Raw genomic sequence first — 72,089 nt, 5'->3', positions numbered from 1 at the left:
TACCCATCAGGATTAAGAATGCTCTTATCGGAACAGGGAGCAGCATAAATGTAAACTAAACCAAGAGGTTAGGACTAACTTGCATCCTCATCCATCATGAACATTCATGACAGAACAGAAGGGAGCTGGAGCCCCTTGGCAATGATCAGGTGGAGGTTGTGGTTGTGCAGGGCAGGTCCCAGGTGAAAACAAGGTTAACCGTGCTAAAGTAGGAAAGATCTGTGACAGAGAATGCAAGCTCAGCAAAATGCTTCCCTGGATACATATGACAGAACAAAAGATAACTGAAAGTAGAATAAAATGAAACGTTTAGGAGAGTGACCTTTTGCTCACCTTACCTGTAAAAGAAGGTTTCTTTTGTATTCAATAATAAGTCTCTTATTTTGAACATTATGGATTCCACTGATTTTTTTTTTACACCAATCTAGCTTCTGGGATTTGAGAGCACTCCAAGAACTCTTGCCAGATTCATTCTGATAGTCCCCCTTTAATTTAAAAAAATCTTGTTTGTCTTCTCAAGCGGTCTGAAATTGTACCTTCCTTGTCAGTACTATTTTTAAGATATATTTAAAACCCTAAAAAAATGAAGGGAGGCTTCCTTAAATAAAGATATAAAAAACTGATAAGAAAACAATTTCATTATTTATTTCAATCAACAACAATGTTTTTTAAATAATTCATCAAAAAAGGACAAAATAAACCTTAAAGAATATCTACAAAATAAGTTGTTGACCATTTTTGGGCCACATACTGACCAAAAAAGTGGCATGCAGAGTCATTCTGATTTTCTAATTTAGTCTCATCTGACCAGAGGTACTTCTACCATCTGCTGAGCAAGTCTCCCACATGTCTCTTGGTGAACCTCTCAGTATGCAGTGGTGTTTTTCTGGACATTTCTTCTTAATGCCCAGCCTGCTGAAGTGGACAGATTATTATGGACAGATGCACCGCTCTCCTCTGTGGAGCTTTCCTGCCTCTTTAGGGTCACTTTTGGTTTCTTTGTTGCCTCTGTTATCAATGCTCATCTTGCTTGGTCTGTGATTTTAGTGGACTGCCCTCTCTGGACAGGTTTCTTGTTATGCCATGTAATTTCTGTTTTGTGATGATGGATCTATCAGTGCTCCATGTATAGATATTATCATATTTTTTTAATATTATTTTGCAACCCCATTTTGATTTGTGTCTCTCCACAACTTGACCTGTTTGGAGAGCTCCTTGGCCTTCATGGCTGTCTTGGTCATGCCTTTTGCAGACTGGAGCCTTTCAGAACAGCTGTAAATATATAGATACATTTATGCTGAGATCATTTGACACTTAATTGCATGCAGGTGGACCTTTTTCAACTGATTCTGTGTATTATGAGGGTTATTAGTGGCCCAAGATTATTTAGGGACTTTGTTGCAAATGGGGTGAATTATTCAATTATTTTTATTCAGAAAAAAATATGCATTTTTTCTTCTTAGATGTTTTTATATATTTTTTTCCATTTTCCTTCAACAATTTGGGCGGTAGGGTTTTTATTGATTTATTTTTATTTATTTTAAATCCTCCCAAAACATCAATTTGAATTACAAGTTTCAATGCGAAATGATATAAGAAAAGTCATTGTAGGTGACATATAGTATAAGTCATTAAAAAAAGAAAAAAACACTTGAACAGAAGATGGGACAGATGGAGGAGGCAGAGTCATCATACGTCAGGATGACCGATTGACTCCTTGCTTCTCCATTTCACATGTCAAAGTGTCATTGAGAAAGATACTGATACTAATGTAATTTGTCACTTTGGACTTAAAGTCACTTTGGACTTAAGTCACTTAAGTTTAACTTTGCTAAAGGTGTCGGCTGAACCAGTAACACTCCAACAGGAAAGGAATGAGAAACTGGGGCAGCTGGACATGTGTTTTAGGTAGAATGTAACTGTTTTGTTTAATTTTCAGAGGTTATATCAGAGACTGTTACTGTAAAATCACTATAGAATTTGAAAATATTAAATGGCGGCCATTTTATTTATTTATCGATACAACCTAAGTTCTTCTTCTTCGTCGAGAAATAATACGAGTTCAGTATCTCTATGGTGAACTGGATACGACACTTGTGACATTGTGGCAATGGTATTTAGAGGACAAATATTTACTTGAAATCTCCGTTAATGTACCAGTTTAGATATTGGTAGTGATGTTGTTGACTTAATTATGTTTCTTCTAAAAACTATCCTTCTGGGCTGACTGAACAATTGTGTAGTCTGTGGATTGTTTTGCTGTGTTTTTGTTTAAGGCGTCCGGTTTTGGGTTTTTTTAACATAAAACTCCTATTTTGTGCTTTGTTAGATTTACTTAACACTGGTCAGCTTCACCTCCCCTAATTTGTAGGTCTTACTTTTATTGTTAACTCTAGAAAGTTTTGCTTCTTGGCCTTAAATCACAGATTGATTGTATTAATTACCACTCAGCTCCTTCTTTTCCTTTTTTATTTTCAGTAAACAGAGATTTGTATGAAAAATCAACATGATATACATGAGATATTACAATGAGATATAATTGCACCTTTTCTACCCCTGGAGGTGGTGGGAGTGGAGGAGAGATATCTCAGACACCATTCTGACTGTGTTGATGTGTATGTGCTCTGAAAACAACGAGCCTTGTATAGGAGGAAGTAGGGAGTCACAATAATGGCCGCACTGAGGGGAGGCTCAGAGCCAGCAGGTTGATGCTGCTGTGGCTGATGCTATATGAGCAGCAGCAATTTTCAGGGAGGTGATGTGGTAGATGATGCAATTTAGTGATCTGATGACTTAAACACACTGCAATTATGAAAACATGAAACAGAGGCTTTTCACTTCAGGGGACAGCTATAGTTGACTAACTGGAGTTGAAGGCAGGCTTTATATCATCTGCCTGCCACTCTGGAGCATTCACACTACCAACAATTTCAGCATCATGAGAGGCATCATGAGAGGCACTGAAACCCGGGGAAGGACCCTTAGGCTTCTGTTCTTTTGATTCTTCGTTTGCTTTCTAGTAGCATGGAGGCAAGCAGTTATGCAGCAGCAGCAATGAACATGTATTTGAGCTTACTTCGCTTCAGTCAGTCTTTTCACTGCATTTTCTCATTTTCAACATGCAAACTTTAATACACAAAATAAGCATACGTATATATTGGGTACATTTTTCCCATTGTTTTTCTATCTACACTGAAAACATCTAGAATTAGACATTCAAATGAATGAATGAATGAGAAAAAAAGTGGATGTTGAAAAAGAAAATAGGATAGAACAGAATGTGAAACAGAATATAGTAGAGAGGGGGAGTACAGGGACTGGGAGATGGTGGTGAAATAATAAAATAGTGATGAGTGAAGAGCTGATCTCAGTCATATTTAGCAACTGAACGACACAAGAGAAGTCATGTGTGGATTAAATATTAAAATACCAAGTGAGAAAAGAGATGAAGCCCTGTAATTCTTTCTACCTCTTCCACTCCTGCATCCTCCTGCTTCTCTTTCTCATTTTTTCTCACTATGATGCTCATTTTTATCCAAGATGCTGAGACTGGGGGAGTACAGCAAAGAATATGAGGAGCACAGAGGAGTGCAGGGGATAGAAAATATGCTGCCTCCTGGAAGTTTCAATGTTTAATGTAACACGGTCATTAAAAGTGGGCAAGGCACCCCAGCTCTATGTGGGGGCCTATTACAGTAGAGTCTCTTACAGTAGAGTACCGGCTGTTTCACTCTCTCTTTTTTACACAGACACACTCTTTCTCCCTCTCCTCTGCTCCTGGTCCTCTCTTGTGAAATCTGGAAACTTAAAAGGGAATTATGTGTAATTAACAAGGGCATAGTGTGGTGTGGTGAATGAATTTGGAGTGTTTTTTACTGGATATGAAAAGATTTCCTTTGAAATCACCCAAGAGACACTGAAAGGCACAGAAATCTAGGGAGAAAAATCAGAAAGCTCTGAAGAAAAGAAGAAAAGAAAGAGAAACTTGGGGCCTATCTTTCCCACAGGCATCAGATGCGTGTTAACACATGAAAGCTTGCTACAACAGTCACTGACACATGTACACACTTTACAGCCGTGGGTCTCTGTAGCTTCTGTATATCTCTGAGTAGCAGTCACACATACTATAAAAAAAAGAGACATTTCCATAGAGTTTTGTTTTAATCTAATAGTTCTAAATGTTGTATGCACATTTTGATGATATGCATTAAAATGATTGAAAATGGCACATTTCTTAAAAACTTCCCCATTGAATAAAAGTTTTTATTCTTGTTTGAGGGGATTTTTTTCTCACTTTTTCTTTTATTCTTTTTTAAAGACTTTGGACACGAGGCCACATGGAACTGCATTATTTACATATAATCTGACGCAGCAAATATATTTGTTCACTGAACTCACTAACTATAAACATTGCCAAAATATATTTCACCTGAGGAATCGTGATTCCTGTTTTCTAAGATTCATAATCAATTTACAACTTTGAAAAAAATTTAACTTTTTTTTAATCAAGTTTTGTACATTTGGCAAAGTTGATTTCCAACTTACCTCTTCTGACCTCTCTATGACATTATATTATGATGTTGCTGTTATGGCACAAACAGTGTGTGTTTCAGTTGCTGCTAAAGTTCACACTCAGAGTCTGTATTTTAATTAATCTGGGGCATCAAGAAATTCAGCAGAAAATGAAGCCAGTCCCGTCTTCAGTGAAGACAAGCCTTTGGTCACACTTTGGATTCTACAGTGTTCAGGGAGCTGTTTATCATCGGCATGCATTGAGAAGTAGTTTGTGTTACTGAATGTCATTGTTACTTTGACTCTCACCTTTTTTTTTTTCTTTCGGTAAAAACCTAGAGTGGTCTCATCTTTTGCTGTTTTTTTTTTACAAGTATTTTTTTTAAACATTTTTGATGACTAGGTTTCCCATAAATTAGGTACAAAGTACTGTTGTATGATTTGCCAGGAAGGGAGCCCTAGAGTGGGGCACTAAATGCCCTGATGATAATGTTTTTCAGTGGCTTAAAGTATTGTGCTTTGCTAATGAACATCTCTGGTAACGTTTTCGATGCGAGTTGACGTATAATTTAAGAAACTACTGTGCTGTGTTGAGGAGGATGTTGTTAACCAATAGAGAAAGCTTCAACGTATTTCACATTGGTCAGTGCACTAATTATATTTAGCATTATTTTTTTTCGACTTGAGCTTCAGCACCTATGTGAATGAAATCATGCAATCAGTTAATTGACATAGGTTTCCATCTGGCACGGTCCAGAGAGATACTGAATTCCACTGACTGTAATGTCACTCTGACTGACTATGCTTGCATCAAAATGCAGGTAAAACCAGAACCATAAACGAAAACCAGGGCCAGAGGCAACAGGCTGTTTGTTTTGAACAAAATAAATGAATAAAATCAAACGAGGAAAGAAAAAAACTTTGTAGGTGAGTACAGTCTCTGCTTTACGCTGTGATCAATGAAGTTATGCTGTCCTTCTGTTGTCAGAGCATTGCTTGCTCGTTAACCCTGCGGTTCCAGCTTTATTAAGATGGAGGGAATCCATTTAGGCCAGCTTGGCTCTGTATTCATTAACACACACTAAAACACACACACTAACACGATGTGAAAACACAAACAAGCACGCAGGCTTGAGCGCTGATACGCTCACTTCAGTGATGGAATACATACTTACACTTCAGAGGCCAAATTTGGTCACACATGCAAACATGAATATACACAATCCCACACACTCCATCTGGTATGGTATAAAATTGTACATGTTTCATAGCAGATGTGATGAAGGTGGAGAAACACTTGAACGTGTGTGTTCATGTCCATCAAACATGGACATGAACACACACATACAAACAGAGATGCACACATTTCTCAACTGCAGAAAACACACAGTAAATGCTCGAACACGCTCATAAACCAGCATCCAGATTTTCACCTTATGAATTCAGGCAGCTGAACACATTTAAAAGGCACAATCTATCACCAGGGGTGACAAACACACACAACAGATAAAGGGATTTTTGTTGAACATCTCTATCCCTTTGTTACTCAGCACATGCACACACAACCTAATGCTCACAGTATGTAAGTGGTGTTGCCTATGAGAGCTCTGTATGTAACATCTCCATTACCTCGCAGCAGTATTATGGCGCTCTGCACAAGCTGTGCAGTCTAATCCAGTTAGGCATGTCGCAGCTGAGGTTTCTTTGTAAGCAAACACCAAGTTTAAACAGCCAAATAAAAGCCTTACTCTGACAGGGATTAGCCACTTTCAACCTTTTACGAGATTATGGGTGGTACTGAACACTAAGCTACTGCTCAGAGGGTATCATAGGAACTCTGCTGAATATGTTTGTGAACAAAAAACGCAGCAATAAGGGAATATTATAACATAAAAATAATCATTCCAAAAGTGCATGTGTCCTTGTGGAACAAAATCCTGAGATACTTTCAGCATTTTGCTCACTGTGCTGGTATCTCTTTATTTGCTCATTTCACACTAGGACAGGTCCTCACCAAACAGAGCAAAGGGGGAATGTATTAGTAACCTATCAGGCTCCCGCGGATTGGAACTTTGACTTCAAACATGTATTTGAAATTAAGAAGTGACAGGTGTCTGTCATTCCATTTATCTGCGTTTTGCACCTTTTGATAAAACTGGCAAACTCATTCACTCCATCATACATTCTAACCTGGTGTAAATGTGTATGCATTTTAGACATCGATCCGTCTTGTTTGGACAAAACACATTTATTATTGTGTTCAAGTCTTAGTTTCCAGTAGCCATCATAGTCCTTAGTGGTCAACATTGCAGTGTTATAGCTGTGGGCCTGTATCAAAGGCACACAACATCCTCCAAAGTGAAAAAGAAAAAAGATGGTTTCATTCTGACTTCATTGTATAATTTTTCATGTTTATAATGTGTGTGATGCGTGAAAAATGGACCTTGACCTTGACTGAAAAACTTAACCCCAACTTACGTTACTGTATAGCCATTGTGTTAACTGTGCACTAAGATCAATGTTGCTCTGTCCAAACATTTGGACACATCCTACCATCAAATAAGTAATGAGCATACATTAAGATTACATTTTACAAGTTAAGAGCTTAATATGAATTTAAATGTGCAAGATGTGCAAATCAATGCATTTTTTAAAATGTTTTTCTTTTCTTTTCTTAATTAGTTATGTTTTACACTGTGTCCAAGCTTTTGTGGAAATAGGGAGATATTCATCCTTGTATAGTAATTGAAAGGAGATATTTACACAATATTGAACTTTTTGAACTTTTTTTGTACATTTTTTCTTTCATTTCTTAGTCCAAATTTTCAGCAATGATGAAGTCCTGGTGCTTTAAACCCTGTGGTCCATCCTTTCTAAATCTAACCCATGCATCATCAAAACAAATATCTTTGACTACTGAGAGTTTTTTCAGAGGGTTTGAGCAAAGCAACATAGCATTTTCTTCATACTGTTTTCAGTGGTAAAAGTGTCATTAGTAAATTAGCAGTGTAGTTGATTTATCTTGTAAAAGGCTAATCGATAACACTGCAATCCCCTCTGGTTACAGATGCATAGGGTGCAGCGCCTGCCAAGTTTCCTTTTCCCTCTCCACCTTGCTCTATTTTTATTAAGCCATTTCTCATTTTGCTGACTACATTACTGTCGTATCTCTCCCACAATGCCCCTGCTCTTGGGCTGTCACGCTTAAGTCTCCAAATCCATACAGTTCAAGCTTAAGAATATTTAACTTTATGAAAGTGATAAAACAAACATAAACAATGCCTTTAGGTGTGCTAAAACATTAGATCCATGATTCATAAGAGAGAACTAGATCATACAACAACAGGTCCAAATGTAAGGAAGATCATTATGACCATCGTAATTGACCAACGTTAATGTATAATAAATAGTTAATGTACAAAAAGAAAATATACAATGCAAATCAGTCTCTGTAAGACCAGGGTAATGGTGTGGGTTACTTGCATCTTATATTGTTTTTAATATATCTTTTAGCACTGTGTGTGAAGCACGTTTGTGGTGCCCCATGGATAGAACGTTCCAGGTTCAACTCCTCAACTCAACATGTTTGTTAAGTTAACTGGTGATTCCAAAATTGTCCTGAGCGTGCCTGGTTATGTATCTCTGTGTTGGCCCTGTGATAGGCTGGTGAATGTCCAATTACACCCTGTCTCTCGCCTGCTAGCAGCTGGGATGGGCTGCTGCCCCCATGCAGCAGGAATGGAAAATTAATGGATGTGCTCATCCATTAATTTGCGTGTTTTCCATTATGATAAATATGACTGTGGAAAGACTTGATGAAGGAAATAAACCACACTGGTTCTACTTCAGCTCAGTTTTAGTCAACATGATATGACACAAGAAGTAAGAAAGGCCAAAAATACAGCAGTAGGGTGGGACTTTATTTAGGAATACATATTTTTTACATCAGACAACAGACTATCTGACATGTCACATGTTTTGTCAGGGTTCGATGGTGCGAGGAAGGGAGGACCCAGATGCAGACTTTGGAAATCAAAAAGGTTTATTCCAAACCAAAGGCGCAAACAAAAAGCACAGGTGAGCCGGATATCAAAAATACTTGAACTGTGATAAACAAAACCAGACTGTGGCTATGAAACAAGACTATGAAATACCAAGACTATGAATAAACAAGACTATGAGTAAATACGAGGCAAAAACCTGACCGGACAAAACTGTGGAAGAAACGTGGTAACAAGGTAAGGTGAGGAATTCGCAATGACTGAAGGAAACCTGGAAACCAAATACTGTGGGGAGGTGATTGGTGATGACGTGCAGCTGTGAACAGAAACAGGTGACTTGAGTGAGATTAAGTGACTGGAGAAAAAACATGACAAGAAACCTGAAAACAAAGAAACAGAAAACAAGATTAATTAAAACATAAAACATGACACGTTTCTTAAGATCTGGAGACGTGCATGAAGGGAAGAGTAGCCATTGTTTATTCAAACAGTTTACAGCTTCACTATGCAAATCAGAAACAGAGAGCTGCTCTTAAAGGGAACAGAGGGTGGGAATTTACTGCTTCAAGTCCTCCCCAGATTAAAAGCTCATACAGTGAAGATTACAGGAACAACAAAAGCTCCACTTGGCAACCACATCAGAAATAACAGCATTGTATGTGATGAATATGAAGTACAGCTATGATGATATAGCTTTCTAGAAGACATATGCGCCCATGCAAGGGTGCTGATTTAGAGTTGGAAAGAGGGTGAGAAGGAACTTGAATAACACCCTACAGCCAAATTAGAGTGGCAGTGTTTCACTTATAGCTCCAGTCACATGTTGGCTCAAGCAGCCCACACAACGTACACTCATGCTTCCTTTATGCTCGCTGTTCTCACCGTAGCAAACAGTGCGGCATGCCAAAATTGACATCGAATTAGTTGGTGCTCCTGGCACTTCATTGTCCTTTTGACCAGTCATGCACTTGTCTAAACTGGTATGTTTGAAAACAGGAAGAGATGCAGGGATTGCGTGATCAGGTCAGTCGCTACATGCGACCAATCAAACCCCGATATGGTACAGCTATTTTAAATGTAACAAAAAATATAAAAAAATGACTTCATAGTGAAGCAGAGAAGTTGACACTGTGTAGTAACATTGACTTATTCAGACTTTATTCCCATGGTGTCAGGGTGCCATTGTTTCTGTGGGAACTTATACTGTTTATGAGAACTGCAGTGACTCAAGCTCACCCTAAATGCCTCTTAACAAAAATGGCTAGTTTGCTGCGTTGACATCACAAGCTGCTAATGCAACGACAAAATATTTGAGCCTTTTAGAAAAAAAAAATATGTGTGATCACACTTTTTGAGGGTGATTTCTGCACATACAAATAAGTTCAAAGAATGTTTATAGCCCCCAATTGACTGTATGTTGAAGAATATAGTGACGTAACTTTGCAACACTTTTCAGCAGCTCTGTTCACACTCTATCTTGAAACCGCCTTGCTTCTCAATTCTCCTACTGTCTCCCATCCCTTTATTCACTCTGGCTTGCGCTCTCTGTCCATCACATTTGTTCTACAACTCTTGCTTCCTCAAGCCATTCTCAGCATCTCCATGTCTCTTTTCCTCTCACTCCTCCACTACTTCAGCTTCTGCTTCTATTGTGACCGCAAATCTCTAACAGCTTTATTATTTCTACTTTGTTCTTGTTCTCTGTTATCTTCCCCTCTCTGTTCTGTATTTGTCCAACCTGTTTTCCCATATTTTTTTTTATTTTCATTTTGCTTAACCTTTATTTAATTAGGTCAGTCATTAAGAAACAATTCTTATTTCCGAAAAAGTAAAAATACTTACAGTTAAAGGACCACAGCACACATTCAGAAACTATTTAGACATCCATTGCTTGCATACAGTCATAATAATTGTAGAATGTGATGGCAAATCAGGTAGAAAATTCAACAAGACAACACATAAATATGCACAGGACAACAGTAAATGGACAAAAGATTTAAAATATTAACAAGAGACATCTGCACAATAATGTAATTGAAAGCAAATCTGGAGATTAATCTGTCCAATTTCAATGTTTTTTGTAGATCACTGTGGGTCATTTATTTGACTGCAGTGGCTTAAAATGACCAAGCACAGCATTTGTCTGAGGAACTTTAAACTGAATATCTCTCACAGAATGAGTTTTGTATGTGAGAGATGTAATCGCCAACAAGCAACACAGATAATGAGGGTGACAGACAGTTTTGAATTAACTCAAACTAATACATATTACTACTGCAGTGCAAAGAGGATCAATTTGGTTCAGATATTATACACTATACACCAGATATTACAAAGTTTTCCAAGCATGAAAGGGAAACTCCCCCCAGTGCGCTCACAATGTAAGCATGTAAACTATCCAGTCATTTTATATTCAGTGTAAATAGAAGTTTGATCATTTTCCACTCATTGCTCTGATTGACCATTTTCTTAGCCATTAGCTTCAAGCCCTGCAGAACTTAACTGATGAGAATTATATGGAAGTGACTTTTAGAGTATTCAAGAGGAAAAACTGTATTTGCAAGTATAAGACATAATGCTGCACTGTTACAAACCCTTTATTAACATAATACAAGCGCAGTTAACCTGAGATGGAAGATCGCAAATAAACTGAATCCTTACAGCATGTTTGGCCCTATGTCAAGGCTGAGATACAAACCAACTTCTAAAAGTCTCTTAGAAGATGCAAATGCAGTACAACGTACTACACCTATCATACAAGAAACCAGTGTACACCAAGAAGACTTAGTAAAATCTTAAAATAAGTATGAAGTGTAGATTGCATAACAGATGTAGAGTAATGGTTAAATAAGAGAGAAAGTGGAACAGAGACTGAGATCGTAAAAAAAATGTTTAAATTGGAAAATTGTCTTTGTAGGACAAATGGATTAGTTCATATGGTAACAGAAGGGGGGGAAAAAAAGTCTGTTCAAACTAAACCAAAACTTCCACTCATTTATCAAAGTTGCAGAAAACAGCTTAATAAATGTAAGAACTGTCAAAATGTTTTAATATTTTCTACACAGACTACATTTTACATTTGTCTATTCAACATAATTCAATGCAGTTACTCCCTTGTTAAATGTGACTTGTACGGCTGTGTCACAGGAAACACTTAAACATTTTATATATCATCATGATCTGAAGTACATTTACAGAGGTGACGATTATGTGATTGTGAATTATATGATTTGTAAGATTTCACAAAACTTGTTGATGAGTTGGAAGAAAAGAACAAAAGGCAATGCAGGCCAGGGTGTTCTTTATTTAAATTGATAAATACTGCACTACCTTGTCAGAAGGCACACTCTGAACTGTCATTTTATGTGACAGAAAATACTGTTTGAACATATACGGCTGAGTCAACCGTTGAATTGAGGTGTTAGTCTTGTAGTGAACTGACCATGGCAGATTGTTGTAAGGTGTCTATCATCAGTATAAATTTGAAGCTCATGTGGAGCAACTGTATCACCAAAGTTGCTTTGGAAATTTTCCCGGTCAAAATCCCACCTTACCAGTTTAGGTTTGGTATTCCTTCGCAACACAAGCCACAGTCCACTTCTTTAGAGGGTTTGATTATTTCCAGGAAGCACTGAGCTAAACTATTCAGCCTTAAGAATGATATTTTTTACCATAGCCTGAACTGTAAATGTATTGCAACATTGCCTTTAGCATGGGCACCTCCTTGGCAAAAGCATAAATCATAACTTACATTTCTGGCATAGTTTTCAGACATGAATCAGACCCTGTGGATTTAAAGCCAATTGGCCAATTAGCTTTCTTACATGTCTTCTGTGTAAAGATGTGACAAAACTGCTTATGTCAATTAGAAGCCATTATACTACTTTGAAATGAGCACAGTAGAAAGAAGCTGCTGTTGTTGCAATACTGGTTGCTAAAATACATCAAAGTTATCCTGATGATTATCTAATAACTGTGGTCTTTTGGGCCCAACTAAAATAAGTTCTTTGTTTTCTAACTTTTTTATTCTTTTGAATGTGAATTCCTTTGTCAAAAAATTGAGGAACAAAAATACACCAAAGACGTTTGAGAGGAAAGTAAAACTTATGAGTGTTCGTATGCTGCTAGATGTATGTCTATGAGCCTACCTGTTTGAAGACATGCACCTGAGTTCCAATGCATTTATAACACCTCGCCTGACCACAACTGATCCAAGTAATGAGCACCTGTGGAGAAAATAATCACTGTTAAGGTGGGAGTTAAAACGCAGACAGGGCTGATTAACTTAATCTTTTGTTTGGACATAAATATTGTATTATATTCCACAAAGAAGTCTTTCCATGAATCACTATAATGAGAATTTAAAAAGCATGACTTTGGATTTTATATTCAGGCACTCCAGAGTGATGTACTTCTCTAGCCTTCTTTATAGATTGGAAGGGAGGGGGACTGCAGACTTACAGAGAGAAGACGGATGGCTGACTGTCAGCTATCCTCTGTTGGGCTTATTTGAGGAGGCAGCTGAAAAAGCCAGAGAAATGGATTTAAGACTAGAAGTTCTCAAAGTCCCATCTGTCATCATGGGGCAACTTTCTCTTTACAAAGACAATTCAATTACACGCATGGAATTAATGCACTTAATGATCTGCATAAAAATATTATTTTCCCCACCTAAGTAATGATTGATAACTCAACATTGATATTAATACCCAGATGTTTTTTTTTCTATTTCAGGAGAAATGTTCAAAGCTGCAGAAACTATAAGTTATAATCTTTATACAAGCAACAACAGCAGTGATAATGAGGATGAGAAAGTAAAAGTTGTTTAATTAAGCATCTTTATTACTGTACTTTTGGGCTGTTGCCCAACTGTTCACAGGTTGAATACCAGCTGGCAAATGTTAAGGTGCAATTCTGAAACGGATAACAATCTGTCTTTCCTTTCTCAACTCCAGACTGCTCATTAGCTAATGATAGAGGGCGGTGCTTGCTCTTGGTACCTCTGCATGTGTGTGTATTGCGCAAATCTTTTTTAGGGTATTGCATTTCAGTGGGTTTTTTAGCTTGTCTGTCTATCTTAATTACAACAATTCAGCCACGTATTTACAAAAAAATCTAAACCACTAGAGACTCATTTTGCTATATATCTGTGTGAAATGAGGACAATATAAACCACGCAACATTGTTCGGTATTGTAAATTAATGGCTTGAAAGTCTGTCTAACCTTAAACATAGATAATCCATATTCACGAATTCTGAATCTAATCACACATTTATAAACCCAACGGCAAAAAAAATTATTCTTTCCTCTCTTACTGAATGAGCAGAGGTACTCTGTGGGATATCGTTGTCGCGCTCTGAGAGAGTGATGATAAGTAGTTGATGTTAACTGGATGCTGACTACCACAAAAAGAAAAATAATCCCCAGTCATACCATTCAGTAGTAAAACCATTTGTAGAAATGATTTCTGCATATGAAACAACAATATGTGTGCCGACTTGAATTGAAAAAAGAAAACAGTTTGAAACAAAGTGCTTCCTGGAATAGCTTGCGCTGACTGAATCCAAATCAGAAATATAATGTACTGCCTGCAGTTTGGTGTGTTGTAGGTTTGTTCAGTGGCCTTGCTATTTTTGACCAAAGATTTTTACAAGGGATGTTTTATTCTTCTTTTCTTAACTTCTGTAAAGTACTTATGAGCAGCCAGAGGTCTCTGTTTGAAAAAAGCAGCAAGAAATTCTGAATAGAGAGCAAAGTTAACAGCTACTCATAACAGGGCTACCAGAAGAGGGGATTTTCACAATCTAATGCAATTCAAACCCAAAAAGTTTCTTAACGATTTGAGGAAATGCTATATTGTGATTTCTTTTACACAGCATCAGTGTCCCATTATAGAGGTTAATAGTTTATCATCGCATTACCTCAGCATTACATATTATTTCATGGTGGCTGACAATTTAGTCCCAAAAAGAAAACTACTTGATGAACAGTGCACAGTTGTTTTTGTTCCTAGACCTTAACCAAAATGTTAAAATTGTGATGGGAATATTCAACCATCTGTGAACTTCTTCACCCCTCCCCCAAAAAAAAGATAAAACCACAGCTGTTGGATTATTCTTAATTAATTCAACTATATTTGGAGTGTTATAAGTATCAGTATGTGCATGCATTACTTGTTCATGCAATTTGTCCCATCCCATCTTGTCATTTCAAATGCTCTCCAATGGTAGATTGTTTCCTTCTCCTTTTACATAGAAACAGGATAAGAGAGTACCTAATCTCTATATTCAAACATTCCCCAAGCTCCACAATCAAGAATCTTTTCATACAGTTTCGCTCCAGCCCAGATTCATCTTGATTACCCTACAAAACCTTGTTCCTCTAAGGGGAATTGGAATAAGTTTCTGTACTCATGAAACATATAGAAACAATGTAGGTAAGTAGGCTATAAATGGCAAAAATCCAAAGTCCTCTGAAAGTAGGAGCAGATGGTGACTTGTGGAGTAAACCAAAGCGATGAAAAAGGAGACAAAGCAAAAAGGTGATTGTATGGGTCACAAAGATTTAACAATAACTCTCATTGAGGCAGGATCAGCATAGAGAAATCTTCCAAATTATGTTTTAGTGATTATTCTTGTTGCCTCCATTTTGTGGCAAGGACTTGTCGTGTTTTTTCTGCACGACTCTACCTTCACATGCTTCACGTCGGCTCTTTTGATCATAACTGACACAGCAGCTCTTTTTTTCTCTAGTTGCTCTGCCACCCCTCTCATGTGATTCATAATGTTTCCTATTCATCTCTCTCTTATTAATCTTTCAGGTTTTTACACTTCTCACATTTTTCTCAAGCCACAATATTGTTCCTCCACCTTTCTCCCCTCCACCATCTTGTTTTCTTCACTTGCTGCTGTTCTATTCTTCTTGCTCTCTGTCTTGTTGCTGATGTCACTGGCTCAATCCAGTGTGCCCTCTGAATTTTGTCATAAAAGAAAAGTGCTGTTTAAGCACTGCCAATTCAAACATGGAAAAAAAGTGATATGGTCAAATAATATAAATAAGCACAATGTCAACCTAATCTAGGTATTAGTCACGCAGTGAGGATCTAATGTGGTTTCACACACACTGATTATAGAGATTCTTCTATCTTGATGACTCCCTGAATCAGTTAATGTTACAGGCCAGGAGTTTAAAGAAACATTGTTCTGAATTAGTCTTTCATCAGGACCTTAGTAGTTACGGGTGTGTGATGGTGAGGGATATATAATTTAGTAGCATAGTGTTTTTGTCTACTGAATTTATTTTTGATACAGTTCTGCTACAGAAGCCTGGCCTCACAGCAGAATATGAAACTGTCATTAAAAAAGATAAAAACACATCATAATCATGCATTTTAGGGGAGGCTTATTTTCTGTCTGCAGTACGATATTTTTTCTCGTGTCTTTCAAACAGAGCAGAATTCCTCACCTGAAAAGACAGGGCAAAAGGAGATAATGTCCGAATGGGTGTTTGTTGTCATTGATTAGAACAATTGGAGAGTAATTCAAAGTCCAATCAGTGACAATCATCAAGCATCACAAGGCTGATAACTAGACACATTAACAGAACAGATGGACACAGACTCTAAAATCTGAGGCTCCTCGTGAACAACCAGTCACAGTCATCACCAGCAGTTATCAATCAACAGCATAAACTGTAACCTACATTGTTGAGAATAGATTTAATAAATACTACTGAAACACCTGCTCTTTGACAATGTCAGTTCATTCAGTCATAAATGCTGGGTGCCTTGGTCAATTTAGTCCTTAGTTACCTGTATAGGTCTGCAGCTCATTTGCACCCAAAGCATGTTTCCTTGGAATAGTCATCAAATAGTGACAGGATCCTGGCTTCGTGAACTAAAGGAGAGACAGCATTTTTGAGCCTGACTAAAACTAAATTAAATAGATTTGCAGGTTAACTAATCAACTGGCTGGAATGAGTCCCAAAGTTTGTCAGTCCTGTGAGTTTCCATCAGTTTAAATCTTTTTCAGAATCACAAGACTATTTCCATTTCGAGGCACATGTGACATACCGTTGGAAGTCCAGACTTTTGTGATTCAGTTGATTACAACAGGTGCTATCCGTGCCAACAATCAAGCAGCAAATTAAGAAATTCAGGCAATTCACCAATGAGACATCCCTGTCATTTACAGACCAATATTACCAGACAAAAACATTCTTGTTACAAACGATTCAATTCCGTAAAATGTTTAGACTAAAAAACACAATTATAACAGTAATGCATTGATTGCTATAGCATCTTTTGAAACTATCCAGAAGTTAGTGCTAATACCTGACATACAGGTATTCTCTGTTATAACTATCACTTATTTCAGTCAGCCACCAACATGACACTCAAGATAGAGGTCTCGAGTCGTCAGCATTTTATCGACACCCCTCTTAAGCCAATTAAGCCAGTAGGAAATTGCATGTCTTCAGGCAACAGAAAGCAAGGACCTGCCTCTTTTTCATCTGTGTGTAGACTGAGCTGTTTGTCAATGATAGTAATGATGACAAATACATCATGTAGCAAACGGAAGCTCTAACACCATGGTATTGGATCTAAGTGCATTACAATATATTCCCCATGAAAATACCCCTGCGTAATGCAATCACTGCAGGCAGCTGTTTGTGTGTAGGTGCTTATCATTATCAAGTTTGTCAGAGTTAAAGGAAAGAACTAATGAATGAATGCCTCTCTTGTCATTGCAAATTCACATGGGCTGTTTTTGTAAAATTAATTCTACTCATTCACTCAAACATTAAAATAAACTGTAAGTTGAATTAAATGAAAAACTAAGAATAAAATGAAAAAAAAATAGGTTGTATCAAATATTATTGTGAATTTCTGGAAGAAAAATTTACAGTTCGACCTTCCACAACAAAATGAGATTTGCATGTGCATTTGCTTTAAACACTTTTAGAACAGTCTTCATCTCGATTTGGGTGTGCATTAGCTGTAAAAAATAGCTTCAAAATCATATTAAACTGTTTTAAGTTAATGAGTTAATCAACATCTGCTCAGTTCAAACACATATGTGTAATGTTTGTTTTGGAGCATCCTCTTCTTGCTTAAGGGTATCTCAGTGTTTCCTAAAGGCATTGCCAGCTTTTCCCGATACAAGTCACTGACTCACAACTTGATTTCATTGCCCAAAATCTCACTTCTAGGTGATTTTCTCAAGGAGAACAGCAATGTGTATTCCTTTGTAGGAACAGATGCTTGTGGTCCGATATGTACTGTTTAATGGCAGACATCTTCACAAAGGCAGTCTATAAAGACGGCAAGCCGGCTGCTGTAATATGTAAACTGTCTCTTGCTCTTTAACCTGCCGCCATCTGTCACTGCCTGGATCTGCAGAACAATTGACACCCTGGTCTCATAAACACTCATATTATACTCTCAGTGATTAATGGTAGCAAAGCTTTTGTGATGGCCAAAAAACTGGCCAGCAATAGAGAGCCGGTGAGGTGTGAGAGGAGAGCCCAGAAAACTTGAGTACAGGTATACTAGATTAGACTCTCAATAGACTGGTCTTATATATACTGTACTATAATATACTGTATTTTAATCTTTAGTCACAATTTTGTTAGTAAACTAAGCAGAACAAGTAAACTATGATGATTCAGGAGATCTATTGTAAGGTAATGATACATTTGTGATGAGGTTAATAATGACAAGTCAGAACCATTTGCCCACTTCTGAATAGCTGGAATCCATCAAGCAGAAATGGACAACTGACTTGAACTGTGTTCAGTTGAAAAAAACTCTCTTCAAGCACATATATTTGATAAACTTTACAGAACTGGTGATTTTGGCTAATAATATCAAAAGATTCTTGTTTTGAAGCAATGTCCCAGTTCAAGTCAAACCCCTGTTATCGAAAGCAATTTACAAGTGGGAGACAAATTAAGGGGGCAATGTGGGCTTCAGTATGCTCCCCCATGGTTAAGAAATTATTAGCTAAAACCCAAAGTACAGTGCTATATTGTACACTGACACATCCTAAAATCTTGACTTAGAGTAAAGTAAGAGTAAAGTAAGTAAGTAAGAATAAGTTATATGGATCGTGAAAAGGACTGTTTGATGTATTGGGGAAACTGTGACCCACCAGCACTGATGGTCAGAAAAATACTCAAGAAGCCAACTAAAAGATGGACATGTCTGTAAAACCTTACATCTCTGTGGTTAAGTACCACGTTGCCTCTTGAGTACCTCTTCTCCTCCTTTGTGTTCACACCATTGCTTTTGTCCTTTCATCCCTGCTCTGCTTCAGAAATTTCCTTTCATCTAATGTCACTCTCAGTGTCTCCTTTCCATCATCTTTATTGTATATCTTCTTATTCTCTACATTATTCTATTTTTCTTATCTCCATTTTCCTTTCCTTTTACCTGCCTGTTCTTTCTTTCTCCAGTTCCTCCATTTTCATGCACATTAATAAATAATAAATCAATAAGACTGTAGATCCACCTCTGTTCTCTGCTATCCCTCCCACCACCATGAATGAGTGTCCTCACTACAGTCCACCATTCCCTACATTTCATCCAGAGCACCACTGGCACAACTTTCCATTCAGTGGGAGTGGTGTATGTTAGCTCAGCCCATAATATGCTACAAGAGGACAAGGGTAGGGGAAGCTATGCTAGAAACAGGGATGGGGGAATAGAAAAGAGGGTGCAGTGCCAGCTAGATGAAGAATAGAGGTAAAGTTTTGTAGATAAAAATACATGAAATATATTCAATCAGAAACTCACAGATATTTCTGAAATAATTGCAAAATGTAGGGAAAAAGACGAGGAATCAAAAGGGGTTAAAACAGGAGGGAGATGTCAGGTTTCTCAAAGAGTAGTTGAAAAAAAAATTAGAAAGAGAGGATGTAAACACAGTAATGGAAGGAAGCAAGACAACAAAGGAGAAAAGAGAATGAAAAAAGGAAAGGCAGAAAGGAAGACACGTCTGACTCTCCAGTAATTCATTTGCTAATTTGTCATTTCTACCTTCAACCATTGTCAGGGGATAGTGGTTGGAGTTAGAAATGTCATTCACACTGTCAGTATGTGCAGGAAGATTCTAAACGAAGTGAATAGTGAGTGTTGAATTAGATCATGCATAAACAAAAATGTTTTTATTTATTTTCTTTTAGGTTTCATGTTTCATTCATGAAACAACACAAAACAGATGAAAACTTCTACACAACTATCCATGAACAACATACTCAGTCTACCAGATTATGGGACAGCCAAGCTCTCAATCAAGGGCAAATTAACTTGTTTTAAATTTTTAAACAAGTTTCATCTCTCATCTAAATGTAGACTTCAAAAAGTCTTATGTCTGCACACTACAATCCAATACCCAAAAGAATTATTTTAAAAATTCATTCCCCATTCTTTTAATTCATGAAAACAAAACATAAAGGAGATAAAGAAGATCTACTTCGCTCCAGATCTACTTTCTACTTTCAAGAGAATGTTTTGATACATATTCTTATTATGTATTACTTATTCAACAGATTTTGAGCAACATCCAAGCATAAAATTAACAGAGAAAATGAACATGCTTAGATTGTAAAAAGAAAAAACTACAAAAACAGCTCTACTTTTTTCACATTTTCTGTTGCCCTTAAACATAAAACTTAATCCATATTTATCTTACTCAGGGTAGGAAGTGTGCACAGTTAAATTATTTGTGTGAAAATCAGTCTAATGAGTTTGCCCTCTGTTGCAATAATCTAGTATGACTTGACTCGTCTTTCATCTCAAGCCAGTTTCTTTGCTATTTTGGTGTAGTGGTAGCAATGAGGTAGCTCCAGTCCGAACAACATAAGTATTTAAAAACATTCGTGTCAATTCAAGCTTCATACATGAAAAGTATTGATGCACATATTCAAACTAACAAGCAAACCTTATGATTCATGAGTCTCAAAAACACATACATAACCTACTGCACTAACAGTCTGTAACTGTGCACACAGAGGCCTCGTCGCCTAGTAACATATAGTGAGCACACGAAAATCGCTTGTTTGTACAAAGTCATGAGGACATGGAGAGGGAGAGGACATGAGGAGAAAGATGGAGCGATAAGCAGATGAAAGAAAACTGAAAATCTATGAGCAGAATACAAAACATAGGTTGAATATGAAAAAGATCTTTAGAGGATTCAGAGGTTTATTTTAAATCTCATTTAATCAGTTGTCAGCAAAGCACACTTAGAAGAAGAAGGATTTTGATCATTGATGATGAAAAGTGCATTTTCCTGATTTTTTCACTTATTTGTTATCATACGTGCATCATACACAAAAGACTAAATTACTTTTAAATTGTGCATATTGAGGCACATGAAACTGATGCAAAAAATGCACATAGCCTTTAGAATATATGTGATACTGCATTCATCAGCAAACAAGTTAGTTCAGTTGACCAAATTGTTTGATAGATTTCTTATTATCTTTGATAGATAGATCTATCAAAAGGCTTTGATAGATTTCTTATGAGCATGATTCAGCACTGTGGTTCTGCGACTCTACCGATATGTAACACATTAATTTTTTCTCACAAAATGCCCACATAATCCATATAACCAAATAGACACCTGTAGATATATATAAACAAACATTAGACCAGTTCTAATGGATAATAAATAGAACCATCAAACGAGCAGGTAAGAAAGTATTTAACTGCACTAACACACCAGCCTCCTGGGAAGCATTATCTTCTTTCATCTTGACTACTTACATACACACTCCAACAGACAAACATTAACAAGCCACCATCTCCTTATTTTTAAGACCATGCACTGTTAAAAGCCTTTTTCCAGAGCTGACCTAGGATCCAGAGATGCAGGTGACCTCGACTCTGCCATCAAGTAATTTCTCCACATGACCCTGTTACTCCCAGGGTCATTTGTGTTTGATTGGGTCAGAGCTTCCAGTCTCACTAATTGGCTATCTGGCACAACAGATGACTTTTAATTTATTTGGACATGTGGTAATTGGAAATCTTTTGGAAGCAACAGCTTACAAACCCTATAGAGAATACCTTCGGGAAAAAGACAATGACTAACAGATATTAATTATAATTCTAAAGAGTTCTGGTTGTATGCAGTATGCAGACCTGCTAGATGATGTGAATGAGAATGAATGAAGTGAACTATTTCAGTTTTAATGACTATTATCAAACCATTTGGTCAGCATAATGTCAAGTGCGGTTTTATCATTGAGTAGTTGTCTTGTGCAAGAGTCCTCAAGTAAGAAAACTGAAAACTGTATATCTGTAAAGTATATTTTTCTTAATTGTTTTTTAATTTAATTTCAGTTGTATCCCCAGTATTAGAGTACTGTGTTTGTACTGACAAAGTACCATGTTATTGTGTATCTTACAGGCTTTGAAAGCAAAAGCTATAGACTAGCTCAATTATAAGATTCTGGTGACATGTGAACTCTAAAAAAAAATATATGACAGCATGGGTATTCAACAGGATGTATAAAAAGTTCATAATTATTGGGAAATTCATCAATTTTACTCTGAATTCATAATGTACAGCATGTTGTAATCCAAACTAAAGAATAGAATATATCCGTGCTGATGCAGTTTTCTGTAATTTTAACTGTCTTATGTGTAGATAAAGATATTTTATCTTTGCTTTCTTAAATACTAAGAAAGAGAGATGATTTATATCCATCAAGAAATGAACTACACTGAATTTAAAACAGAAAATGATTGTAATTATTAGATTAGCTTTTTAAATTCATTGTGATGGCCTGTTGCTGACAGATTACAACAAACAACTTCAAATCCTGCATTCTTCAGAAGTGGGAATTTGAAAGTATTACAGTAGCCTATTCAATAAATTCTCATTGTCAGTTATTTAGTTCACTTAAGTATAGACAGAAATTATCTTATTATGATGCTCTATCAGTACTTTGTCTAATGTGTCATGACAACTGTGGATCTTACAGGGTTAACCAGGAAATCTTTTTATACTTAAGTTGGAAATTCCAATTCTGTCATTTAAATGTTGCCATAAACTAAATCGTTTCATCATACAAACATGCTCTTAACATCAGTGAAACATTGCCAGTTGATGAAATATGGAATGACAAGGTGTTTTGAACAACTGGCTGACCATTACATTACTTTAGCCTTCCTTTCTGTGATGCTGCGTTTTAATAACTTGGGCCAGTTCAATGCAAGATTTAGCCTAAAAGAGGGATCGCAAACCATGTAGGCACAATTGTAGATAAGAGAAATGTAAATATTTAAGAATAAAATTGCTAGTCAGTTGTTGTTCTATCAGTTTGATTAATGTTTGTGAGTTTACCACAGAAGTGAGGGATGGAACCACTCCACTCCCCAGAACTTGCTATTAACACAGATGTAAAGACAAATCTGGCAGAAAAAGGAGCTCATTTACTTTACCACTATTCTGGATTGACCAAACAATGTTACAGAGATTGTATTACTACCTCAAGAAATTCTGTCAACTTGTGTAAAAATGGAATAACATGTCTCCTCTGATGTTTTGATCTGATATAATGCCACGTTGCTATAAAAACACCAAAAAAAGCCAAACACTTTTTATGGAGTCAGCATGACAATAATAACTAACAAATCAGGTCATCCCACCATATGATTAGCCACCATGTAATTAGCGCTGCCGAATGTCTAAATGGCAAAAAAATAGAAAACGATAAATAAAAAGTAAGCCTGTATTAGTTTTGATTGAAAAAAAGAATGCATGTTCTTTAACTGTACCTCTAGAAGTTACTTTTAACAGATTGTTCAGATAAAATCCTGTGGCAGGGTGTGATTAAAGCAACATTAAGGGATGATATAAGCATCATCTGAATAAACCATGTTTACATCCTTTTCAGGAATAATAAAAATAAAACATATAATGCACAGAAAATTCAACACCAGTTATGTACACACACACAAGCTTACACAAATTGTTGATGACAGGCTTGTGAGTACTGGGGATTTTTGAGTTTGCTTTCAAATGTAGACACAGCTGTAGTTGACTTCTGGTCATCAGGCAGTTTGTTCCAGAAAGCTGGACCACAGTCACCAGACTTGGATCTTTTTCTGGGAACAACTAAAAGGGCTGCACCTGATGACCGGAGCAGCGTATATACAGTGAGCAGGCCAGAGATGTACTGAGGTACTGAACCAATAAGGGTGATGTGGACTATTGGGAGGATTTTAAAGTAAAGCGACTTCGGTACTGAGGTAACGCGTTCTAATTCTCATGTCTGTGTAAGAATTTTACATTTTGAATGAACAACAATTGCTTGTATTACAGTACTCTAACTTGCTCAATATGAATCCATTAGCTATTTTCTAAGACCCATTTTGAGATAGAACTTTTCTAACTTTCAATATTTTTTAAAGGTAAAAGGCAGGCCTGGTGATGTTGGTAATATGAATATTAAAACAGAGATCAGTATCCAAAATATTGCCATGGTTTCTGACTTGCTTACCAAGTCTTAGAGGCAGTGGTGATGGAGTATGGAGAGAATTATCGTACTGGACTCGTAGCATTTCTATATTCTATTTCGAGCTTGTCTGCAGCATGTAATATCATGAATGCTTTTTACTAGTTTGCGAACATAAATCAGAAGAAAATGGTAAGTACAATTATGTATCATCTACACATGAATAGTCCGATATAGTGCAAATCTTTATGATGCTACGAGGCAGGAGCATATGAAGGTTGAAGAGAAGTAGATCAAGAATTTACCTTTGTGTGACCCTTGTATGTACTTAATGGTCACAGATAAACTTGTTTTTGTTTTCTTCAGTAGAAGTTTGATCACAGCACGCTTAAGAGAAAAAAGACAGAAATGAGCTATTGCTATTATTTTCTCGTAATTTATGAAGCACAGTGAAAAGGTGCAAGACCTTTTCGTCAGAAGCTGGTGTTAAGTAACTGACCAGATATAAATATTATCTGAGGACTCCCTGTGTGTGTACGGTATATCAATCTTGGCCTCAATCTTGGTGAGTGAGGTAAAAGCTTCTGTAGGTTTTGGACTCCAGCTACATTCATAAGCAATCACTGACTTTTACCAGTTTTTTAACTAGATGTTTTCTCTTTTAAGTTACCTTCTGAAAGTCATAAAAAGCAGTACTTTATGTGTATAGGATTTAATACACAACTTCTTTCTATAATAATGAATTAACTCTCAGCAAAGTCTTCAGATGATTTTTAGCAAAATCCAACAGAAAACTTTTCTTATTTTCAAATTCAGGTAAAGGTGAAAAATAATAACTGGAGGAAGTTGTTTAAAACTATTTATTGGTACACCAAAAACTACTAAGTAAAAAAGAGATGGTGATCTGAATTGCAAACAGCTCCTTGACATTATTTTCAAATTGGTAATTGTTGTTGTAATTTTTTTTTCATTTTATTCCATTAATACTTGTCCCACTATATGCGTATTGTGTGTTCAGTAGTAATTTTCCTTTTCCCATTTCTTGCTTTCTAGCACTTAAAGTTTCTCACACTTTCTTTTTTTAAGTGACGTCCTCCTTTCCTCAAGGTCACATCTATCCATCTAACAAGCAAGAGTTTTCTTGTCATTGGTAAAAAGACAAAGAGAGAGTGCTTGTGTTTGGGAAGACAATATAACAGGCCAGATTTCTCCAGCATAGATGCCGGGGGTTAATGAAGAGATGTGTGTTAAATGTGGGCTTGGATTTTGTATGTGAGCACTTGTGTAGGCACTTTTGCAGCCGTCAAGGCGAGAATGCCGCATCTGTATAAAAACAAATGCTTCTTATCACCTTAGCAGAATCATTAAAAAGAGCTGGAAGGTTCTGAGTCTGAGTCAGAGAGGAATACATACAGTGTTAATGGAAATCGTATTCATACTTCCACAACGTACCACAAATTTTTACATAGATATTTAGGCCAAAGGCAAGTCGATGAAGAAATGACAATTAACTAGTACGTCACACTGTGTATCAGAAATACATTCTCTAATGACGATGCAACAGACCGGTTTCGCATATGGTTTAACAGAAAATAACAAGCAGTCATTCTGCTGTGAGAGAAGTTTAGAGGAAACATGTCAAAAACAGGTGGTGGAAGGAGAATAGAAAGCTTTAAGTACAAATGAAATAGTCAGGGATGTGTCTGTTATTAATAAGTTGTTCTGCATATTATTGGATTGCTCAGTGAGTTTGGGACTAATACTGCCAGAAGCCCAAGGGGCTGTGACAGTTGGGTTTGAGTCAGTTTGAGTTATCTGACTTCACTTAAGCCAATAGGGATGATCCAGAATTATAGAGATCATAAATATGCATGTATAGAGGAATACAGAACTTCAATCAGTTCATCCAGATTACAACATAAATATAACAGATTTCAAAAGCAACACCTTCTGCCACTTTTCTTTATTTTAAAAGTACAATCCACAACAACTAAAGGGACACTCAGAAATAACAATTCTGGCCAATCCAATGCCCCACAATTTCAAGTAAAAAAAAAACAGATCCCCCCCAAAACTTTTATAGGGTTCTTTTATTTGGACAATGTATTGCCCCGTCTTACCTCCACATCTTGTTTTAGGAAATTTGGCCTGCTGTTTTTCGTGTAATTTTCCTTACAAACAGAGTGCATATGGGGGACTGTAAGACTGTTTCTTTCACTTGGTCATGTGATGGACAGATCTATCCACTGTGTACCCTATCCTTCACCTGTTGTTATAGGCTCCAGTCCACTGTGACTCTGAATAGGATTGAAGCGGGAATGGGAAATGAATGAGTAGAGGGTGGAAAGAAAGAGTAAGAGCAGCAATAATGAAACTAATTATCAAGATGATCTTCTTCCAAAAACCACCCCCATAGTTCGTTTGTTCATGCAGGAAATAACCATCTATAATTACACTCAAATATGCTACTTGTAGTGGTTGTGAGAGCACCTGCATTTGAAGTGTTAAGGTCTGGTGGATGCTCATCACAGTACCAGGACATAAGAAAACAGAGTATATTGCATATATACAGAGAAAATGTACGCATTTAAAATATGATTTGCAGTTTTAAAAAAGTGGAAATGTGCATGTAAATGGGGAAAAGGTCACTGATCACTGGAAGTCCAGTTTTTCTGTGCTATGAAACAGCAGTTTTTTAATCTCCCATGTCAGCTAAAGTTCAGTATACTTGTTAAGCGCATCTATATTCTGATATAATGAATATCTAACTGAAGAGCTGAAAACCACTGACCTCCTCAGGGAGACAGCTTTGGCTAATTAACAGAATATGATTGACAGAACCACAACAAAATTTGTCTCATTTTATACGCTGGCATGTGTCTGCTCAAACTAGTCATCTTTTTTTTAATTCTAAGTTTCACTTTTTAATTAACAACCCTGGGCTTTCAGGACACGAGACACTCTGGAGAAATTTGAAATACAATACTTATCCATAGTCTTATCACCAGAGTGAGATTTGAAAGCCCTAAAAAAATAACATCTTAGAGAAAACTGCTAATTAGAGTAAACAGCTTTATAACAATAAGTTGATTTCTTAACTTTAACCTAATTGGATTCCACTGAAAACAAAGAATTGAACAACAAATGGTACATATATTTTATCGAAAGTAGTACCGGGTGAACCTCTTGGGTGGAAGGAGTTAATTGACCTATGACCTCTTGACTTTTTTTTTTCCCCATACCACACAATCTTTGACTGACTTAAGTATTATGTCAGAATAAGACCAAGAAAGCATCTCTCTGATAATGATTTCTCTGATAGAGAAAATAACAGTTGGCACAACCTTAACCTTGACTTGTTTTGTCTGGTGTAGTGTGCTTTAGTAAAAGACATTCCAAGCACGATCTCCCTCAAATCAAATCAGTCTTTTTGGAAAATGTTTTTCCTTCCCGCCAGTAGAGTTACAGAGACATGTAAACCCATTGCTAATGCATCCTAAAACTGTTTGAGTGGCACATGATGAACCAACTCTGTCATTAACACACTTTTGTTTTCCACCTGTCTGCATCTGCTAGAGTGTACTATCCTTTACCCTCTTCAATTACACAGATTACTATAGGTGAGGTTTTCTTTTCTTCATTTAACATGAAACTTTAGGGAATTGTTCTGTTACATTACATAAAGAAATATCTCAAAGCTTGGAAAATAATTTCAGCAGAACAAAACAAAAAATAAATCAGTTTAAAGGGGACAGTGTAATGTCCTGCCACTACTTCTTGCCATTCCCATATGTTTCAGTTTACTGCATCCATTAATGCAAATTGGTCATGTGTAGATGGTAATTAACCTAATAAGACAGAGCAATCCCCTATCTAAAGCTATGCTTCATTACATTCTTTTTAGCAGTCTCATTGATATGCTATAAAGTGGATAAAGAAAATGACCAGTTACATTCCTTAATAAGGGTGCTCGGCTCCTTTTTGATGACTGCATGACTAATGCATGACTCATCACCATCTAATGCTGGTTAAATGCCCATCACAAATGCCTGTTGCTGAATATTAATACATGGTCAAGTCACTATTAGTTAATAAGATTACTGGACATTTAATCTGATTAGTCATCATAAGTTTATGAACCTGGGGAAAGTTCACCAATAAATCACCAGTGAATTACCTAGAAATTAAGTCAGGGGGCTGTTGTCGTAGACCACAACTCTTTGTACTACCAAATTGTACTGCTAATTTGGTTGTTATGTCTGTTCAAAATCTGAGATGCAATGTGAATTTACCTGTTAGGCAGGGTAACTCATGCTGAGATTATCCACCATCTGCATATTGCTGGCTGCTTGCCAGGAAAGGAAAAGATGCTAAAATTGACCAGAGTGAAAAGATATATGAACAGAGGGGACACATGGATTAAGGTTTTTGAGTTAGTTAGACATGGAGGCAGGGAAAGGTGGATGAGACAGAGGTAGAGAGATGTCCGGCAAATTGGTGAACAAGATCAGCCATCCAGATCTAATATGGACTGTGAATCTCTAGGCTCACTACATGCAGCCTGTCAGGAACAAATACTGGATTATTGCCATGTGTGGATGTCTATGTGTGCGTGTGAGAGAGTGCGCGCGATTATCTCTTGGCACTGGACAGGCTCACTGTCTACCAAACTGACTCTGACTTTCAGACTATATGGCAGTTTGGTAGTAAAAGAAACTTTGTAAAAGTTATCTTTTAACAGTATCTTGTGTCTCACAAGTCATTAAAATCCCTACCCTTCCATATCTCCTCACTTAAACATAGCTTTACCAGTACAAGTAGTTACATGATGAATATGGAGGCATCAAGAGCGGGTAATTCCAAATCCAAAGGATTTATGCAAAGGAACACAGTCCTGAGAGTACACATGCAAAAAACACTTCTGAGAGAAGCAAAGAGAAGACACAAACTTGCTTTTTTAACGATGTATCACTGACTTTTAATGGCCTTCTAACAGATTTCTCCATTTTCTTTCCGTCTTCCTTCTCCTTTCTGTCTGATTTCATCAGCTGGGCCTTGCCAGCTCTGGTCTCTTGCTTTTAGATTACACTACTCCCCAGAGACCAAGCCCTCCTCTATTATCTTTCTCTGCTTATTCTTCACTTTTGCCTGTTTTCTGCCCCCCTGGTCTTTTCTCTGTCCTGTTATTTCTGTTTCCCATCTTCTATTACTGCTTCCTTCCACCAAAGACCAGACCGATGCCTTGCTCCCTCTGCCCCACTTGCAACATTTTAATATTTCCTTAACTGGGTCATTGAAGCAGCAAAGTGGTCAATGAGATATTGGAAATAAAATATGCCAAGATATGAACTCTTGTTCAAACATACAGTATATGCAGTAGCCCTTTATCATTACTGTAGGGCCTGGGCACTGATTAAAAACTTGAATGGAATAACTGATAGATTTACTCTACTTTATCCATTCAGGTTCATGACATTTGACAATCATACTACTTGAAACATTGACCATCCTGTCACAATGCACAGTACTGATAAATGCAAGCCAAGTACCAGTATATATATTCAGTAGACTCAGAAACATTTAATAACAACAGCATGAGAGCACTGGCTGCGCTCATTAATAAGCAATTGTAAACCGTAAAACAATAGTAATCCACTGATGAAAAATATGTACTATTCATTGATTTGTTCTGCTTTTATAAACTGAAATGGATCTTACATCCATGTATTCTTCATATCCATTTTATCCAGTTCAGAATCAAGGGAAAAAGCATAGACAAACCACAGTTTGTGCAAATGTGTTTGTGTGTGCTGTGTGTCTGAAGGAGTGGTCAAAAGCATGGAAGCATCGCAAGGGACTGTACCCTTATCGTTTTTTTTAACCCTGTAAACCTCCGACATCCAGTCCAGCTCCGAGTCTTGTGGTAGACCGCTTTGTTGCATGGCTTTGGAGCATTTGTCTTCTGTGAATTGTGAACAAGACAAGTTAAATGATTGTGAATTTTTGGAGGATCAGGACAAAGATGAATACTTTTTTTTGCCCCTTGGGTAAAGAGATGTCTAACAAGTCTAAATTTATAGAAGTTTCAAAAAGTCATTAATCTTAATCAGCAAATGTTCTTCAAAACGACACATTTAATCTAATTTGTTCTTTTGGTTATGTCAAGCATATAATGAACTTCCTAAAAATTTTAGGCCTGTGATTTATCCTACCATTTTCTATTTAGGAACATGCAATCATTGACATCAAGGCATGATGTAGATTTCAAAATCAAAGAACTGGAGAGTTATTTGCAACGATGTCCTAGTGAAAAGGTTCTGTATAATAAATCCTATGGTGTATTAGGTTGCTGCTAAACAATTCATTCAACTAAATGTAACATACCAGAAAACATTGCCACTTCCAAAAATCTCAGATTACCAGCAACTACTGTACAAAAAGAAACACATGAAGCTTATAAATTAAATATGAACTCATGAGGAAATAAAGCTGGAGGAGATGTGGTAGACTGAAGGAAATGCCCTTTACTTATTCTTTATTTACTGTATTTATTTACTTACATGTGACGTACATTTGCCAGTTTTGTCTTTTTTCATTGCACTCTTATCCCCTCCTTTTTTGCTCTATTATCTTTTTTTTTATTTTTCATTTCCCTTTCAGTCTCTTTTTCATAATTATTTTTGTGTCCTGTCCTTTCTCAAGCCACTTTTTCACCCACTTCTGCTTAATGTCTCTCTCTTAATTCCATCTTGAATAAGAAAAAGAACTGTACAAGAGGTTGACAGGTTGCCAAAAGGAAGGGAAGATAATTGTACAGTAGACAATGTGAGTTGGAGAGATTTATTACAAAAAGTAAAGAAGCCAAGACTTTCTACTGGGTGTCTCATTCAGCGCAGTGATGTGTTCCTGCTTGCTCAGCTTTAAGGGTCACAACATGACCAGGGTTAATGACACCTTTTATCTATTTTATACATGTGTGCACTCAAGTACACACATAGAGAAGATGGCCTCTTTGTGCTATAAAACAGTAGGACTGCAAGCAGCTGAAGAGTAAAAACGTACAGTATAAGTGGACGCACAGTGTAACTTTGAAATACTTTATTCAGATTTCATATTTTCACTTGTTTTCAAAACTTCTGAAAATCTGTTGTGGTATTAACATCAACATGTCCCATTTCTACAAATGGAGCCATTTTCTTAACTGCTGAGGGTCTGCTGAGGGAACATGAAAACACAGCAGTCAGGGTGCTGGAAACATATATTTTCAACGGCTTGAGGAGAGAAATTGAGTGGTGGGGAGGTAACATACTAAAAATGTTCACAGTGTAAACTGATGATTAAACCAGAACAACTCTAGGGACCAGATGCAGAAATCCAAAAACCAAGTGTACACCTTTTTCCTGCACAACTGCTCTTTGACTACTTTAAGGTAGGCCATAGGGCATTAGAAGTCTGTTTAGAATATTTTACTTTAAAATTTGCTGGTATATATTTGAATCCATATAATCCATCCATGCTCTAAAGCCAACTGTTGCAACTCAAGTCCAAAGTTTTAGAGGTGTTCTTAATTTTTTCCACTTGCAAAAAGATCTTTTCTCATAGCATACAGATAGTTTGGTTTTAAGTCTTTCAGTCAACATTGTCATTTTTGTTGTTTAGTTGTGCAATTTCAAAACTCATCAACCTCTTCAAAGCCTTGTTAAGAGCACAACAAAGGATTTCTTCTCGATGCACTTACAGTATATGTGCAGATGTGGCTGCTCAGTCAAACAAAGCAACACCACTTAAATCGTCCCTCATTCTTTGTCCAGTCCTTTGATTTTCTGTTCAAGAAATTCTATGATTATTTCTTTCTTGGTATCCCAGGCCTCAGTTTTATCCCAATGTTCAGTTAACTGACATTTCCAGTTTCTTTTATGAGTTACTATCTGGAAAATGCTTTTGCATCCTCACGTAGCCCTCTCTGCTTTATAGGCATCAGTTATTATGATTTTCAAAGTAGGAGGCAAATGCTCAGAGCAGCAAATAGCCATTGATTGTTGAGATAAGACTTGAGATAGCATTGGTAAAGCTCTGGCATTTGCTTAATTGTTTTTCTTAATGATGACTAAAAGTGAAAGCCCTGACAAGGCAATCCATGTCTTATATGGCATAGAGGAATTTTTTGGGGTCCCTAAATTTGCACATTGTGCTTACTCCTCCCCTTTTGTATATCCCACTCTAAAATTCTACAAAAGAAAACAAATAGTACATCACTTAAGAATAATAACTTGATGATTATCATATAATAGAGCTCTGTTGTCTGTAGGGATTCTGTCGGAGATGCTGTAGAGTCGCGAGATTCTGTTAGACTATCGGCAGAATCAAACATGGCGTGCCTCTAATCAAGCAAACAATTCAGTAAGATAATAGCTTCACCAATAACTAGAATTTAGATAAATATATTTTCGGGGGAAAAAGAAAGCAACCAAAAAAAAACTAGAGTACAGCGAAGAGTCTGGACAACCTAAAGGATTACATTGACGAGTGTTTTGACGAGATCATCGTGGGGAAAACCAACCAAACCCCATCTGCCAGTGTAACAACTTCAAGATCCAAAAGAAGATAATTTGGCGGACATTTTGATGACAATCGATGAGAGATTATCCAGTTTCGACGCCCCTTTGTCCCTGTTAGAGATTTTAGATTTATATAGTGTATAGAGTGGATAGGGGTGGCCCTATACTATCATAACTGAGCACGGTTTATGTGGGACCTGTGTCATGTGTATTGCGTGTTCATGCACACACACATTCATTCGCCCAGTTGCATGCTTGCTATGCATTTGCTGTGTTGGCCTGTGGTGTCAGGCCATCCGTAGCCACGGTTGTGTTGTATGTGCTTGCTGCTGGTGTTGTTGCTGCTTGTACTTTTTTTTGTTATTGTTTTGTTTGTTCTTTCTTTCTCTCTGTCTGTCAGTTTACAGGTGCTCCTGGTGGTTCTCCACCTGGATTCCCCAAAGAGGCCGTGGGATAACTTCTATTTGGTTTCTGCAGGTGTAGCGGCTGGTTGTCTGGTTTTGTCTTGTTTTTCGTTGTCTTCTACAATCGTTACTTTCTATTTCTGTCCCGTTTCTTTTTCTTTGCTTTCCCTCTTTGCCTGTCCCCCTGTCAGGTTCAGCACTATTACATGTAAAGTATTGTAACCAAAATAAATGAATAAGCAGTACTTCGGAAACAAGGGGAGTTTTACATTCATAAAGCTTCCCTTGGCAAAGCAAATGTGTTTGGTATAAAACGGTATTCAGATTACAATTCTACTGCCAAAATGCTGGTCAAGACCAGGGAAAAAAGAAAAAATTTAAGAATAATTATTTCTAAAAATGTTCAAAACAATGCTTTATCTTCAACGTTACCTTTTGTCCATCGGCTACTATGCAGTTTCCTTATTCCCACTACTCACAGAACAGAAATAAAGGTACTCAGGGTTTTGCCACAGTGAACGTTTGTTCTCATCTCCAAGTTTGACAGTACATGATCACTGCTACCCCAAGGAAGAGACATATCCTCTTCTCTCCTCTGTAACAGGGACTGCAGGTACTACATGGGCGAAAGAGAACTAAAAGGAAGCTATTGGGATTCTGGGAACATGAGTTAAAGGAAGACTAAGGGAGACAACGATGGAGACAGAATCCTAGCGGATGAAAGAATCTAGATAAAGACTGAGAAAAGCAAGAAAGAGGGAAGGTGGAGAGAGGCTTGAATAAGGCACAAGAAAGACATGCATGCTTTTGGTTCTGAAAAGGAGGTTAATGTTTGGTTACATGTTTGTCAAAGTCAATCATTTCTATCATCTATCATTTCCATCATCTCATCAGTATTTGCTTTAAATTCCACTGCATAGGACAGCTGTCTGCGTTTCTTAGATTTATGTAACAACAAGTGTAACCTCTCCATCAATTTTCAAATGATGCACTTTACTTTTTACTTTACTTTTTTTACTTATAAAAAAGAAAAAAGCAGTACAAGTAGTAGTATGCAATTTCCAGAGGTTAAGTTTTGTTCTGCAACTGTGTATCTATGTTTTCTGCAAAAACAAAGTGTGGGCCTCGTTACTAGCTTGCTGTTTCCTTAATAATCAGTTCAAGGATAATGTTTCCTTCAGAACAGCTTCTCAACCAACACAAATTTAGGAAGACCATCTATAACAAACCGTGACAGAAAATTAAGTTTTGAACCCTTTAAAAATTTTCAATTTTTTATGGCATGCTAAAAAAAATGATCATAAGTGAAACACCCAGTTAACTCCTTTGAAGAGATCTTGTAGAACAGACCTAAGAGTCCATGGCTGATGATCAGAAAATCATTTTAACTATCAATCCATTTTCTATACCCGCTTAATCCGTCGGTCAGGCCGTGGGGGGGCTGCAACCTATCCCACCGGTCATCGGACGTCCATCACAGTCAGTTTAACTAATGAAAGCATATTGTTATCTGTGTGCTGACAGTCAAAAGAAGACCTACATTGTCTGTGTGCACTTGTGTCTTTATAGCTGCTTTGCTCCTCTCCCAGGACTGCTTCGTGTGTTTATGTGTGTCAATGTTCTCATATACTGTAGATGCAGCCTGTGTTGTGTCCTATCCATCCACTCTGCCTCTCTGCAAGTGAGAGAGCGAGGAGAGGCGGGCCTAACCTGAATATTCCCAGATCTTAGAATACTAAATATAGCAAAAGTGTCAAATTAGACAAAAGCTATTTTGAGGCATCAGGATATCGTCATAGAAATATACACGAAATACATAATAAGAGATATGAAACGAAGGGTTAACAAATAGAAAGACTTTAAGCCAATTCAAATCAACAAAGTTAAAAAAAAAATATGTAGACTAATACCTTAACAGTGGTGGCTTGTAAAATGCAGTCATGAATACTGAAAAGACATTTGCAACATAAAAGCAACACCCAATAGCAGCATCTTGAACAGTAAGTCCATCATTCTGTATAACAACAAGGACATTTAAGACACATTTAAACAAGGATCTTACGAGTTTTCTTTATCAATTTCATAAACAAAACCAACTTGCAGAGCACAGTCAGTGGAGTTTTAGATTGTAGAAAGCGGTAAAAATGCAGTGGAATAAGAGGGGAAGAGTAAGAGACAGCTTAGAAGATAACCATAAGTAATAAGGGAATATAGCTAGAGGCAGGAAATGGAACGAGAGACTCAGAATGGTTGTCAGAGAAGAAAAGGAATGGTTTAGCCACAGTGAGATCTGGATAATTAGCTGGGAGGTACAAAAGTCCTCTTTTAAATCACCATACTATGCCTTATTAGCTCAATACAAGTCCCTTTAGATCCATGCAGCACAGACACACAGCTTATATCCTTCTGCTTTAAAATACAGTTCTCAAGTGCAATTTACCTCCCTGGCCTCTACTCTGGAGTTGGTGAACTAATAAATTCCTAGGATTCAGAGGTCTGAAGCCAGACCTCTAAATCATTTTCGCACAAGAGAGGTCTGTCAAGTAATTCATTAGAGCATTTTATTTCAGAGTGGTATTGAATAAAACCCAAAACTTGAAATGTGAAATATAAGATATCTTGCTGCAACTTAAAGATTGGGTTTGCTTTTTTCACAGACATCTGACAGAATATTGTCCTGTGATGAGTTAACTAGGAGCCAGAGCAAACTGAAAATTTGGTGGTGGATGTGAGCTGCATGGATCTGTCACATTATCTGTATCAGACAAACAATTAATTTCATCAGCCAGAGGATGTTGTTGTCAGCTTGTGAACATGAATGTTGGAGAAGCAAATGACCAAAATGGAAATGATTAAGGTGGTTTAAAAAATTGCAGGAAACTGTTTGTTTGCAAATATGTTGAAGTAATGTTAAAGGAGAACCTTGCGAAGTGAAGATGGAAAAAGAAATCAGATGCTTAAGCTTTTGTCTGAAAATAAACCATAGGTTTTAATAAGCAGAGAATGTTCCCTATTGGGGAAACATTCAGTTTACAAGTGAATGTGATCAGAATATTGTTGATGTTTTTTAAAAACCTTTTTTATTTGGGAGAAAGCTTGTTGGTTGTACTGGGGCCACTGCAAAGGAAAGCCGCCATTTTAAATTCCAAACAAGATGGGTGCCAATTATGAAGTCAAAGTTAATGAGACAGACTCTCTCCTCCTTCAGTCACTAATTATCCCAGAAGGTCTTTGTAGTGTCCAAAGACTGAAGTTGTACCATAAGGCTCCCAATAGGGAGTAAGTGTAACACCATGCATTTAAAGTATTTTTCTTCTCAGTATTATTCTCCTCAAATTAAATTGGTAATATAAGCTAGAGCATCTTAAAGACACACTGAGAAATAGCTGTATGGCCAGAATATTTAAACAAAGTTTTTTGCACAACCAATCGAGTGGGCTGTAAAAATCATTGCAAGCAATAACAATTTACTGCTGGCAGTTACAATTATTCCACTAAAATCTGAGGAGTTGATATTAGTTTCCTGTGGTTTCCCAATAACTGTTACAATGCAATAATAATCTGTTTGCACATGACACTGAAATCAACTGTAAAACAAGTATGGGTTACATGATGATATCATCTGCAGTTCGGTCTGACATGTTGCCACCTGCTTGGTCTGGACAGTTGTTAGAGTGAAGAATAGAGCCTGGTTCCATGAGATTAGTCAGCATTATATCCGAGCGTCGGACGTCATAGATAATGACTCCCATTGCTTGCATTCTATAAAACTTTTCACGCCTGACAAAATACCATAAAGTTATAATAGCTTTTTTCGGAAACTTTAGTGAAAAAAACTATAGGTATAATATATAGGTGTGAAGTGGCTTCAAAATTACACAATAATAAAGCACGGAAGTGCCTGAGCTGAAGTCCAACAGTCAAATTAATTTAAACTATATACCTATTGATTTATTTGTGTGTGTCCCTTCTGTAAATATCTTCAGTCCTGCTTTTTTAGTCTCCCTCATAAAGAGAGTCAAAGAGCAAAAAGGAAAAATTTGATTACATTCTGATAAAATTTAATTTCAGTTGGTATAATATAAATGTAAGAGTAGGGGCACCCAAGTGACTGAGTTCCATGGCATCTACTCATCATTGTTAATAATAATGGAAAATATATTTAATTGTATAATGTTCCACTTATATGACCCATAGCTTCATAGCTGGTCATACAGGACTACAGCTTAACGGCACCATGTCCTTCTTTGAACCTTCTCTCCTGACCGGTGTTATTTGTTTTTCTGTTTGGTTAAACTATTTCTGTATACAGTCACAAAATGAATAGAAAGTGAAATAGAAAGTGCAAGGTTTGACATATCAGCAGATTATAAAAACATTGGGTAGTTACAACTTCAGATGGACAATAACAATGACATATTACACTGTGTCATTTATTTAACAAAAAGTGAAACAGTTTCCAGAATCAGTGTGAAATAACAAAGTACACCCCGTGATTTAAAAGCTTATAGAACCATCTTTATCAGACATCTTTAGTGACTAAACAGCTCCACTTTCTTCTCATATGTTGAAAGGACATTGTTCCAGCATGATTGTGGTTTGTTCAGATGCAACATTATCTGAATTGTCTGAGATGTAGCTCTAGATGTTTCTCTGAGCATTCCACATTCGAACCTGGGGGTTCAACTTACTGGAATGTAACCACTGGAATGTAAAGGTTGACAAATGTCTTGAATGTTTTCCATTTTGGTGATTTCTTTCCTCTTTGGTATCCTAGCAAACTTACAAAAGGTCTGCTTTTACAGAAGTACTGACTCTTCCTGATGATCATTTAATCAAGTGTAAATGATGAGCACCAACCAAATTAAGAACACCCTTAGTGCTTCCATAGGGATTAAAAGGGTAAGCAGCAGTTACCCTTTTAAAACCCTATGGAAGCACTGAGGGTGCTCTTAATTTTTTCATACACAGCTTTTACATTTTAGTTAATATGTTGTAATATGTTATGTATTGTTATAAGTCTGAGGTTCTATTGACCTAAATCTAAAGACAAGGCAGGTTTTTATTATGCTGGTAAAAAAAACCAAAAAAAAAAACCTTTGGACTTAAAAAAGACTGTACTTTATGTTTCTCCCTACAATAGAAATCTGAAATGTCAATCCAAAAACAGCATTCCCCTTGGATGAACACATTTTGCATTTGTAGCAAACAGCATAAACCTATCAGTTACAGAAATATTCTAAACCAGATTTACTTGCTTCATACAATGATGAGTGACACCACATCCTTATTTGTTCTCAGTATGAAATAAAGGAATTGTCTGTTTGTAGCTCTGCTTGGCACAACTTCTTTGGTATCAGTCTGCATTGTGTTAAAAAAAAAAGCACAATACCTGCATGTGACTTGTTGTTGAGGCTTATTTTGTGTCTGAGCCTATTATTATTCCTCTTGTGCGACACCTGCCATATGCCTGATTACCTTCAAATCTCCTTTGTATGTAAGAGTTACATGCACTCACATACATAAACACACCCCCTTTATTCCTCCTTGCTGTGTGTGCGACTGCCTCCTCTTTGGCAGCCTCCCTGCCCCACCCTTTCCTCTTACCCCATCTCCATGTTATTTTATCATTCTTTTATCTTTTCCTCTATCTTCCCCATATCTCCACCTAACCTACCCTCCTCAGCCTCTCTCTCACTTTATCTTTCTTCCTTTCACTAAAAATCACACTCTTGACGTCTGGAAAGAAATCTGGATGTGTACATGTAATGAGAAGCTTCATGTCTCTCAGAGAGGAGTTTAACATTGCCAGTAAAAAAGCTAATCTTCCCTTGTGTATGTGCACATACATATGTGTGGTCTTCAGTATATGTGCATTTGCATATCTTTGAGGCAAATATTATATGCATTTACTGTCATCAAGTTTCCTGTTTCTTCTACTGCTGCTTTAATAAAAATATAGCATTTTGTACCTTTGACAACAGCGTCCCTACTAAAAGCAATGCAAAGATTTGTTATCTCACACTTTTATAGTTAGCTTCATTACCCAGAGAAAGGGAAAGGAGACAAAGATAGAAAGAAGTGATCAGACAAAACAATGAAAAACAAGACAAAACCAGAGAACTAGCTGCTACATCTGTAGCACTAAACAGAAAACATCCTACGGCCTGCACAGTCGGCCTACAGGCGTAAAACCATCAGGAGCACCTGCTTTTTTGATGAAAAAAAACAGAAAAAAACACAAGCAGGTACAGGTTTTACATGAATTGTGTTATGAGTGCAGAGGGCCACCAACTCCCCCCAAAAATAATGTGTCAGATTCCTCCCAACTGTTGATGGACAGTGGAGCTTTGTGTTGTTTGTGTTGTTTTCATGCATCTTCAAATAATATCTCAAATAATTTCTATTTTCTCTTTTTTTTTTAAGGAAACATATTTTATAGCGCTATTCTAGCACACTATGAGTTTAAGCTTGTGTTTTGACCTCGGTCTTCTTATTAATGCAATCTTGTATTATAAATGATGAAGTAAGTTAAGCAGAAATCTTCTTGTAAAGCTGCTTTACATTTGATACCAGCCACTGTTTAATAACTGAAACGCAGTGCTCTGCAAATCTGAACAAAACAGTTCAACACATATTTGTGACAGTTTTTGAGATAGCCTTCAATTGATACACCCAAATGAATTGCTCTGATGCACAGAAAATGTGATTTTGTTTTAAATAATAAGGCCCCTTTGACACATCTCTTCATCCTTAGATTAAAATAAGAAATATGTGTCATTAATTAATACTCAGTATTCATCCAAACTTTCACTGTTGTTAACTGATGGGGTGGTCAGCAGGAATTGCAAATGCATCTGCATCTTTTGTAACCTCTATGAATTGCTGTTTCACAGTTTGATATTTCCAGGAAAATTATAAAAATAATCTATGTATCCTGTTTTCAAGGATCTAAACAAATTTTTGTAGTTGCTGTTTCCTTGTTTTTTTTCCCCTCAAATTTCAGGTTTCAGCACAGCTGAGGCAAAATGGATGTCAGTGCCAGCTCAAAACACAGATGACTAATCACTAGGAACCTGTTTTTGTAGGAAACACAAATTTAGGTTTTTAGGTAAGCAGATAGCATTCTGCTTGCTTTGTCATGGCGACTTTTTTATTGGTGAGGAGATACCTGCAGAATGAAACAGATATGACTTAAGTGAGAGAAGTGTTTAATGATTGCAAACTCATAGGAGTTCAAACATTATCTGAAAGGAGATCAGGGTGGAATAAGAGGAAAGAGTAAGAGGAAGAGTGCACTTGGAGCATGATTATGCCATTGTCAATTAATGCCTGAATGAATAATGCCTGAATGAATGAATGAATCACCAACCAATTTTGGAAAAATGCAAGGCAGGGAAGAAATTACATCAGAGGATTGGAGAGAGTGAAAAAATTAGTTTGCTTGAAATCAGTCAGAGATAGCAATAACATAAATGTTGTGATCGAATAAGTAGGTAGAAAAAGGTGGAAAAAAAAGACTATGAAGGACACGAATAGTGTGATGATGTGAAAAATAAAGGCTGAAAAGTAACATAAATACAGTGTATGCTGTAAATGGGGTGGAAGTAAAAAGAAACAGCAGAGATCCCTAAAACTTAGATATTGCTGCTTGTGTAACTCAAAGTACCTTTACCATGTGCCCTTTTCACACAGCACGTTCACGTTGGGACTGATGTGCCTTTACTGCACTTTGTTGTCATTTGTGTAAATACAGAGGCAGGATGGGGAGCAGAGTTGATGTGCCACTAATAAGCCTCTAATGGCTTGAAGTAGTCACAGAGTCAAACTAATATGTGTGTGGGCGAGCCGGCAAAGAGGAACACACCACTGTTACCAGTGATGCTGTTGTCACTTTGGTGATTCCACGGTACAGGCTTGCTGTATGGAAGCACAGCAGAGGCACTGAGCTTCCTCTGGTATGTGCAAATATTCAAAGCGGAACAGCCAAACAAGGAGGTTACAATATGGTGAAAAGGCCTACTCATAATCTATCATACATAGAAAGAGGTAAATTTAACTATAGTCGTGTTGACTGCTTTGACATTACTCTTGGTATTTTTTATCCTTGTTGCCATAGACTTCATGCCTCCATTTTGAAGATCCACATCAAAATAGGTTGGAGATAATATTTTACATATAGATTTAACAATAAATTATTTAAAAAAAACGTCACACTGATCATCGCAAGACAGGCTTCCAAAAAATGTATGAGTAATTTATCACCTCTGACATTCCATTTATTGTATCTCCCAAAAGTTTTGTTATATCTGTTCTAAATGAAAAAAACAAAACAAAAAAAAACACTACAACAGGTCGCAATGTTGGTGTAAATCAGGCATAAATCCAAAATAAAGTGAAGTGGAAAGAACACATCTTGTTTTATGTAGAATTTTGGGACATAAAAAGAGGCAAAGAGCACTAGACTGAACTTTGAAAGTTAGGCAACAAAAAGCAACAAACCTGCTGCAGAAAAACAAAGAGATAAACCTCGTAAGAGAGAAAATCAAGACATAAGAGAAGGAAAGGCATACAAAAAGGGTGCAGAAAAGATGAGCAGTGGGATGTGAGGGGGAATCAAAATTATCTGAGTGGGTTGTTGAACAGAGTGGCACCACCCCACTCGGACAAATTCATGTCTTGTGTCACATGTTCTTTGCATTAAAACAATTTGGCCGGTGATCCTGACAAGACAACAAAAATAAAATAAACCCGAAGCTAGACTTGCTCAGGGAGAAGAACCAAGCAAAAAAAACATAAATAAACAATGAGAAAGAAGGGAAGAACTGTGGTAGAGGAAGGGATGCAAAAGAGGCAAAGAACACAAACAAAAACACAGGATAATTTGTGTGGGAGGAAGGACTGAGGATGAGGAGAAGGGAGAGAGGGATGAAGGAAACAAAATAGATGATCAGGAGATCAGAAAAATGGAGAATTAAATTAAAACAATTTTTGTATAAAGTCTATAATTATGACCCTTACAAGAGTAGGAGTCTATATAGCACTAATGCAAGTGGCTTCATTTCCAGAATAAGCCAGTGCTAATAGATAGTTTAGCTTTGAGCGAAATAATAATATCATCCAGTGATCAAAATCATCTTAATGAAAATCCCCAAAAAGGATGAAGAAAACAGTGAATCACGTACACTGGAACATGAATTTCTTCACTGGGAATTCACCTGATAGCTGCTCAGGTGTGTCAATCTGTACCAGTCTTCACAGACCAAACCGGGGATGGCATCATAGGCACCTTTAAAGCCCACTATATCCTAACAAATCAACCTTAATAAATGTCAGATTTATTATTTTTTTTAATCCATAACAAAAAGGGCTACTGACTTTAGAAACACCAGTATGTGCTATACACTGGCATGAAGACATCAACCGGAATCAGTTTGAAAATGTTCTATTTCATCATTTGAATAAATAAACCATTAAAAACTCTTTAGGCCATGTCTATTCCTAAGCCAGCATCAACAAACAGTAAATAAATAAGAAGAAGCACACTTTAGGGAAGCTGGGAGCCATTAATTGTTCCCGTCATGAGATTTTGACTTTCGGAATTTAATGAGGTACACAAACAGAGAAAACACCATGTAAAGTGACACTTTAAAAACTCCCTTAGTCCCTTAAACACACACAGACACAACAAACTTCTCAAACTGAGTTGCAACAGTAAGTGAAACTGTTGGGGTCTCAGACACCAATGAACCATAGACAGTAAAACAGTGTGTGTAGACAACGATTCTAAAACTCTAAGGTTAGAAGCCACTGGAGCCTTTAAAAAAAAAAAAAAATGAAGCTCCTTTGGGAGGGGAATGGAAAGACAGAGGGAGAGAGAGAGGGAGAGAGGGAAACCAATTAGAAAGTGAAAAGAAAACCACAGGGATAAAGGAGAAAATACATCAGCTAAAACAGAAATTAAGAAAGGCAGCTCGGGGTGAACAAATTAATACATAAAAAAAAATCAAAAGGGAGGGAAGAAAAGGGAGGATTGATTGTAATGAGGGAAAGATAAGGAAGATGTGGATGAAGGGAGAGGTTTAGATTTTGTTTAGACTGTCACAACTTAACAAAGACGCTGTGCAGTGAGACTTCCAACAATGTATTGTACTGTGGTTCCCAAAGGGAGGCCATAAAAGGGCAGAGTGGCCATGAAGGGAGGAGAGTCGTACAGAAAGGGAAAACAGTGATACTGGGTGGGGGTGACTTAACTTTTAGAAATCCTTCAGGATAAATATCCATCAATTAATGTTCTTTTTCACCGTGTTTAATGTCAATACAAGCTATTTTCTATCCCCTGTGTTTTCTTTTCTGTTTTGTACTTATCACATGTGTATGCATAAAGAGCTTGGTGCTGCTGTTGCATGTTCATTACTTTCTTCATAGTACAACACAGATAGCTTTTTTCATTTAACATTTTTTCCTCGTACTTGAGGATAGTTAGTCTATACATTCATTATTCCCTTTTATTAAGATAAGGCTGTTGGTTCTAATAGCAGCTATCATTCATGTTGGTTGGGCATGTTTGTTTGCTTGTTAATGCTATACAAGGATTAGCATTTTTGCTACTGTTATGAGCACTTAGAAATTATGTTTTTTAACATTTTTCAATTGCAACAGCTTCTCAAATAAAAACGGCAAAATAAGTGCTTTATTCTTAGGATGTTCTTAAATTCAAACCACAGGTACCGTCTCTACAAACAGCAAGGACATATCACAAATCAGGCACACGTCATTCTCAAGTGTTTCCTTTAACAAGACACAGTGTCCTCTGATCGAGGAAGGTCACTGATACCACAATTTTCCTGGCACTGTTAAGGCAACAGCATTGCTCATTTAGCGCTAGAATTTTAAACAATAATGTTTGGGGCTAAAATATTCTCTTTACAACATGACCACTGCCCTCATACCATTTTGCTAGGTGACACATTTCCTGGTTGGGTTCAATTCAGCAAGTAATACAAAAATACTTGCTTAGGATTAATAAACATCATGGATACTAAAATATATCCTTTGTTGCATGCCATCTTCTCCTAAATGGACATTAGTTTCACACTTCATGTGCAGTTGCTCTCACAAACACTAAAGATAGTGTATTCTTTAAATGTGATTACAGTTTGTTATTGCCTGTTTGTTCAAACGACCTATAAGGTTGTTTTAGAAAGGAAAATCTTGATAATCACTCTCATCACCTCCTCTCTTTATCTTTCACTCTCCCTTTAGTGTATTTCATAAACATTTTATAGTTTTTTTATAATGATAATTGCTTTATTTCTTGTTTTTTCTTTGCTATGTTCTCTATATTTCTGGCATTTCAACATCGTTATTTTCCATATGTGAATCTGAGTATCTCTTTTGCACGCGCCCCTGTCCATCTTCCTATGCATCTGTATTTCTGCCTATCTTCCCATTTTCTGCCTCTACCCTCTTTACAACTGCACCAACCCTTTAATAATACAGAAGCTCCTCCATCTCTTCTGGCAGCGGTGGCAGATTCCTACAGGATTCAATCTTGGCCTCACTAATGAGATTAGCATGGCTAATGCACATGGCTCACCCTCCCTCCTTTCTTCCTTACCCCTCTTTCAACTGGCGTTCCACATGGCAGGAGATTACCCAGGATGTGTGGGTTGATTGCTGGGTGACTGAGCTTAAACAATCCTGTCGTTCCACTTGGGCTGTACCACAAGGGGATGGAGGCTGGAACATCCCAGGTGAAGCACAGAAGTAGTGAGAGTGCGCAAGCCATGTGAACAGATCCTCCTGCTGAAATATGGCCCATGACAAGTATCTTTGTATGTGCATGCGAGAGGGCTGTGTTCAGAGTGTTTGGCAAAGTTCCACAGATTCTCCTCATGTTTGAAAAAGCAGTGGTAAAACCTGGCGCTCCAAACAAGCAGAGTGGAAAGGAAGAGTGGGAAAAAATTTGGATGGCCTAAAGGATGGAAGGATGAAGAGGTGATGAAACAGATTAGTGCAACATCCTGGGGTTTTATTGTTAATCCTGCCTAGTCAGAGCCCAGACCACATTTCTCCAAACATGGGCTGTTAAAGGAAACACACATACAAAACATTTTACTTAATTCATGCACTTAGCAGCTGCGCTTATCAACCGGAACTTGCAACAATTGCACCAGCAGATAGGCTTAAAATGATATATTACCAACATTAGTGGTAAGTGATGATGGATGCAAAAGTCTAACCAATACACGCAACACATACACATGATTAACAAAGAGATACAAAGGCTAAGGGCACAGGCAGAACAATTACTTTCATCTTATATCCCATGTCCTCAGAGTGTGTTTAGATGTAAACTCTTTCATTTAAGTGGATGTAATCCTTCACTGCTTTGATTGATTTCTCAGTCAAATTAGCTGATTTCTTAATCTATCAGTGGAGTGAAGATCCATTACCCAAGGTATACAAGACTTTCACACAGCTTAAAGATATATTTCTCATCAGCTTGTAACCATCTTTCAAAACACATGCAGATGTAGATTAGCATATCTGCTCATAAAATATAGACGTGTTCCTCAAAATACCTAAAGAAAACACAGAAATATATACCTATATACATTCTGTATGTTTTGAGAGTTTTCACACTGACTATTCATCAACAAATTTCTCACATAAACAGACCAAAATATACACACACAGACACACAAGCACGCACTGACATATCCCAAAAGATAAGTGCTGATGTGTTTTTTGCTGCTCAAGATGAATACTAAGTACACTAAGCCCTGGCTCTGAGAGGATAACTATTTAAGCAAGTCACGTCAGATCACACCAACATAGTGCATACTAAACAGCCCTGCAGTTCATACGTAGGGTTAGTCATTTTTTGAGCTGTTTCTTATTTTTGAGTACATCTCTCCATATTAGCCTACACCAGACACCTTTGTCAAATACTGTTCTTATGAAATGCTGAGAGTCATCTTAGCACTTGTCTGGATAATATCCATATTGCATTTATATTCATTTATATCAAATTCCAAAAAGCCCATAAAAACAATATCAATCTTATGATCTACTTATTAAACTATTTGTCAAAAATCAGGAAAACCTATGACAAATTAGTTAGTTAGACAAAATAAACTGCAAATGGTCTGAATTATTTTTACCCTCATACAGTATGTCCACATATGTAGTACATAAAAATACATAATTCAGATTATCTTCAGAAAATAATGCAAATAAACATTTTATTTTTTTAAAGATATTTTCATTTTAAGTTATTGATGAATATGCTATTCTAAGTGCAATAAAATCTGCCCAACAAATGGGCCAGCAGACAGATTTTGATCTAGATGTCTGAAAGTCAGGCTTAAAGCATCAGAAAGCAAGACTAGTGGCTAACAGCAGAGTTGGTGGAAGTACGGTAGAGATATATTCCAGCCAGAACATGAGCAGTTTGTAATTAGTTTACAGCTGCAACCCAAAACAACCAGAACAGAAAAAAAGGATGACAGAGGAAATTGCATGTGTGCACCAGAGTGTTGTTTAACGTGTTGTGACTCTGGATGATTGTAGCAGCTTTTTAATTCTGGCAACCAGCTGTGGAGAAAATCTACAGCAGCATAGTACGATGTAAATAAAATAATAATTCAAAGTTGAGCGTATTTTGCATCATAAATGTTAAGGATGGTGCCTCTTCTTTACAATTTTCCTTGTGATGCCGAGACCTGACGATATGGTTGGATAGCCTAAATGAGTATCAAATGAGTCCAGAAGAAATTAATAAAAATTATAAAAAGGATCAGGTTGTCAAAATGTGTAAAATAAGCTTGGGTCTACTCAAAGACCCACATTCAGGTTCAAAGGAAAGAACTAAAGCTGGTTTTGGTCACAGCAACGTCACTCTGCAACAACACTGCTGAAGCTACATAATCCTATCATTGGGGTAAACCCCAGTGAATGAATTTCTGGCATTGCAATTCTATAAGAACAAGATTGGAGAACATAGTTCAGTACGTAATATTAGGTGGTAGCCGGTAGCTAAATCAAATGTCAGCAAAGCCATCAATAAATATGTAATAACAATTTCAAAATCCTGTTAATTTATGTGTGTTCTATGTGAAAAACAACTATAACCTAGATCAATTTCATTTTATATTTCCACAAACTATGGGCATGTAATCTCAGCATTTATCACGTTGCCATTTTACATCCCTTGAAAACACTCAGCACACAGTGTGTACAAGCATGACCCTTCAAAACCAATAACACATACAAATTTGGAGGTGCTCTTTCTCGATGGACCGTTGTGGTGGAGATCCAAGCTCAACTTCATTACGACACCACTGATTTTAACTCCAGTGTAAAACCTTCATTTCATATTGTTTGCTTTGGACATCATCTTTCAGGTGTCTTGTTAGAAACTGTATTTTTGTTGGTGTAGTTTATGCTTTGTTGCCCAGCCTCACTGTTCAAAAAATCTGTCTTAAACATTGTGAGATGACAATGTTTTTATAGCTGGTTGAAATGAAATTAATTCAATTAAATCAAATTCAAAAATATATATACTTATGTCAAAGGTAAACTATATTGTTGCATTATTATTCTTCTCATCAGTCATTATAAGCTGTTATTATGTAGGGAGATTACTGCTGGCAGGGATGACCTCCTGGACCATTCTGTGTTGCAGTAGAGCTGAAGAAGCCTCTAAATGAAAGCACTCTGTTGCTTTAACACTGTGTTATGTAATGGGTAGGCAGTATTGTCCATTTGCCTATCAACTTGTGTAGGGTTCTTCTTTGCACAATGACCTCTAGGGGCTCCGGAGCAGTCCTCAGCACAGGGCCAGCCTTTTTTTTTAACAGCATTTTTTTGAATCACTAGCTCCGAAGCTGCTGCCCCAGCAGATGGTTGCAAAGCAAACTGTGCTCTCCAGAACAGACTTAGAGAAGGTATGCAACATCTTGCATCTTACAAACATAGACGAACCTGTGTTTCCTTAAGAGATAAAGTCTGTTCTGTCCCCTCTTGTAGACAGTCTTGGTGTTGCATCTACAGTCTAGTAAACTCTAACCCTGTTACTCCTAAAATCGATCATCTCTTTTATTTTGTTTGTGTTCAAGGTCAGTGTTTGAGCAATCACAGTATGGTTGAGTCACATGACAACAACTAGAAGGAGCATGTATAGTTGTTATATTTAGTTATGTATAAATAACCCCAACCATATGTTCTAAACAACTAAACCTAAGCATGTACTCTTGTCTCGTAAACCTGACCACGAGAGGGTTGGAGTGAAGCAGAAAAGTAAGCAATTGAGGAAGTACAATGGAAGTATTTCACTTTTATACTTCCACTATACACCAAAATATGTGATGGACAGGATTTGAATTAGTCATCTCCCACTTATAGGTCAGGGGTTTAATGCAACAATCCAATCCATTCTTCCTCTAACTGTTGACATTATTTTGTCACAAGTGTCAATGTTGTCATTTTGACAATTTTCTTGACTATATTTGTGAGTTTGCTACAAGACTTTTCCTGATTTATCGTACATAAGTTGCAATCTGTCATGAGATCGTGTTTTGTTTAACTGAAATGTGGTTACACTGGATTGGACTACAAGACCAGAGTTAATCAGTTACAGTAATACTGGTTTAAGCTGGTTTATCTGGTTTAAGCAACAAATTGACTTGGTTTGTTTTAGAATACAACATTTGGATTGGGGTTAGAAACAGCTTTGTGTCAAGTTTTACTATGACATGTGGGCTTTACTCTCAATTTAATGACGGTGCTCAAGAAGGCACTTCTTTAAACTTGAAGTGCAGTCAAGGCTACACATGAATGAATATTGTACATCATCAGTAAAAAAGAGAAAAATAATCCTCTAAGTATGCACACTGTACTTTTTAGGAAAGAGATGAAGCTGAAAATCAGTGTCAAGGGTTTATTAAAGAGATCTTAAAATGCAGCTGGCTGTGTTGGTACGGTAAAAAAAACATTTGTTTTCTCCGAGTGGTTCTATCATGAGTGAGAGTACCAGAGTTTAGAGGTTTATTTGATCAGCTTTCAGCATTATTGCCCCTCTGCTGGTTTCCTACATTTACTTATTATTCAGCAAAGCTTTGCTGAGACTTGAAATTGAGTCCCTAGCTTTACATTCCCAAGCTGCCTCTATCCATTAACACCGAACAACAGATGAGACTGATCCAGAGAAATATGTTGATAGTTTGTTTTTGAACACGGCAGGGAATGGATTTTCGGGGACTCCTGTAATTCCAATGAAATACTGAAACCTTTACACAATAGAGAGCTTCAGCGTCATACTTTTGAATGAAAACAGCTCATTTGATGATGTAAAGCCAAATATTATGTTGCAGTATTTATTCTGCGTTTTTTGATTGTACTTAGTTCTGAAACTGAATTCTGCATGAAGAGTAAGTGAATTAAAAGCAGAATGTGGTGCAGTTGGTATAAGCTTTCTGAGAAGGGAAAATAAAAAGTAACATGTAGGTTTGCTATATACCATAATATGCCTATATATGGTGCCAGATTTAATCCCATTGCAAGAATGTATGGCATAGCTTTGAACTGCTACAAAATACCATATCAGTTTGGCCTTATTTATTATCAAAGTAGATGGCTTATCAATGTCTCCATAATCTTGATGTTAACATCACGTACAGAGGCATACTGACAATACTTTCTCAAGTCCATGAATGTCCTTGGATTTATCAACAATATGCTCCGGACAGATTATTAAGATACCCTTTATCTCTGAACTGAGATGAATAAAAGTTTGTACACACATCTACAGTGATTCAATAACTACTCATGAAAAATAATGAGGGATAGTGAAACTAATACAGTTATTATGAACAAACCAACAAAAAAGAAAAGCAGAATTAGGACACTTGCAATAAAAAATTTCCCCCCACTAACAAGCAGAATCCTGGCTGCTGTAAAATCTTTAGCTGGGCACCAAAAGTGGGACAGAGAGGACACAGAAAATGTTCAGCTAAAACCAAAAATAACCACAGTTTCAGGGCCCGAAATGTCTAATAGACATTACCCTTGTCTTTTCTAAACAGCAACATATTCCATCATCATGCATTTGAACATTTAAAAAACTGCACCCTGACAGTGAGCCAAAGCCACACTTCCATCTCAACCAAATTCAACAAATCCGAATGATGTATCAAGCCCAAGGAGTCTTACACAGACTTCCCTCTCAGCGCAGCTCAACACACCTTCCCAAAATCTCATCCCTGTCATGCATATGGATTAGCACCTGCTGCTGTGGCAACAGATATCCTGCTTTGCCAGCCAGGCTGGTTTGACCAAAATTCGCCTTGCGCTGAAGCCAAAAAAAAAAAGAAGAAGATTCCCGCTCATTCTAATTCTTTTCAAAGTTTAACGCTACAAGGTTCTGTTGACTGTTCGTGTGAAAAAAAACCTCAGTGGCTGAGACTTGAGTGGAGTCAGGCTGCACAGACAAAGCCATCTCAGCCCAAAGCACTGTACTTATTAGAAACTCCATGCCTCACTCAGTGTTAATATTACAACTGCTCTACACCAGAAAATGAAATATTTTCTTTCTGGAATATTATGTGTTAGGTGACAAACTCACCTCAATTTTAGTGGATTAAGTGAACTCCAAAGAGCACAAGGCAGAGCGGCCCTACCCGTGGGAGGAACCCACTGAAGGACAGTGGCTTCTTAGTGTCAGCAGAGCCTGCAGGATCTCTATGCTGTTGAGTTTCTTCAATTTTATTAAAGTCTGAGTCTTTAGTGATATTTTCCCAAAATATTTTGAAAGTGAAATCTCGATGGTGGAGTATTCTCTATGTTTGGGGCCCAAATGGATCCGATTCCTGTGTCCACAGCGACAGGGCGAAAAAGGTGTTGCAGCAGTGAATTGTTCTCTCTCCACCAGCCAAAGTAAGAGAATTCAGAAGAAGAGCTAAACAAGAAAGAAAAAAAGAGAGGGAAATACATGTTAATGGAATTTGTAGTCACATTTTAATAAAACACATACAAAAAATGAAGCAAATCAGTGCTAAACCTAAATTAGCCAGACAATCTTGATTAAATGTGCACTAAGAGTACTTTCCTCTGATTATCTTTGTTCAAATATCCCCTAACATGTATGAACAAATTCCATTCCAAGTTATAACAAGACAGTGTCTGATTAGGTATGTACGGGCTGCTTCTGTATTATCCCTGATCAACAGTGAAGACAGCCTTTTCATTAAGATAATTTAACAGTAAGAGCATTTTATGAGTAAGGTAATTTTTTTTATTAATTCATTCAGAAATTGGTTTACAGTCATATCAAAACAATTTGTTCACTAACAAACTCAACATGAGGCTACACTGAATTATGCTCTCATTATGGTCTTGTTTTAAAGGCACTGCTGGGTGATAAAGACCAATAACCATATCCTTTTGTATTCTCTATCATAATTTCAATAGGTGACAAACATCTTTGTATTTCCTACTAACATTTATGTTTTAGATTTATGTTGTTTAACTGTTTAACAGTGTTTTGCCTATATTAACAGTTGGAGTCAGCTCTGAACTTCTGTTTGTTCTCTTCTATTCTCTGCTCTCTTATACACTCTTTTCTAACATGGATTGATTTCCTGTACAGCTGTTGATCAACATAGTTTTTGGTTTCTGTAATCAGACAGCACTACAACTCCGAATTAGTAAGTGAAAAGTAGCCTGTTTGGACTATAACCATCACATCAATACAATTTTGTCCGACAACAGTTTTGCTTTGATACTGACTGCATTTACATAGAAAATGATAATCACAAGCCATTTATTTTTCAAGTGCAGCTCACTCCTAGTGGGAAAAGAAAAACTAAATAGACATAGAAGCAAAGTAGGGCCAACACAGCACTGTGAGCAAGAGCTTTATAGAAGAAACGGATTATTTAACAGACTATTAATATCCAATTGGCATCGCCTTGTAATGCTTTACGTTTCTTTAAGGCTTGACGCCATTCATCAAGAAACACATTATCAGCATTTACAAAAGTCTTGATCTGAATTATGGGCAACAACTTGAGGACAACATACACATTTAGAATCAGGTTAACTGAGATAAATTACCAAAAAACATCATTTTAATTGCACTCCAGGAGTATGCACATAAGTAATTATCCACTTCTGGCCTCTCAAAAGTATTACAAATTACAGTAACAATTATTAAGCTGTTTTCTTTGCCTTAGGGAAGAGAAAGACAAATTTTGTGCATGATAATGATTAGAATAGGTTAGGAGTTCTATACAACCAGGGACGGTCTGTTATACAACTGTGGTTTTAAATTTGCTGAAAAGACAGAGACAAACTAAAGCAGCTAATCCAAACACAGCTACACTTGGGTCGGCTCCGTCAAATTTATTGATAATCCTCCTAAATGATCTTAAGTCTGTCATGACCCCGAGGAACAATTTCTTACACACGCCGGCAAGGCACATGGTATGTTGGGGGGGGGGGGGGGGGGGGGAAGAAGGGGACAACCAACAGCCCATACTATGGAGTCACACAGAAACATACATCTGCTCAGAAACAAGATTGAATTGCACTCGCCCCACTCAAATGTCAGAGCACACTGATGGAGGTCAGCATCAACTTGTCTGGTATTACAGGTGTGGAGTCACAGAGGCATTGGAGAAATATTAAGTGGTTTCCAGAAGCGAACCAAGCAGAATATCTTTTATCTCCATCTACATGTAAATCTTCTGCCGTTTAGAAAAGGTTAGACGAGAGAGGGTCGGAAGGATCACATGTGACATAAGGAAAATTAAAGGAAGGGTTAAGAAAGAGGATTCAGCTCGGTGGATGGAGAGAATAATAAGGTAAATGTCACTAACAGGAGACCATCGATTAAAACCTAAAGAATATGGTGGTCTTTGGAACATGTGGAGGTGGTAATAATAAAAATGTGATTCTTCTCAGAAGTGAGAGAAATCTATACAGTGACAAACAACTGAAGATATAACCCTTTTTTATATGGTTATACTGAAAATATAATACAATAAGTGTGCTTTGAAATTATGAAATGACAACAAACTCATCAGGACAGTTTTTTTTTTTAAATGGAAGCTAAATTAAATCAAATGTTTATAGATCAGACAGTAAAGGTGATAGAGATAGTGTAGACTGAAATTGGCCAGCTTTCCTCTAAACTACAGCAGAGGAGAGAACAGAAAGAGACTAGTCTCGATTCAGGCTGGAATAAATGATGTTTTGATCCTCCGCAGTGCCCAACAGTCAGCTTTAAGCCATAATCTATTGAAAATGAGAAATGAGGAAAAGATGGGCAGATACAGTATTGAGTGAAAGAAGACAGGATGAACAGAAGGAAAAATAAAATAAATGGAGTCTGACGGTGAACAGTGGGAGAGTATAGAGAATGTGAAATTGATGGCGCACCATGTAGAATTTTAGGTAATTTGGAGATATTGTTTTGTTTTCATGTAAGGCTGTCCCAAATTTTCAAATCTGCAGGAACACAGTCACTGATAGACCAACTGCAGAGAACGCCAATCAACAGACCACAACTGTAATGCACCCCCCCCCCTTCTCATGGGTTATTGTGCACGTACTGAACATTAAATAAATCAATAAATCAAAACTTTTCGCATCATTTACCATAACAAGATGGGAACCCTGTAGTCAAACCACCCTCCTTGGGTACATTATCCACTGGACGACTACAACCCCAACAACATCAAATCCCTTATGATGTTGGTGTGTGTGTGGACCAAATGGAAGCATGGGGAGATTCAGAGTCAGAAGCTCACAGTGTTACATGTTAAGCTTAAAAAATTCTTCCACAGCAATGGTGTGGAAAAGCTTTATTATTAAAGTTCACCCTAGATATAAGTGAGGCAAATATTACTTAGAAAATACGGTATGTGATATCGTGTAGCACATTGCTGGGGCACAACCTGATTTTTGTAGCAATAACCTTAAACTTTGCATTTTTATCCACACTTCCATATTACAACCACAACAAAAATGCATTCACTAAAGTGCTGGAGGTCATCAATTGGAGAGGTAGACAGTTTGTGACACTGAGCTGTCAGTTTCTAGATGAGGGTGGTACCTGAATGAAAAACATGTCTGCTTGTTTCCCTGCTTTATGTGAAGTGACCCCAATGGATAGGATAAAAATGATGGGGAAAAAAAAAACAATCAGTTTATGATTTATGAACAAGCATAAGACCAAATAAATGGGAAACTGAACATTTTATCCCTTGGTGCTCATATCTCCAATCCATTAAAACTGCATTCCAGGGTTTCAGCCTCTGACATTGTTAATGATGCTACATTGGCCAAGTTTTTAAATATGAGATCTTATCTGTAGTAACTCAAAATCATCCTAGAAGGAGACATTATGCTCCTTATACACAAGCTGACAATTTCCTGAGGTCTTACTGAAATCAAATTACAACAAGACACTCCAGCAGTTCTATTCTACTGTATTCTTCTCCCATTCTTACACCTCTCTTCAAACAGATCTTTTTAGGGTCATGAAGAGACCCACTCAACTTTATTCTGACCCACTTTGCCTCCTTTCAGATCTGTAGCAATTAATAACCTTGGGAGCATGTTATTATGGCATGAGGGGGCATATAGTGAATAGCCTGAGTGCTTAGATCACAAACCAAACAGACAGAAAAACATTCTATTCTCAAATACTTACACTTCCCTCATCCATCACTGGACCACGGACAGCTGGTAGGCGACTGATCTATCTTTAAGGAATCTAATTGGAAGTGTATAAGTGTTTACCTGCCCCAAGTTGCTGAAACATGCATTGTAGAATTTAATGGCTGCTGGCTGTTAGATAACACCTTTGAGATCTAACATAATAATTCCTCTGTCACATATCGGCTCCACAAATTAACAGCTTCACAGTTTCTCCATTCCTTTGTGTTTGTTGCAAGTTGCAATTGCAAGTAAAAAAAAACAAAGTGTTCATCAACGGATTACCTTCTAGGTTGAAAACTCAAACTATTCCAAGACTAAAAGCCACCACACCAACACTTTTTTAGTCACTGTCTCAGTTGTAGGATAAGCCAACTACAGACAGGACCCATGGTGATGGAGGGGGAGACACTCAAGGAGGATAGGGGCAGATATGGGCAAGAAGTCAGCAAAGGATGGAGGAAGGTGGTAGGGGAAGGAAGGCAGATGCGCCGCTATTTAGATGAACTCTGTATGAAAAAAATGAAGACTCAGCTGGATGAAAAGAAGGATTTAATGCAGCCAACGCACACCTTATGTTGAGAAAGATATTTAGTAAAGTAGGAGGAAGGCATAAAGACAGAAGAAAGAGATTTTATTCTGAGCCTGTTTAGTAATGTGAACCAATTTTCTAACAGAATGAGGGAAAGAGAAAGAAGACAATGCTGGAGAACAAGACAAACAATAAGAATTAAAAAAAAAACAAATGGACAAAAAGGACTGCTGAAAACTGGTTGGTCTCAGGTCCTAACTCTTTTTATCTCTGATTTTCAATATCTTTCCTGGTTATTGCTTTTTTACAGTCATCTTTTTCTACTCTACTTTCTTGTTTTAAGTGTTCTGATGCATCTGTCATTCTGTTTCTATTTTCTTAACTTAAGAAAAGAACATCATCAAGATAATTATGGGCATTTTCATTTTGCATTCATTACATTTCGACTTGATTGTATTATCATTCAGTCTAATCTCTCTCGCTCTCTTTATTATCACTACAGCCTTCCTATTTTCTCCTTTCTCTTGTTTTCCCTCTGTTTAGGGAAAGGTGTTGTTGTAGTTTATAAAATATAGCCAAGATTATCGCCGCACTTTGCTTTAAATTCATTGTGTTAACCTTACATTATTTAGAATTTTAGGCTGCACAGTGTCTCTAAACAAATTAAACATAGTAAAAACAATTGATACAGCCGTTTCTCGTAGTGGTTAGTAAGCTCAAGTGGCCTGATTAGACACAAGCCTTTGAAACAAAAAACATTGCATTAAATGCAAAATTAGTACATTTGGGTGAGTTTTGGAGTCATAAACATTTTGATATTAATTTCCATTATAATACCAACTTTAAAATAACTTTTTGAATACCGGTTAATATAAAACTTTTTTTTTTTCATTGCAGGGCTATATACTGATGTATGAAAGATATATAATATTTAACTTAAAGAGACCTGGGTTTAACTAACATTCTCAATCACGTTTCCCATGTGTTCTTGTTCAGTTATATTTATCTCCCAGTGCATCTTTTTGGTGTCATTTCTATGTCCTTTTCTCATGAAATGTATTTATGTATCAAAGAATTAAACATGTAAAGAAGTTTAAAAAAAAAAAAGAAAAACGTGAGTAGGCATCCACGCTTTCATAAAACCCGGCTTGCTTTGCCCTCCATCATGTCCCCATTTATTCTCTGTACTTAATGTACAGTCATGATCATAGTTACATACCGTCACCCTCTTAAAAAGATGGCCTAAGTCATTTTTTGCCAAAGCTGATTTTTTATTTTTTTGCCAAAATCATCTCCTCATGATGCTGGACACCTCTGGTAAAAATGCCTACATCATCAGTTGAAGAGATATTGTGTTTCTACCTCTGTGGTATAATGGCCTATGTCAAGAGTGTGACTTACAATGTTTGAGTTTTTTGTGCTTTCTGAAAAACATTATTTTAAGAGGGTGTCGATACAGTAGTCCCCAAAATATAAGATCCTTTAACTCCATGCTGAATGAAGACTATAAAATCTCCACATTAAAAAAATTCTGACTCACGTTATTTATGCTGTGGAAGTGTGCCAAGCAGGTATATCATGTAATCTGCTTTTAACCAGCTGAGACTGATTGAAGTTTTATGAACTATCATGACTGCATTTAATTAGTTTTTGGAAGTTGCTGATGGACTGAAGTGATTCTGTTTATGGTTGAGGGCATCAAGGTTACTTTTGTATTATATATATATATATATATATATATATATATATATATATATATATATATATATATATATATATATATATACACACACACACACTTACTCATACTCTTGAACATGTACACAGTTATATAAACGTAGAAGTCGCAAGACATGGATTAATGGCAAAAAAAAATCCCAAATGAGATGCAGCAATAAATCAGTGGAACAATAAATTAAAATGGATTGCATCAAGTGATCATGAAGCCACTTTATATCTATACACAGCATTTGCTTAGTGTCTTCATTAATTAAGCTAATATATGGATAAATTACTTTTTATTTGATTTGCTTATACTTCCCTGGTCATAAATCACCATGACAGGGTTGCCATCCAATTAGGGTTGCTGCCTGGTGTGGGAGTTGGCGTAGAAATGCAGCACAACAGGCCAAAGTGTCGGTAGGGCGGGGGGGGGGCAGGATGTGGTGGGAGATCAAAATATCAATACCATGGTGAATGACAACAACAACAACAAACAAATCCAAACAGAGTCCAAAAGCTTATGGCTGCTCTGGCTGTGTGGAGTGGGTGGGATGCATGAAGGCAATCACGACAGACTGAGCCGAAATAAATTCCTCCACTCTGAAAAAACTTGTCAAATGAACCCTGAAAAGGTTTTTATGATGAACAATAGTGACGAAGAGGAATGTCTAAGATAACATCATGGGATCTGACAATGTTTTTTTTTTGTTTTTTTTCAAATCACCGGCATCTATGATGAGCTACAAAAAGTCATTGATCTGTTCTAATTAGATTATCATACTTTCAAACTCAAAATCTACTTTAAACTTTGCCATCACCCTTCAAAATGGAGTTAATTGTTACTGAAAGGAGTGAACACAATCACAGATTAGGAATCACCACTTTAACCTCTTCAGATCGTTGTTGCTTTAGAGCTGCCAGTAGCTGACAAACCCCTGTGTGGTAGGGTATCAGCTCTAATTGTGTGACTCACTCATCTGAGACAAATTTAACAAAATCTTAACTTATTATTTTCTTGGTATCAAAATCATATCTCTTGAAAAGTCAGGCAGTAAAGAACTTAAGAACAGCTTGGCCTTTCAGATAAGTATTCGTCCCTTCTGGTATTTAAACTTCCCTTTCTTAAATAGCTCACTTGTTACAGCAGAATTGTGAATGCTTTTAGTAATGGATTTTGCTTTTTTAAAAAAAAAGAGTGTGCAGGTTTGAAAACATGCCATGAATAACTGCAGATCTAATTAACTGCACAGTGATGTGGTGGTTAGCCTCACAGCAAGAGGGTTCCAGGTTCAATACCTGCTGGTGCCTTTCTGTGTGGAGTGAGCATGTTCTCCTCATGTATGCGTGGCTTCTCTCTGGTTACTCCAGCTTCCTCCCACCACCCCAAAAAACATGCATGTTAGGTTAATTGGTGACACGAGGTGTCACTAGGTGTGTGCCCAGCCTCTGGGGAGCACGAGCCAGTGTATTTCTAGTGCCGATCCAAAGCCTGGATAAATGGTGAAGGTTGCGTCAGGCAGGGCAGCCAGCGTAAAACATGTGCCAAATCAATGGTGTGAGATCAAGTCGTTGTGGTGACCCACGATAAAAGGAAGAGACCAAAAGCAGAAGAGGAACTGCAGATCTAATTAAGCCAAATGAATGACACATAAAAAAAAAAACTTTTAAAACATCAAATGTATTGATACATAGAAGACATGTATCCTGAAAAGATATGAAAAAAATCAATGTGTACAAAAATTTAAAGCAGAGCTTTCATTTTAAGAACAGCTTATCCTTATTGTAAATGTGTACTCCAACTAATGCTACTTGTATCTATGCCTTGTATTTCACAATCCAGGTCAACCGTGTTTCATCTGCTGCTTCAAGACCAATTTTCCACAGGGTCATTGTGAATATTATCCAGAGTAGTATATAGCTGGTGGAGTCAAGTTCTCAAGGTGATACAGAGCTGGCAGGACAGTTAGGTGAATGAAAACTGCAACCTCTAAGACAGCAATCATCTGAGCCCTCCAATCAAAGTCTACTCTTACTCAAATAATATATTCAAATATATATTTCTTTTAATGAAGTTTGGACCCAACCATAACACAAATGTGGATTTTCATGCAATTGTTAGGGATATGGTGAGTTGTTTTAAATACTTCACCACTTTATGGTTCCTATATCGAGAGACTGAGGTCCTTGACACACAAATGTCAGCTTTATTTTGATTAATCAAAGCAAAAGCAAGAAGAATGTGCAGGCATTGCGTTTTTTTCTTGAGACAGACATTTTGGGGACCTAATTTTTCTCATTACATACGTGAATAAACAGGTTTTGTGTGTGTTGCCTTCTACTCACTAATCCTCTGCTTCCACCTCAGTAAACTTCCCTTGAGCACCACTGCTGCTTCTGGACTTAGAGTCCAAGGCAACTGTGATAGGTTTAAGAAAATACAAACAAAAAATATGTTTTTTTTTCCTCAAATGCGAGTAATAAGTATGGCTGTTCTAAAACTATTGACCTGTGCAGATTCTGCACTATAGAAACCGGTCTGCCTCTGTGAGATTAACACAATTTAGCTATTTTGACCACATACAAGACACAGAATAAAGAAAATAAAGTGTTCCATGATGTCTGTGTGCATGCATCACGTAAATAAATAACATTAAATTTTTTTATTTCCTTCATATGCAACAGGTCTTTTTTTTGTCTTTTTTCAAATAGACTGATACATTTTATGTGAATGTTTGTGTGTGTTTTAACCAAACCAAGTTTGTTTTTCCCTAAAAGTAACCAAATTTCAACTGAAAATGACAGCAGCAATACCCTAAAAAAAACTTTACGATTGTTCTACATTACCATCGACATTCATGTCCCCAAATAAGAACATTCTGGATCTACTTTTTTGCTCCCTCATTTCAGCAATAGCATCAGTGTGTCCAGCAGGAGAAGAACAGTGTTATAACCATGATGTCAGAAAATCTGCCACAGGTGGGCTTATGGACTCCAACCAGTCACTAATTGACACTTGTGAACTCTTCCAAATGAGCAAATGTGAGTGGTAGTTAACATTTCCGATTTTCCACTAAAATTATGAAAAATATTTGTAATTTAATTTTTAAACATTATTGGATGTTTAAAGTATACCAATTGCCATTTACAGATTCTGTTTGAAACAGAATGGACTGATCCCATTTGCAGGGGCTTTTATGAATGTCTGTCAGTATTAGGAAATGATGGCTGTGGAAAATTAAAAAAGGTGCATTTCTAAAAGATGCTAAAGCTGAACCAGTTCTAAACAGACCGCCCTGGAAAAGCATCACCATCTGGTGGAAAAGGGGAATGAAACACACTCGTTTATTACAAATTTATTTGACCTTACCCTTTAAAAAACACTTGACAATTGTGAGGGTGATAACACTTGTGATGTCTTCTTCTTATTCCCTCCTTCCTCCCTGCAATGCCTGTGGTACAGTGCAGGAGTAGCTATCACTCATGGGATTGAAACAAAATACCTTATTATCTATCTCTATTGTTATGTAGAACATCACCAATGAACCATGACAACACACTCACACAAGTCTACCTTTTACTTCTCTTGACATAATTTTCATGCAGTAATTTTGATTTATTTATGATGCTTGATTTGCATAATACTAATTTCAAAACCCAATTGTTTCCTGATTGGCCAAAGCACCCTTCCACCTGTGTAATAATTTATCAGGATGACCCACGCTTAATGGGGTTGGCCCACCCAGTAATATGCCTCACTTCTCACAACACTGGCTCACATCTGCTATCCATCAGTAAACTGGTTGCAAGTCATTTTCACTAACTGGTGACAAATGGCAAATGTGCTCAAATCACTTAAGCCATCATCACTCAACATGGCAGATTGGCGACAGCAAGGTACATTGGAATACATGGGTGAGGGTATCATGCCAGAAAATGCTTTTTTTGTTTGTTTTTTTACTAAATAAACCATAGTACATGGAGCTTTTCTTCCTCTTTTTTTAGTTATTCCAGTATTAGCTATAGTTTTTCTCTTAATTGTCATTTACTGCAAATAACTGGAAATGAATAAGCATGATATTGATTATGGTGTTATTTGAGCTTATAACACTGTTTAGAGATCCATTTCAGCCTTGCTATAAATTCCACTGACACATGTGATTACTGGAATGGTTGCTGTAGCAACTCCTGTGGTAACCAGGCAGCATATAATGGTGGTAATATGGTTTGGCTTTGTTTCATTATTGCAGTTCTTTCACACGACTTGTTTCACATAGTACACTTGAGTCAACCATCACACCCTGTAGAGACATGTTTGTTGTGATTAGAGGTGCCTATACTTCTTCCAAATAATTATTTGCCTCACCATTTTTTTCCCATTATTGGAAGAAATCCTGCTGGGGTTATTAACCAATTCAGTCCTTATATAGACCTGTATATTTTAGAAGTTTTAAAATCAATTTCTTATCTCAAATATTAGTTGAATCACAGTAGTGCTCAACATATACATAGCATATAGCATACAGAAAGAGTTATAAAAGTTATGTTACATATTATATCATGGTCTTTGTGAAAGTCAAGGCTGTTTTTTCTATATGATATGGTATATAAAACTGAATAAGTGCTCAGTTTGTATCACTGTTATAGAAATGCAGGTTTCAAACTCTGTTGTCCACGGTTACATGGTGGATTTAACACGTCACTTGTGATGGATCCTGATGTTTAACTTGAATGGAGCATATCATTGAAAAAATACTTTTTTTTCTGTGCTTGAGAGCTTAAGAGTCTGAAATTACCACCAACTAAAAAAAAAAAAAACAAACACAACTCTAGCATTTTGTTTTAGGTTCCCTATCTAAAACTGTGACATCAGTGAGTCGTGAGTCAGATTTACAGGGTAAACCTGCAACACTTACTTATTCAGTCAATTTACGCATTATCTCTGTGTAGCATTAACTTCTGATGATGCTACATATGGTGCACCTCAGGAGTGGGAATTTGAGACTCTTTGGTTCTTGCTTTGCTAAGAATATCAAATCGTATCAATAGTTCCATAGTTGACTTAGCTAAAGAAAGAAAGTATCTAAAAAAACAGTGGGAAGTTAGAAATTCCCGATTTTCCCTTTTGCTATTAAACACTTTGGAAACAGCCACCACAAATACATACATTGGTGAGTTATTGGTTATATAAACAACAATTCTTATGATTAGCTGCCAATTACTTGAGCAAAACTCAAAGAAACACAGTGACAGTGAAGTCCAGAGTTTATGGGGCCAGTATGTGACAAATGTCACTTCTCGAATGTGTCATTAAATGACCACTTGCTGCTATGTTCTGCTGTGCCTAACAACTTTGGCCAGTTCAACACCTGACTTGTATTGAAATTGTGCCTAAAAGATGGATCAGTAGCCTTCAAACAGTCTATGGTCCAACTGCAACTCCAACAGGGGAAAGGTAAGTATTTGAGGATAGAATTTCCAGTAATTTCCAGGTATTTTTTCTATCTGCTTGTTGTGTGGTCTGAGCTCTCAAGCTATTTATTATATACTTTCCTTTAGCGTAATGACGTCCTTAAAGAGTTATTAAGCACTAAAGATCTCAAAAGAGGCAAAGTCTGAGAAAGAGAGGGGTGGAGTAGAGTGGAATGGGTAACTCCATAATCCCAGAGTGATACGCTTGAAAAGAGGTGTAAATAATTGGAAGAAAAAGGAGTTAGTGTACTGACTCACTGTGTTATTTTGATCAAAACAGGTCACAGACATTTCATTAAGACCGTAGGACATTTTGTCTGCTCATGACAAAATGACATTATGTCTTCTTTAACTTACTTTTGTTTATAACACTACACCATTTATTTTCAATATACAAATACTCTCTCACACACACACAGACACACATATAGTTTTAAAGTAAAAAGTATTCATCTACTACTGAAAATACACGTTGCATTGATCCCATTCATTTACTCTGCTTGGAGCTTGGAGTAAGTATTTTCTGAATGGAATTTATTTGGCTTTTTCATGTTTTTTTTTGTTTTTTTTTATCAAGTTTTTATGAGAGAATAAAATTGCCAATCAATCCTTTACTATAGTACTTCCTTGGAAGCACAGTGAGGGATTTTAGATGACTTTTTTACAAAATGTTTCTGTTTTATGTTACAGTTTATGTTACTGTTTTAAGGAGCTGTGTATTATATATGGTTTGCATGCCTCTCATTGTTATAAATGTGACTGAATATATGCCATGTAAAAATGCTACCTATTGTCCATTCTTTATACTGTGATTGTATTATGATTGACAGTTTTAACATTGTGAGACAAATATTGCAAGAAAACTTTGTTTTTTGTTTTTTAAATTAAACGGATAATTCAGATTTTTGTGGGATTGTATGAGACTCCTACATACATACATACATATCTTTTTATCCTTCCTTTTCCTGTCTCTGGTGTGATGGCTGTGGTATTGTGGCCTTATACTGGGGACTATCGCAGTTCAAAAGGATGGCAGAGTGAAAGAATAAAGCTTCATTTTCATGTTCGTTAGTCAAATTTTGCAAATTTTGCATCTGTTGTTAGTGATGTATTGCAGCATCTGGTAAGCTCTGTGCTGAGTATGAGTGTATGTCATTACTGTACATTGCATCACAATGATGCCCTCTTGCTCCGGAAAGCCTGGAGTCCTTGATGACATGCTGGATAAACAACGCTGTCATCCACTGAGTGTGTTTCCCACACTGGAGCAAACAAGTTACTCCAAGACAAGACTGAAACTGCATTGTGTTTAAAACTTTTCTGCTGCACTGCATCACAATTGGAGGCCTACTTGTGTGCAGAAGGTGAGAGAACAACCTGTCTGTCACCTAAACAGCAACATGAAAGCAAAAAAAAACAACTTTTTCACTGAACAAATTGCTCTATTGTTTCATTCCACTTCAAGCTATTGTATTTCCTTCCTGTCCACACAAACATATGCACACACTTTCAACTTGTGTCCTTTCTTGTCTCCCCATAAATCACACAAGGACACACACAAACAAAGGCCTACATGCAGTAACACCTGGCTCACCTGGGGACACAGAAGAGAGTGTCAGGGGAAAGCAAAAAAACAGGTCCACCTTGGGGCCATTTGTTTTGTGTGTGTGTGTGTGTCTCTTTCTGTCCGTGTCCACAAGAGCATATGTATTTGTGTTCATTGCAAGTCACTGTAAAATAAAGCATCAGCTAAATGTAAATGTGATATATGAATCAGTGTATATTTGCATGTTTGCAGTTCATAGAGGCTCCAGGGAAAAGTGTCAGCACATGTCTTGCTGAGTATCCCTTGTGTGTGTGTTTTTGTGCCTTCATTTTGAACATGTATCAGTTGGGAAGAAGCTATGTTTCATGTTGTGAGAGAAGATATTAACAATGCACTTGCTAAATGCAACAAGAGAGCACACCAAAGCATGTTAAAACATAAGACAACTTCTCCATAACCTCAACAGGTTCTTATGAAAATCATATAAACTTAAATTGCAAGTATAATGCATTACTCTTAATCAAAACTGGCTAACAGTTGACAAATGTATTGGGGTTAAACTCGTCAAGTTTCCAAACACAAAACAGTACTGGTCACGTTCACAATTGGATCCTAATTTGAAAACAGTCTATTTGAAGTGATTTAGGGATATATTAGGATTTAAATCACTGTATTGTGGTGTTCCTGAATGTTCTTCCCAAGTGCACTGACAAGATGTCAAGAATGATTTCTCAAGAAAAAGTGACACTGTGCATGTAATGCTCTAAGTAGGTAGTGTGTTCCCTGCAGGAGGTAATCTGCAATTACACTTCAAAATAAAATCTTAGGTCTATGTTAACTAACCAATCTCTTTGTCCTCACCTCAAGCAACAAAGTCAACACGTTATGACCAGCTTGACTAGTGGGTAATATGGCTGAATAAGAAACTCCACCGCTGAAAATATGTCCGAAACAAGTCATTATCACTAAAACTAATACCTCATTTTCCTGCATTAATGAATTAAACTCCAGCAAGGGAGCAGAGGTATTTCTACTGCTTAGCAACAAGCTTTGTTCATACAAAGCAAATGAAAATATCTCAAATATCTAAAAATACTTTGTTATGTATAGCTTTGGAGTACTGTGGCAGTTTACAGAAGGCTCTCAGTGAACGGAATCAGACAAAATCTAAATCTTCACATCTGTAACAACTCATAGACCTCCATGGCTAGGCGAAGAACTGATGCAATTGCCAGGCTACTTACATGCCCAGTTCTGACAGCCATATTTATAATTAAGAGAGTTGCCAGAGGTGGAAAATGCAAGAACTGGTGAGTGGAAAGCAAAAAAATAAGTGAGTAGTGGTGCGATACAAAGGAAGAGGGGGAGATAGCAGAGTGAGGGATATGAGAACCTGAGGGGATAAACAAAGAGAGGAGAAATGAAGAGATGATGATTGGAGAGAGAGCTGTAACATTACGATTAAGGAGATAGCTGGATTATTGAGTTTTTCAGGCAGATTTGAACAGAGCGTCTCTGACACACGTGTTTGTAAGTGAGGGGAGGGGTCATAGTAGAAACCTGTTCATAGTACAAACCAGCATTTTTCATAAGCAAAGGACAAGAGGTCAGAGGGAACAAACTGTGTTGATGATGCAGTGTAACTCAAGAAACTCTATATTGCAGCTCAATAACTGTGCAAAGGTTTGGGCACCTCAGATGGTTTATTTTGCTTGTTTGTTTTTTGTTCCCAATGTTGTTTGACCCAATGGATCTCTTTTACTCAGATAGTTGCATGTCACAGCACGAAGAGCAAAAAGGTAAAGGAATTCAATTCAGACCCTGCTGGGTCCTAACAAATCGCAATGAAACTTAATTGTTTTTACTTGTGCTTCTCTTGTTGTTATAAATCAAAATGTTTGGTGCAAAGAAGGTCTCCACCAATAGTGGCACTTCTGATTCGTCCCAAATACATTCTGATGGAGGATTATGAACACCACTAAATGTGATTAAGAACTAACATCTTTTATAAAAATAACACAGAGTTCTACAACAGATGAGTAAGTCCCACCCAGCACCTGGAGCTTCAAGTCAGCTGTTGACACAACAAAATAAACTCAAATCACCTGGTCTGAATGTAATCATCTAATTAAATATATATTTTCACCCGTTACCATTCCTATAGTTTCTGTCATGGTGCGCACCGAGACAAAATATCCAAGTTTGAAGCGGGCATCAGATCATAATTTTTCCACCTGGAACCATGATTTGACTGGTTTAGTGCTAGGTTGAGTTTAGGCAACAACAGTATTTGTCTGGGAAATAACTGAAAATCTCAAACAATGACAACAGCTGACAATTTACATGCACTCATTCACACAACCACAAGCGGTTGCCTGGGTGATCGAAGTTGCTTTCTTCTTATCAGTGATGAGAATGGATGATAGCGGACTACTCAGTCTACAAAAAGATGGAGAATGCCGACCCCTGGGCATATAGTTAGTTGTGAAAATTAGCCTGAGCTCACCGTAAATCTAGAGAGCCAAGATTTCTGGAATAGTTTGAATTACCTACTCTCAAGTACCTTGACAAAAACACACAAAAGTGTAGGAAAGAGAAAAGAAAACAGAATCATTTTCAGACAGATAATATTTTTTTATTTACTATCCCTGATGTGGAAACTACATTCCAGAAATGGATGCTGAAAAAAAATGATTACAAAGACATTTCAGTAATATTATTTGATCATCCTAGTGACAGCTGGAAAACGTTATGTGGAACAATATGATTGAGAACCAGCCATGGTCAAAGTAGAAAATAGAATTGATCCAGTTGCAGTGGGGCTGGAGCCTCTCCCAACTGTCGTCGGGCAAGAGGTGGGGTACACCCTGAACAGGTTGTCTGTTCTTCCAATATCCTAATAGTCATGATAATAAAAGGAAAGAATGAATTAATACATAACAAAATGGGATTTTTTATTTAGTTTATGGTACCAAAGACGACGCCGAACTCATGTTCATTGAGAAATGCAAATGCTTTAGTAAATCATTCTTTTCATAAATCCTCAGTCCAAGATCAGCTGTGGGGTAGAGAATCCACCCACATACTCTACTACTAAGTGGGTGTCCGCAAAAAACACGATCCACAATTCATAAGCACCAAATTAGTTGAATATCTTACCTGACGATGTTTCATTTACAAAAGTCATCAGAATGTATCCATGTTTACTCAGAAACTGGATAAACTATTCTTCTGTTGACTAGAGCTGACTGGCTAACTTATTACCTTTGGTCGGTGTTGTGGTGACAGTGTTTACTCTGGTTTGGTTCTGTTACTATCAAAAATATCAACAGACGCTGTTCCCTCGCAATTTTATCTATCATTTTGTCTATCATTTCTCTCATCCCACATGGTTACAACATTCTCTGTTTATGCCTCACCCAACTGAGTCGTACCCACTAGAAACCTGACGGGTAATCTTTCTGACCATTGCCTTGGCTTTGGACTTTCAAGACAGTCTATAAATTTGAAAAAATAAAATAAAATCCCAAAAAGAAAAGGTGAAGTTGCACTGATTTCGTCGTTCTCATCCATGTCTTCCTGATATTTCTGCAACATTCTGTTTGCTATGTTAATGTAGCGTCTCATCTGCAATAAGCCAGAGTTTGTTTGATTATAATGGTGTCTTAATTAGCTGATTAACGATGGAGAGAGCTTGTTAAGGATGCAAGCCAGATGAGAGGACACTTGATAGGATAATTATACCCATGTGTATCTTTGATATACAGCCTACAATGCAACCATGATAATCTATTCAGAGAAACTGCAAAGATTTAATAAGCTTATGTGTACATGTGAGGGACATTGTGCGAATATACTCTATATTTTATTTTATTTTCAAAACATTTATCACATAAATACGTTTTTTGTTTTGTCTCTTTTGTTGCTTCAGATCTCCCTGTTTTGTTTTTACCTCTGTGTCAGTGATGTACTGCTCGAAGCTATTCATACGGTTGATTTCCAGGCAAAGTTGTCTTTTTTTCTCTCATTTGAGACTGCAGCAGAAGAAACCTGAAGCTTACAGCATAACGCTGAAACATACTCTAAAGATGAAAGTAATCCACTGTGTGAAACCATTTTTCAAAGATTTGCACTGTGTTTACTGATACTACCTGTCAAACGTTGCTTGAAGAAATTTATTTTGCATTGACTTACTTCCACAGTTGAATGCTTTTCATTTTACAAATGTAGTCACTTACATCCTTAAAGCAAAAGTTAGATAACTCATGGTTGGTGAAAGAAAGCTGGAGGGAGGATTTGTAAAATCCAGTCTTTCTGCACATGTTAGCTTTGTATTCATTCTAACGTGTTCATGTTTTTTTTTTCTTTTCATATCATTTTTCATATCTTTGCATTAGACGTTGTTTGAATTAACTTTTGATTAATTAAGTAAAGTGAATTTTACTTAATTTGACGCACACCCCTCAAGTCTCTTCTATGTAACTCAGTATGTGCACTGTACACGCAGATGTTATAAATACTGTGACTAATGAGACCTCTTCGCAGACTGAAAGCATGTGGAACTATGAGGTGAATTAATTCCTGACTCGAGAAAGTCGCTGTGGTTTTTCATACATGTTTGGAGGGGGGAGCGTGAGGCAATTAGGATTTAACAGTTGTCTTCATGTGGCAGTTCTGGAAAAATGACAAATTAGTTCACTGCACAGTGGGCTTAAAATCTTCAGAAATGTAAGAAAACATTCAGGTGAAAGAAGTTTTTGCTGAATGTGCGAATATATTTCTCCAAATGCAGTATTGTGCGAAAGTCTTGAGCCACCCCTCTCTCGATCTGTTGTGGTTAAAAACAGCTAAAATAAATAGAATTTCATGAGTTCCAAAAAGAGAAGAGGTGAAGCAATGAAGTGCAGAAACAATATTTTATGTTAAAGTTTAAAAGTTTCAAGTTCAAAAGATAGATATGTAATGATAACATAACAGATGCCTCAACTGGGCCCAACATTACCTTTAGCTGACTGCAGGGATAACAGTCCACCAGGGTAAGATGAAAAGGTGGAGTAAAGACCACCAGTAGAGAGTCGACTGCTTCCAAAGACAAGCAGCATTAAAACTATGCCGCTGATTGCCTACTGCCTGCTGTAAAGGTGACAGCCGCACTGCCCAACATAACAGCCATTACTTGTTGTTGTCTTAAATTGCTTTACAAAGTGGTGCACAAATAAGAGAAAACTGGGCAGGTCCAGACCAAAGTTGTTAGAATTGACTCGGTTCTCAGTCTGATCGTGGCTTGTTGGCTCACTGTTTTGTGCAGGAAACATTCACTAAGTTTTCAAACAACTGAAGTTGTTTTCTAACCCTCTCAGTGACCGAGCTTGATGTATTGACCTCTGTTGGTTTGCAGTGCCCTCTTAGAAATCTTCAGCCCAGCCATGATTCAACTGATTCAGTTCTGAAGAAAATTCTAACAATTTTCTTGATGGCAGCTGGGATAGGCTCCAGCTACCTTGTGACCCTGAATTGAATTAAATAGGTATATAAAATGGACTGATGTTAGCTTTTCTATGTGCTCTCAGACCTGCATGCACTGCTGTAAAGATAATTGTCTTTATTTATATTTATGTGATGGTTAACCCTAACCCAACATTGTTGTCTTTCTATTATTCTTGTAAATGTAGCATTTGATTAAGATGTGACTACAGCAGTTCACTGAAAAAGTCCATCTGTGTGTTGATCTTTTTTTTTTTTATTCAAGAGATTGTGTGGGCGCTCTGTCTCTTGATTCATTGCTAGTCGGTCTGTTGTGTCATAAAATAAAACAAAAGCTTTATTTATTTATTTTTAACTCGATTTCCACTTGTTGTTATGGCCCATAATTTCCTGCATCATCATCAGGGATTCATCTTCACTTTCCATGCCAAACACATACACCACATAACCCTCACACTTTGCACTAAGAGATGAAAATCCAAATGCATCTATCAGGGTTCAGATTCTGTCATGCCTCTGAAGTCCTCCCAGGAGCTGATGGGGAGTCACTTCCACAGTGTGATGTCATAATCTCATCAATTAAAAAGGAAATTGAAAAAATGACCTATCAGTGTGGGGATGATCAAATTCAGTGGTGTTTCTCTGTCTGACCAGGACAATTAACCTCAGGAAGCTTCCCTGGGAGCAGAGGAAGACACGGGGCTGTGGACATCATGCACAGAGAGGCACAGGATCTGTAATACTATATGCTTTTATTGAAATATATTATGACAGATTTACTGTCCTAATCGATCACTAGAAGCACACATGCAAATATATGCACTACATGAACATGCGTAGCATCAGATTACCTTGAATTTATTTGCTCTTAAGCCTGCAGGAGTTTGAATCTAAATACAGAAGGACGACTGTGTCTGAAAAAGTGAACTTTAAATTACCCACAAATGTGCAATAAACCTTTTTTTGTTTGTTTGTGTTTCTGTTTTTTTAATTTAAGATCTAAATGCTTTTTTTTTATATACTCCATGGGTTGCTTTTCCACCTGACATTACCATGCATCTTTACATATTGTCTACATAAATAAACTTGATTACATTTAGATGAATCTAAATGGAGATGGGTCTGACCTCTACATATTCAAGTGTTGTCTTTCACTTCAAAACACACACATTATGCATACAGTTTGGTCTAGCCTTAACTCATCTCATGGTAATCATGCAACAATGCTCAAGATTGTCTGGTAGATCACTTCTATATGACTGTTCAACTGTTCTGCTAAAGCAAGAGGCAAATGCTTTACTTTTCGCTTCTTATGTGTATTTAATGATGATGAAAAAAATGTAATATGAATAATTTAAAAACAAACTTGCTTCATGGGTGCAGCTTTCGTAAGGATAAATAGAATCAAAGTGTTTTGTAAACTCTTAAATTCATGACTTAGATTTTTTTAAAGATTCTAACAGTCTCTGCTTTTTCTAAGGTTTACATATCAGGACGTGATGAGAAATCATCCGGTCCCCCCAGGTCTTAAAATTTAATAAAATACAACCTCAGATGAACAACAATAACAAAACACTCGACACTGTGTAATTATTTGTTTCACAAAAACTAAACCAAAATGCAGAAACATTGTGGGAAAAGCACATCGCTCCCCAGGATTAAACAGCTTGTACAGCCACCTTTAGCATCAATAACTTAAAGTAATCATTTTCTGTATGCCATCATCAGTTTTAGTTGTAATATGACTTCAGCCTAATGTCTAAAGTTGTGCATTGCTTCACATGAAGAGCTTGTACGAACCAGATCTTTTTTTTTTACTATGTTTTAATCAATTAAACCACCAGGCGTACTTTATTTTCACATGACTGTGTTAACAAAAACCTATAGATGAAGTAAAACCACATGTAATTTTCTAAATATCTAAATATCTTCTGCAAATATCAAAGAACTGTAATCAGTCATTTAGTTTTTCTCATCCAGTCAGTATGTGAATGATTTCTATTTGCTTTAGTCATAATTTTATCTGGGACAAAAATTGTTCTTAAATTATTATACAAACTACATGTAAAGCAAGATGTTATTAACTACATTCCATAGTGGGCTTGATAGGATCTTACCACATTCTATGAGAAGCTAGCAGGTTTTCTTAAGCGATAAAAAAAAGTGCGTGATTGCAGAGAGGGAGAGGATGAGCACGGTGATAATGGAAAATGTGTAAGACAGGACAAGACCGAGGATCTTCTGGATTATGTGACACTGGTGAAGAGATTTCCAATGAAATAAATTCTTCTGCTAAGAAACAGATAATTGCATACCACTGTAGACATGTGGGTACGAAGGGTATCTCCTTCACAACCCATGAAATTTACTTTGCAGAGAACTTCCTGAATAATTAAAGTAACTCAAGGAAGTAGTCACTGATGAAGTCTGAGGAACTGAAAATAGATATTATTGACTTCAGATGCATAACATGAAAAGTTTGGTTTTTAAGTTCCAAATCCACTGAGGGGCGCTTCTCAAGGGACTTTTCGACAAGACAGTGCTTTTTTGCCCTAAATACTTTGTCTCACATATTATCATTACTTTATTTTATGCTGCAGGTGCATACCAATGAAAGATGAAGTAGAAAAATTGCCACTATACGCCCCCTCAAGAAAGGACAG

The sequence above is a fragment of the Leuresthes tenuis genome, unplaced genomic scaffold (genome assembly GCF_036924035.1).
Source record: "Leuresthes tenuis unplaced genomic scaffold, fLeuTen1.0.hap1 SCAF_4, whole genome shotgun sequence".
NCBI classification, from domain to species: domain Eukaryota; kingdom Metazoa; phylum Chordata; class Actinopteri; order Atheriniformes; family Atherinopsidae; genus Leuresthes; species Leuresthes tenuis.
Note: the sequence above shows the minus strand (reverse complement) of the source record.